General features: G+C 47.2%; 3 protein-coding genes across 5 annotated transcripts; all 3 read left to right on the top strand.

The window, feature by feature from the left end:
• Window positions 1-17031: 17031 nt before the first annotated feature.
• On the top strand, window positions 17032-38938 carry LOC115539092 (NACHT, LRR and PYD domains-containing protein 12-like). Its single transcript, XM_030350293.1, has 9 exons — window positions 17032-17093; window positions 17964-18881; window positions 19066-19294; window positions 20005-21805; window positions 22044-22217; window positions 28680-28845; window positions 36578-36656; window positions 38241-38400; window positions 38923-38938. The coding sequence occupies exons 2-9, from the start codon at window positions 18744-18746 to the stop codon at window positions 38936-38938; spliced, it is 2763 nt and encodes a 920-aa protein (XP_030206153.1). The 5' UTR covers window positions 17032-17093; window positions 17964-18743.
• Window positions 24759-26593, top strand: LOC115539069 (uncharacterized). 3 transcript variants are annotated; one of them, XR_003975660.1, is made up of 3 exons: window positions 24759-24824; window positions 26019-26079; window positions 26164-26593. XR_003975660.1 is itself a non-coding variant. In XM_030350271.1 (3 exons), the coding sequence occupies exons 2-3, from the start codon at window positions 25178-25180 to the stop codon at window positions 26516-26518; spliced, it is 1257 nt and encodes a 418-aa protein (XP_030206131.1). In that variant the 5' UTR covers window positions 24773-24824; window positions 25163-25177; the 3' UTR covers window positions 26519-26593. The 3 variants fall into 3 exon arrangements, 2 of the variants coding, with proteins under 2 accessions (XP_030206131.1, XP_030206130.1); XM_030350271.1 differs by having other exon boundaries at window positions 24773-24824; window positions 25163-26079; XM_030350270.1 differs by lacking the exon at window positions 24759-24824 and having other exon boundaries at window positions 24839-26079.
• A 3042-nt stretch (window positions 38939-41980) lies between the features above and the next one.
• On the top strand, window positions 41981-49004 carry LOC115539091 (E3 ubiquitin/ISG15 ligase TRIM25-like). Its single transcript, XM_030350292.1, has 4 exons — window positions 41981-42170; window positions 42535-43602; window positions 45433-45471; window positions 49000-49004. The coding sequence occupies exons 1-4, from the start codon at window positions 42149-42151 to the stop codon at window positions 49002-49004; spliced, it is 1134 nt and encodes a 377-aa protein (XP_030206152.1). The 5' UTR covers window positions 41981-42148.
• The last annotated feature ends 14806 nt before the right edge of the window (window positions 49005-63810 follow it).

The raw sequence follows: 63810 nt of genomic DNA, 5'->3' as shown, positions 1-63810 counted from the left end.
CCTAATTTATCAAACGAGCGTACGACAGAAAACGTGCGTAAAATGGACGTACGCTCATTTCAATGTTGAGCTTGGCATTTATCAATTTGAACGTGAGCGCAGGCTGCGATGAAATCTCCCGTCAGGTCTGAGCTCGTGTAAGTTTTTTTGGCGCAACATACGGGTATTTCAATGATGAATAGTGCAGCACAAGTAGCCCATGTTCAACATCTGTATTAATTACTAAATAAATTGGAATTAGCCCAGCCGTTCAAACAATTACAATCAAGTCAGGCCTAATTAAAAACAGTATTGCTATGAAAATAATTAGAATGTGACAGGTGAAATGTTTATTCAGCCAGCTGTCTATATTAACAGAAACTTTGCCAAATAGGTGGTCGTGTCTCAGCGATGGCAGATCTGGCTCTGTTAAGGACCTCAACGCACAGACGAGAGAGTTTTTCGAGACCGCACCGAATTTTTTAAGGAGGGCGATGAATGGCTCTTGAGTCGTTTTCGTCTCCCAAGGCATCTCCTGATGGAGCTATGCAATGCTTTGGAGCCACAGTTAAGGCGAGAAACTAGGCGATCAAACGCAATACCTGTGCAGGTTTGCTCTACCTTGGGATTTTTGGCCACCGGGATCTTGCAGCGGGAGATCGGGGACAGGTCTGCTATTTCCCAGCCAAGTATTAGCCGAACCATGCCAGCAGTTTTGGCAGCTATAATGTCCCTCTCCGAACGTTATATTAAATTCCCATATAATAACGATCAGCAAACTGGAATCAAACGGGATTTTTATGCTATTGCTAGGTTTCCAAATGTGATTGGTGCGGTTGATTGTACCCATGTGCGTATGAACCATCTATTAATGATTACGCGTACATCAACCAAAAGCTACCATTCAGTTAATGTTCCGATTATTTGCGATGCCAGAATGTCAATCCTGAACATGGTAGCCCGATGGCCTGGGGGCACGCACGATTCTTTCATTTTCCAAAATAGCAACGTTGGGCATCGTCTACATCAGGGCGCACTACATGGTCAGAGTCATCTCGGTGAGTTACGCTGCAGTCGCACTGCACCGGCCTCCTCCCGTTTCTTGCTTGGCCGGCTTCACAGCCGCAACACGTTTTTTGGTGCTGAGCTTCATGTCGGACCATTTTTTCTTCACCTTATTCGGAATTAAATAACTTTAACGGAATGCAAACAATAGCATATATGTGAAATGTTTTAAGCTGGATAACAGAAGTTGTACATTTAATTTATTATTTAATTAATTTAATTAACAAACCTCTTCCGTAGCCCGACGAACATTGGAAACACTTTTCACTGCAACAGTTATTTCCTTCCATATAGCATTCTTTTGCTGGCCTTTAATGCCAGCTATAGGCTACCAAATAAAACCAGACGGTTCGCATCCACCAGTGACCCGAGCGTCTCCATTTGGGTCTCGGAAAAATTCCTCTATTTTACCGTTGGACGTTTCTCCATGTCGTAAAAGTTAGGGGCGAGACTTCTGAAGACGTGCTTTTATATGGGCGTGTTACGTTAATTACGATCGATCTCAGCCGCCGTATTTATCAACACCAAGATCCTTCGTACGCTGGGATTGGTGTGATACGAAGGTTTCGTAAATCTCACGTGGGTCCAATCGTAAGATGAATCATGCGTTCAGATTTGCGCTTATTTCTACGCTCGTTTGATAAATGAGGGCCACTGAGCCAGTATCCTGTGTACTTATACTCATACTGAGCCAGTATCCTGTGTACTTCAGTGATGTTGATAGGTTTTCAATGTAGTGAGTCCCCGGGACCCACAGGTGGCGAGTTGGGTGGGTCCCTGAGAAATTCAATGGGTCCCGACTCCCCAGTTTAAAAAATGTGTTTCTTTTTTATTATTATTCTATTTCTTAAATTAAATTAATAGTGTTAAACTCCTTGATGGTGGTATGATATGGTTAGAGCTGGAGTACTCAACCGTTCATGTTTAACACTAGAAACGCCGGGCCATTTTTACTTACTCCTAGCGCCGCAAGAGGGGTCAAATGACCCCTAAGTCATTTTAATGAGAGGCTGTGCATTTGCACATAATGATCACTAGGTGGCGCCAATGAGCTATTACCGCGCGAGCGCCACATTTGTGTGTGTGTGTGTGTGTGTGTGTGTGTGTCACAAGCCTAGTCCTCACGATTTTGTCATAAATGTACATATATTCAATCAGAAGGATTGCAAAAAAATCCTGTTTGATTTGCTCATTCGACACGAATGAGCACAGCATCGAGCAGTGGAAACGTGGGTTTATTTACTATGAATTCGTATTTTTAATTGTTGAAATGAAATCAGCGGTGACGAGCTAGTTGTTTTGGTAGCGGCTAAATTAGCATGTCGCGATACCTTGTACAGGGGATCACATCTGCGCCGAGTACATGCGCAGAGGGTTGAAACAGCGCTTGTCCGATCTGCTCACAAGAAGGTTTCTTTGGCCAGTTACTGTGATTAAACACGAGTTGTTTAATGTTCACAATGTATCGTTTTTTCATGGGGAAAATGAGATGCGTCCCCGGGACGCATGGATAGTGAGTTTAGTGCGTCCTTTCAGATTTTAATGCGTCAGGGACGCAGGACGCGTACCTAGCAACATCACTGGTACTTATACTCATGCTGAGCCAGTATTCTGTGTACTTATACTCATACTGAGCCAGTATCCTGTGTACTTATACTCATACTGAGCCAGTATCCTGTGTACTATTAATCTCTCTTTTGCTCTACTTTTGATTCTTGAGCTTGTGGTGTGTGTGTGTGTGTTAGGGCTGTCAACGAATATTCGAAGTTCGAATATTCGTTCGAAATGTATCCAAAAACGCGAATTCGAACGTGAAAATTAATATTAGAATGTGAAAAAACACTCCCGCGGTACAAGCGCCTCTATCTGCTTTGTGAATGAGCCTCTGTCTGTTCGCGATGTCCCTCATAATATTCAAATGTGAAAAAACACTCCCGCGGTACAAGTGTAACAGACTAGTATTGTGAAGAGCGAATGTATTTTATCCCCTCGGGGTTTCCGTACTTGGATATAGGTATTCCAGCTCGGCTATGCCATTCAATAAGCATCCGAAGTAGAGCTCAGGGAGCTAGTAGTCTGGCTGGTGAAAGCTGCTATAACGCAATGTTCTCGGCAAAGTCCGAGACAGCTTTTTTTTCATGAATCCGAACGGTGCGTAGTGCTGGCCCTTTCGCTGGCATGGTGGAAGACGTAGGCGACATGCATATTTTTCTTTATCGATTTTAATAGGCCTTCTCGATAAATGGTAACTTGGTAAGCAAAGCAAGGAACGTTACCACTAGCATACTTTGTAACATTCAGAAGCGGGCGTCTTCTTCAGATTACTATAGTTTGCGCGCTTGCAGGTGTGGTGGTAAAATGCAAGCGATACAAAGTTGTGGCTTTTCATGATTAGGCCTCCACGTTACTGGGCTGTTTATAGGATATATATATATCCCGCTAATTTGAACCATGGTTTTGTCGCATTATTGACATATTGACGGCAACTGCGTAAAATAGGCAACCAGATATTCAAATAGTTCGAATTCGTGATTTTTTTCCAAACGAACATTCGAATGTCATTTTTGAGCAATTTTGACAGCCCTAGTGTGTGTGTGTATGTGTGTGTGTGTGTGTGTGTGTGTGTGTGTGTGTGTGTGTGTGTGTGTGTGTGTGTGTGTGTTTGCGCGCGCGCGCACGTGACATTCACTGAGCGTGGCGGCTCCTTGAACTTCCTCGTCTAACTGTCCGTCATAGCGATTAGGGGTGTGCCAAAATATCGATACTGCGACATATCGCGATATTTCGTCTTGCGGGACGTTATCGATATGCTGACGCCAAATATCGATATTTAAAGGTCCCATGACATGAAAATCTCACTTTATAAGGTTTTCTAACATAAATATGAGTTCCCCTAGCCTGCCTATGGTCCCCCAATTGCTAAAACTTGCGTTTGGTGTAAAACGAGCACTAGCTGTTCTGCTCGCCTTTGAAAAAACGGAGGCTCAAGTGCGCTGATTTGGAATGTCTGTATTCTTGACGCCATCAGGAATCTCAGCTCCTCCCCTTACTCTGCCTGGCCTGCCCAGAGACGTTTGCCCGCCAATGAGACTCGACCGTGCGAGCGCCACATGTTTGTGTGTTTGTGTGAATACACACACTGTAACGCAAGTGTTTCTTGTCGGTTCTTTGACGTGTCTTGTATTTCCACAACGAGACTGTTGTGGGGGTTATGTTATCTCAGCCATGGTTGAGAAGGAATTGGGAGAAAGGAACTTTGGCTTTGACTGGCTGAAGTACATGAACTGCGTCATGCCGCCGGTTGACGCGAGGCACCATCGCCCGGCAGCGGGCAGCCGGCAGCCGGCAACGCGCGGTTCAGTCGACTTCAGGTTGATGTGAAAGTGGAAGAACCAGAGACGTCGCAGAACCCGACAAAGTCGTTTGTGATTCATTATATCGTCTGGAGGCGCACACCGCTTTTGGCCGTGATAATATGTATTAAATGATATAGATTATATGATATTATTTAGATATAGAGCTCCAGGACTGTATCGCAAGTGTTGTACACTTCCTTGTTATTTGGATAACCGTTCTGTCGGACTCTCGTCTCTGGTATTTCTACAACGAGACTCGTATTGGGGGTTATCTCAGCCAAGGTTGAGAATGAATTGGGGGGAAGGAACTTTGGCTTTGACTCCCTCAAGAACATGAACCACGACATGGAGGAGAAAGGGATTGTTGGCGGCGAATGTCTCCAGCTTGAGACCCGCTGAGGGACCACCGCCGGAGGCGGAGGTGCCTAAGCGCTGCCCGGGAACAATCCCTTTCTCCTCCTTGTCATGGTTCAGTCTACTTCACATTGATGAGGACGTTGAAAAACCAGGAACGTCGGAGAACCCAACGCGGTCGTTTGAGATTCATAATATCGGATCACACATCTTTTGGCGGTTATAATATATATTATATAGATATCTATGTAGGCTATATGATAATATTTTGATAGAGACTCCCGTGTGTTCTAGAATATTTACAGAACACGGCTAAAGGCTGTGTGCGCCTCGCCATTGCGATACATCCACTGTAAACAGAGCGAATGAAACTAAGCAATGAAATGTTTTCTGCATTTATTTTGTTTTCTAATTTTCTGTTACTTTGCATAAAATGTTTTTGTAATAAATTCTGAATTTCTTCAGTGACACAGATATCGTGATGTATCGTGGGTGAAATTTCTTGCAATATATCATCGCAGAATCGCTGTTTCGTGATATTATCGTTATCGTAGGTAAAATACCGTGATAGTACCGTATCGTGGGGTACCTAGTGATACCCAGCCCTAATAGCGATCAGCCCTTCCTCCGCTTTTTAAACCTTTCACCTTGTTTTATCAACACTTTAACCTCAGTTTGGTCCCCTTATACTTATACAACTTTATTCCGTATGGACGCATTTTAATCCCGGAGTAGATAAGGTAAGGTAGGTCGACAGTTGACTAGCGTTCATATTGTCTGTGGGTTGCTGGAATATAATGATCAACCCGTGTACAGTTTATATTGTCTTTAGGTTCCTGGTATATAATAATGATCAACCAGTTTACTACACTTTATGTTGTCTTTAGGTTACTGGTATATAATAATGAACAACCAGTTTACTACCGGTTATATTGTCTTTAGGTTACTGGTATATAATAATGATCAACCAGTTTACTACCGGTTATATTGTCTCAAGGTTAGTGGTATATAATAATGATCAACCAGTTTACTACCGTTTATATTGTCTTTAGGTTACTGGTATATAATAATGAACAACCAGTTTACTACCGGTTATATTGTCTTTAGGTTACTGGTATATCATAATGAACAACCAGTTTACTACGGTTTATATTGTCTTTAGGTTACTGGTATATAATAATGATCAACCAGTTTACTACCGTTTATATTGTCTTTAGGTTACTGGTATATAATAATGAACAACCAGTTTACTACCGGTTATATTGTCTTTAGGTTACTGGTATATAATAATGAACAACCAGTTTACTACCGTTTATATTGTCTTTAGGTTACTGGTATATAATAATGAACAACCAGTTTACTACCGTTTATATTGTCTTTAGGTTGCTGGTATATAATAATGAACAACCAGTTTACTACCGTTTATATTGTCTTTAGGTTACTGGTATATAATAATGAACAACCAGTTTGCTACCGTTTATATTGTCTTTAGGTTACTGGTATATAATAATGAACAACCAGTTTACTACCGTTTATATTGTCTTTAGGTTGCTGGTATATATTAATGAACAACCAGTTTACTACCGGTTATATTGTCTTTAGGTTACTGGTATATAATAATGAACAACCAGTTTACTACCGTTTATATTGTCTTTAGGTTACTGGTATATAATAATGAACAACCAGTTTGCTACCGTTTATATTGTCTTTAGGTTACTGGTATATAATAATGAACAACCAGTTTACTACCGTTTATATTGTCTTTAGGTTGCTGGTATATAATAATGAACAACCAGTTTACTACCGTTTATATTGTCTTTAGGTTACTGGTATATAATAATGAACAACCAGTTTACTACCGTTTATATTGTCTTTAGGTTACTGGTATATAATAATGAACAACCAGTTTACTACCGTTTATATTGTCTGTAGGTTAGTGGTATATAATAATGATCAACCAGTTTACTACCGTTTATATTGTCTGTAGGTTCGTGGTATATAATAATGATCAACCAGTTTACTACCGTTTATATTGTCTGTAGTGTTACGACCCCTCCCTTTCGGCAGCTGATTACTTCCTGCAGGAGTTGGCTGAAAGGGAGGGTCGTTAGGGCAAGTTGCTCACACCTGGCTAGGCCTCTACCCAAGGTGATATAAGCCAGCCTGGTCTCATTGTCTCTCTCTCTCTCCTAGGCTCCACGCTGCTACAGGTTGTTGGTTCTTTTGATGGCTTCCTTTTACACTCAACAGCAGCACACACATCTCACTCATCCATGCACTACATTCACCACTGATGCCACTACTCTCCACACCTCATGCTATTGGTAAATATGATTGTTTAAGTTATAATAAAACCTTTTCATTTATCACTTTCAACCTGACTTGTCTCCCCTCCTTGACACATATGCTGAGCCAGTTTGTGACAAGTGGGGGCTCGTCCGGGAACCAGTACTAGGATTAAAATAGCTTAAATTTGACTGTACTCGTAAATTGGCCCGGTTTAGGTTGGTGTGTGCTTCCTCCTCTTGCAGACAATGGTTTTTGGTTTGCTTTGTTGGAGGGTACACTACTTGTTGTTGGACATAGCTGACGGTGTGGTTAATCATAAACTGTTCTGGGAGGGGAAATGTCAGGTTGTTGTCAGTGCTGGTTATTTCTTGTAGGAAATTAAAGGAGAGGTATTTGGTCCATTTCTGTTTGTGGTGAAGGTGATTAGATTTGACTGGGGCTTTGCGGTTAGCCCTACCTGGGGTATGTTGGTATCTGTTGGAGCAGGAGTTTCTACCCCCTGTTAGGTTTGGTAGCGGGTTCCTCTAGGGGACTCGTGATGATCAATTTAGGTGGCGGCGAAGGTGGGTAGAGCTATTAGCTCGGGAGCACCTCTAGGGTTGGGGGAGGGTTGCCAGTCCTCTGGTTGCCTTCTTCACACCGCTGGTTTCGCGTGCATAAGTACCACCCACCATTAACTGCACGAAGACTAGGGCAAGTTAGTTAGTTAGCTAGTTTTAATGGTTGTAGTTAACATCAGGATAGGGGTGGGGCTCCTGTTCACCTGTTACCTCAGGTTTTGGGTTTTCGGCGTGTCTCAGTCAAGAGTTGTAACTTGTTAGGCTGATTTGTTTTTGAGGATGGCTTCCCTGGTGGAGAGTTTCATCCAGGAACCTTCACAGGCTTTGCTAGAGCAGTGCACTAAAGAACAACTTCTTAGGATAGCAGAGCACTATGAAGTTGACATTCCAGATAAGAAGTTAAAGGAGAGTGTGAAGACCTGCTTAAGGGATGGTCTGTTTGAGGCTGGAGTTTTGTGCTGGCAGCCAGTTAGCAGTCCAGTGACTAGTGTAGTGCCTAATCCTGGAGCTCTAACATTTGAACAACAGAAGGAGTTGCTGCAGTTGCAGTTAAAACAGCAGTTAGAGTTGGAGAGGTTGAAATTTGAAAAGGAAGTAGAGTTGGAAACTATAAAGCATAAAACTGAGTGTGCCAAGTTGGAAATGCAACAGCATCAATTACAGCTGGTAAGAGAGGGTAAACTTTCAGATATGGGGAGAGCGGATAGTTTTGAGGCCTCAGGGGGGCAAGTCTTCCCAGGGTGACCTGGTTAATAATCTCCGCCTGCTTCCCAGGTTTAGTGAGTCTGATCCAGATTCATTTTTTTCTCTGTTTGAGAGGATAACAGATACTCGAGACTGGCCAGACGTAGACAGAACGATGCTGTTACAGTGTGTTCTGACTGGAAAGGCCCAGGATGCTGACTCTGCTTTAAGTGTATCAGAAAGTAAGGTTTATGACAGTGAAGGCAGCAGTGTTAAAAGTGTATGAACTTGTGCCAGAAGCATATCGCCAGCATTTCAGATCTAGGAAGAGGCGGGATAATCAAACCTACACTGAATTGGCCCGTGATTTGACTTGCCAGTTTAACCGCTGGTGTGCAGCATCTGAAGTTGTTAGATTTGATGATCTCTGCAACCTGGTGGTACTGGAACAACTTAAAAACTCTGTACCTGAGCGGGTGGCTACCTACATTACTGAACATAAGGTAAAAACCCCGAGAGATGCTGCAGTCTTGGCTGATGAGTATGTTCTAACACACAGAAGTTTCTGTGACAAGTTAGGTTCTTAGTTCTTAGTCCGTAGGTTCTTAGTTCTTGGTCCGTAGTCCGTAGGTTCTTAGTTCTTAGTTCGTAGTCCGTGGTCCGTAGTTCTCAGTCCGTATGTCCGTAGGTCCGTATGGTAACGTATGAACCATGACAGTTTGGGACATATTGACACTTTGTTTGATGTATAACACGAGGTGGAACCTCGTTCTTATGGAGGGGTTTGTTACGACCCCTCCCTTTCGGCAGCTGATTACTTCCTGCAGGAGTTGGCTGAAAGGGAGGGTCGTTAGGGCAAGTTGCTCACACCTGGCTAGGCCTCTACCCAAGGTGATATAAGCCAGCCTGGTCTCATTGTCTCTCTCTCTCCTAGGCTCCACGCTGCTACAGGTTGTTGGTTGTTGGTTCTTTTTGATGGCTTCCTTTTACACTCAACAGCAGCACACACATCTCACTCATCCATGCACTACATTCACCACTGATGCCACTACTCTCCACACCTCATGCTATTGGTAAATATGATTGTTTAAGTTATAATAAAACCTGTTCATTTATCACTTTCAACCTGACTTGTCTCCCCTCCTTGTCACATATGCTGAGCCAGTTTGTGACAGTAGGTTACTGGTATATAATAATGATCAACCAGTTTACTACCGTTTATATTGTCTGTAGGTTAGTGGTATATAATAGTGATCAACCAGTTTACTACCGTTTATATTGTCTGTACGTTAGTGGTATATGATAATGAACAACCAGTTTACTACCGTTTATATTGTCTGTAGGTTACTGGTATATAATAATGAACAACCAGTTCACTACCGTTTATATTGTCTGTAGGTTACTGGTATATAATAATGAACAACCAGTTTACTACCGTTTATATTGTCTGTAGGTTACTGGTATATAATAGTAATCAACCAGTTTACTACCGTTTATATTGTAATGACCACAGGCGAGGCAGTGAGCGAAGTAAGCTTGATCGCGGGTTTATTGGATTCCACAACAGAACAGGCAGGAACAGCTCAACAACCACACTCCTGCCCGGAAGGAAACCCCCGGAACCCCCTCTCAGAAGGCCCGCCCCTTCCCCCCAAACCCTGTGACGCTACATTATTGTCTTTAGGTTACTGGTATATAATATTGAACAACCAGTTTACTACCGTTTATATTGTCTTTAGGTTACTGGTATATAATAATGAACAACCAGTTTACTACCGTTTATATTGTCTTTAGGTTACTGGTATATAATAATGATCAACCACTTTACTACCGTTTATATTGTCTTTAGGTTGCTGGTATATAATAATGAACAACCACTTTACTACTGTTTATATTTTCTTTAGGTTGCTGGTATATAATAATGATCAACCACTTTACTACCGTTTATATTGTCTTTAGGTTGCTGGTATATAATAATGAACAACCACTTTACTACTGTTTATATTTTCTTTAGGTTACTGGACTAATGATACAACGTTAGTTCATGTTTCACTGCTTTTCTGACCCGTGATAAATTGAACACTGCGTTCAATATTCAAGTGATTTGTTTGTCTTGATGCTACTCCAAATTAAAAGGACGAGACAAGTCATTTGAATGTGCTGATCACATTCAATCACAAGTTAAAAATGTGTGCGTAGCGACTGGGGATTTACAGTTTAATCGATCCTCTTAGTAGCATGTTGCTGGACTGTACCACTTTCACAGGGGGTTCCGGTGGGTCTAGACTCGACTCCTGGCTTAAACCACAGCTGGAGCCATAGAGCAAGAAAGAGAGACTCGTTGGTCATAAGAGGATACCATATCGATGTGTTGAGCTCCACCAGTAGATTTTTCTGTCGGATCTGTGGTTCAGTGAAGTGACAGAACTCAGACTTTGTTCCAGTGGAGGAATTGTTCAAAAGCTCTTTTAATTATACCACAATGAATTTTTCAAGGCTATTGCATCCACTTTTTTGGGTTGTAGTTTAAGAACAGTTACAGTCTCAAAGGTGTTTAATTCTTATCTCTCAGTTTTCATCTGCTTTACACATCTGTACTGTAGTTAGGGCAGTGTGGTTATATCACGGGGTTCATATTTATGTTCTATGACGTCCATAATGATTTAGTGTGACGCAGTCACAATGATCTTCTCTCTCAATGATCAGCTACATTTCAGAAGGAGTTGTCTTTGTGTCCAGGTCTCCAGTCTACTATGGATGAGGAGAGAGAGGAGGGGGGTCCTACCACTAAGACCACTCTGTCTGGGGAACATGGCCGCCAGAGCAAAGCTAAGAGGTAAGAAGAGGATCTCTGTCTGTGACTGTTGTCCATCTCAGAGACTTTACAGTGTTTAAAGGTTCTTCAATATCTTTCAAACGGCCCCATTTATTGAATCAGTTATAATTTATCTTTGGAGGTGAAGTGATTTGTTGAAACAAATTATCCATGAAGAATAACACAGGTCTGGGTAGAAAGGTAGAAACTGACTACTCTATTTTACTAAACGCATTGTTAATAAACACTCTATGCACAGTATGAAGGGTACTTAGTGTGTTTTTATGTCAGCATGTAAGTGCTTAAATGTGTCAGGGGGTACGGAACGTGGAGACCCAAGCGCAGACACAGGCAGAGACGAGGTAAAGGGAACGGGGTTTATTGGAATGTAGAAGCGTCAGACAGGCGGGGAGTCAGGAACCAGAAGGAGCGTCAGAACAGGCGGGGAGTCGGGAACCAGAAGGAGCGTCAGAACAGGCGGGGGATCAGGAACCAGGAGGAGCGTCAGCACAGGCGGGGGATCAGGAACCAGAAGGAGAGTCCGACAGGCAGAGGTTCGATAACGGGCAAGCAGGGCGTAGGCAGGCGGGTAGTCAGGCAGGCAGGAGTTCGGCGACCGGAGAGTACTGAGAAAGGAAGGAGAGTGTTACCACGGGGACAGACTGCAGGAAAGCTCGAGAATACTAGTTGGACCGATACTGACTGTGCAGGAGTAACGACGAACTGGCGCCGACTGGCAGGAGATCTCCGACTGAAGAAGGAACTGGTGATGAGCTGACAGCACACAGGTGTGGAAGGAGAAGAACCACCGGCGCCAAGTGGCCACTAGGTGGAGGTAGTGGACCGCGTAGCAGGACGCTGCGTGACAGTACCCCCCCCTCTACGGACGCCTCTCGGCGGACGCTCAACACCAGCAGGATGATCTCGGTGGAAGTCCCGGACGAGCGAGGCATCCAGGATACTCTTCCGGGGAACCCAAGAGCGCTCCTCTGGACCGTACCCCTCCCAGTCGACGAGGTACTGATGCCCCCGCCCGCGGCGCCGAACCTCCAGGAGGCGACAGACCGTCCACGCCGGATGGTTGTCAATAACCCGGGGTGGAGGTGGGGGCGGGGCAGGAGGAGACAGGCTTGACCTGGGACACATGGAAGGTCGGATGTATACGGAGGGATGGGGGAAGCCGGAGACGAAAGGCACAGGGGTTGATGATAGCCTCAATCTCAAAAGGTCCAATGAACCGGGGGGAGATTTTAGGAGAGATTCCCTTCAAGGGGAGATCCTTCGCCCGAAGCCAAACCCTCTGGCCGGGAGCGTACTGGGGTGCAGGTAGGCGGCGCCTATTGGCCTGTAGTTGGGAGCGGGAGGATGCGCGGACCAGCGCAGCGCGTGTACGCTTCCAAGTACGCCGGCACCTGCGCATGTGGGCCTGGACAGACGGGACTGAAATCTCCTCCTCCAGCTCGGGGAACAGGGTTGGTTGATAACCAAGCGAGGCCATGAACGGGGATAAACCGGAGGACGCGTTGACCAGCGTGTTGTGGGCGTACTCGACCCAGGGGAGCTGAGAGTTCCAGGATGAGGGGTTGGCGTGAGAGATACAGCGGAGAGCTGCCTCCATCTCATGGTTGACCCGCTCTGACTGTCCGTTGGACTGGGGGTGGAATCCGGAGGAAAGGCTGGGTGTGGCCCCTAGCGCAGCGCAAAACGCGCGCCACACCTGAGAGGTGAACTGAGGACCCCTGTCCGAGACGATGTCCACCGGAATGCCGTGAAGGCGGAAAACGTGCTGGACCAGGAGGTCCGCGGTCTCCCTTGAAGAGGGGAGCTTGGGGAGCGCGATGAAGTGTGCGCCCTTGGAGAAGCGGTCTATCACGGTGAGGATGGTGGTGTTACCCTCGGACGTGGGCAGACCGGTGACGAAGTCCAGGGCGATGTGAGACCACGGTCGACTAGGAATGGGTAGAGGTCGCAGCAGACCGGAGCGGGAACGAGTAGACGTCTTATTCCGGGCGCAGGTTGCGCATGCTGCAATGAACGCGCGGACGTCCGCATCCATGGACGACCACCAAAAACGCCGGCGTATGAAGTCCAGTGTGCGGGTGATTCCTGGGTGACAGGTAAGCCTGGAGGAGTGAGCCCAGAGCAGAACCCTGGACCGTAGGGCGTCTGGAACGAACAAGCGATTCGGAGGGCCGGTACCGGGGTCTGGCTGCTGACTCTGTGCCCGGCGCACCGCGGACTCAATCTCCCAGGTAAGTGTAGCGATCAGACAAGCGGGGGGCAGGATGTTCTCGGGGTCAGAACAGCGATCCTCGGGGGAGTGCAGGCGGGACAGGGCATCCGGCTTCCCATTCTGGGAACCGGGACGGTAGGTGAGGGAGAAAATGAATCGCCCAAAGAACAAGGCCCACCTGGCCTGCCGGGAATTCAGCCTCTTGGCCGACTGAATGTACGCCAAGTTACGGTGGTCGGTCCAAACAATAAAGGGCTGGTCTGCGCCCTCAAGCCAATGCCGCCACTCCTCCAACGCGAGCTTGACGGCCAGAAGCTTGCGGTTCCCGACATCATAGTTCCTCTCTGACGGGGACAGCCGGCGGGAGAAGAAGGCGCAGGGGTGGAGCTTGTGGTCAGAGGCAGAACGCTGGGAGAGGACCGCGCCCACTCCGGTGTCAGAAGCGTCGGCCTCCAGCACAAACTGAAGAGCGGGATCGGGCTGCACCAGGATGGGCGCAGAAACGAAGCGGAGCTTGAGGCTCCGAAATGCGGTCTCAGCTTCCGGAGACCACGAAAAGGGGATCTTTATGGAGGTCAAGGCCGTGAGTGGTGCCGCGACTTGACTATAGCCTCGTATGAACCGACGATAAAAATTGGCGAATCCCAAGAACTGCTGCAATCTCTTGCGGGTTGGGGGGGAGGGCCACTCGGCCATCGCAGAGACCTTGGAGGGGTCCATGCTGATCTGGCCCTGACCGATTATATATCCCAGGAAGGAGACGGATGGCACGTGGAAGACGCACTTCTCCGCCTTGACATATAAACGGTTCTCCAGCAATCGCTGTAGGACCTGCCGGACGTGGACCCGGTGCTCCTCCACAGATCTCGAGAAGATCAAGATGTCGTCGATGTACACGAACACGGAGCGGTTCAGCATGTCCCGGAGGACATCGTTGACTAGGGACTGAAAAACAGCGGGGGCATTGGAAAGACCGAAGGGCATGACCAGGTACTCGAAGTGACCCAAAGGAGTGTTGAACGCGGTCTTCCACTCATCTCCCTCCCGGATGCCAACCAAATGGTAAGCGTTGCGAAGATCTAGCTTAGTGAAGACCATGGCTCCGTGGAGGGGGACGAAGGCGGAACTAATGAGGGGCAAGGGATACTTGTTCTTCACCGTGATGTTATTCAACCCCCGGTAGTCGATGCAGGGACGAAGTGTGCCATCCTTCTTCCCCACAAAGAAGAACCCTGCTCCAACCGGTGAAGAGGATGGGCGGATTATCCCAGCAGAAAGAGATTCCCCAATGTACTTCTCCATCGACTCACGCTTGGGCCGAGAGAGATTGAACAGACGACTCCCTGGGAGGGGAGCCCCGGAAAGGAGGTCGATGGAGCAGTCATAAGGGCGGTGGGGGGGCAGGGACAAGGCGTGGGACTTGCTAAACACCTCCCCGAGGTCGTGGTATTCCTCCGGAACAGGGAATAGGTTAGGAGGCGTGGGGGCCGGCTCGAGCTCTGGTGCTCGAGGTGACTGAGCGGACCGTAAACACTGGGACAGGCAGTGGGTACTCCAGGACATCACGCGACCGGTTCCCCAATCGATCCGGGGGTTGTGAGTCTTCAGCCAGGGGTAACCCAAAACGACCGGGGAGAAGGGGCTGGTAATCACCATAAAGGAAATGGACTCGCGGTGATTCCTGGAAACGAGTAGGTCTACCGGAACGGTACGATGCTCCACCCGCGTGAGTGTCCTCCCGTCTAGTGCCTGGGTCTCGATGGGGGAATCCAGCGGAACCGTGTCGATCTTCCATCGCAGGACCAACTCCCGATCAATGAAACTCTCGTCGGCCCCGGAGTCCAGGAGGATAGAGAGCGGGAGGGCCTGATCCTGCCACAGGAGGACAGCCTCCAGGAGGGGACGGGAGACCGAGGGGTTACGGGAGCGGCTCGCCAGGATCCCTCGGCTTACTGGCAAGCCCGATCTTTTCCCGAAAGCGAGGGACAGCCAGACCGGAGGTGGCCTGAAAGACCACAGTAGAGGCAGGAACCGGAGCGCATACGTCGTTCCCTCTCCGCGGGGGAGAGATTCGTGCGTCCGATCTGCATAGGCTCGGGGGAGTGTCCCCGCTCGCGGCGAGGTGGAGCGGAGAACGAAGCGGAAGGCCGAGGTGTTGCAGGCGGCTCGGACCTGTGCGAGACTGGGCGTGAACCTCTCTCCCTGCGGCGTTCGCTCAACCGATTGTCGAACCGAATAGAGAGGGCGATCAGCTCGTCCAGATCCGTGGATTCCTCCCGGGAAGTAAGCTGGTCCTTGATGTCATCAGATAGAGCGTTTAGGAAAAACCCCTGCAGGGCTTCCCCGTTCCAGCCGCTCTCAGCCGCCAGGGTGCGGAACTCCACCGCGAAGGAGGCGACGCTGCGGGATCCCTGGCGGAGATGCAGAAGGCGCTGAGACGCCTCCTTTCCCCGGACCGGGTGATCGAAAACCATCCGCATCTCCGCGGTAAAGGCGGAATAGTCTCTACAAACCGCGAAACCACGTTCCCACACGGCAGTAGCCCAAGCGAGCGCCTCGCCTCGCAGGGAACCGATGAGGTAGGCGATCCGTGACCTGTCAGTGGGGTAGGTCTGAGGCTGTAGTTCGAAGACCAACGAACACTGGAGAAGGAAGGACCGGCAGGATCCCAGGTCCCCCTCGTAGCGTTCTGGGGCAGGAATGTACGGCTCCCGGGACGAAGCCGATGGACCCGGAACAGCGACGGATGGATCAGGCGAGACGGCGCGCTGTGACTGTACAGCCCCGGCCAGCTCACGAAGGTTGGAGGTAATCTCCTGCAGGACTTGGTCGTGCTGACCCAGGAGAGTTCCTTGACGGGAGATCATCTGGCGGAGTGACTCTGCGTCCGCTGCGTCCATGTTTAGGCCAGTTCGTACTGTTAGGGGGTACGGAACGTGGAGACCCAAGCGCAGACACAGGCAGAGACGAGGTAAAGGGAACGGGGTTTATTGGAATGTAGAAGCGTCAGACAGGCGGGGAGTCAGGAACCAGAAGGAGCGTCAGAACAGGCGGGGAGTCGGGAACCAGAAGGAGCGTCAGAACAGGCGGGGGATCAGGAACCAGGAGGAGCGTCAGAACAGGCGGGGGATCAGGAACCAGAAGGAGAGTCCGACAGGCAGGGGTTCGATAATGGGCAAGCAGGGCGTAGGCAGGCGGGTAGTCAGGCAGGCAGGAGTTCGGCGACCGGAGAGTACTGAGAAAGGAAGGAGAGTGTTACCACGGGGACAGACTGTAGGAAAGCTCGAGAATACTAGTTGGACCGATACTGACTGTGCAGGAGTAACGACGAACTGGCGCCGACTGGCAGGAGATCTCCGACTGAAGAAGGAACTGGTGATGAGCTGACAGCACACAGGTGTGGAAGGAGAAGAACCACCGGCGCCAAGTGGCCACTAGGTGGAGGTAGTGGACCGCGTAGCAGGACGCTGCGTGACAAAATGTCATAATATCGTTTTCTGTTCCCCCCCCCCCCCCTTGTGTGTGTGTGTGTGTGTGTGTGTGTGTGTGTGTGTGTGTGTGTGTGTGTGTGTGTGTGTGTGTGTGTGTGTGTGTGTGTGTGTGTGTGTGTGTGTGTGTGTGTGTGTGTGTGTGTGTTGAAGCCCAGAGCAGCAGCAGAGAGCAGACTCCCCTGGACCCAGCTGTGTCTCCATGAAGAGTGACTGGTCTATGGATTATCCTCCTGACCTTAAAGATGGACGCCCCTCCAGAGAGGAGAGGTAGGAGTTTCAAACAGACGATGAAAACAGACCGGTTTGTTGTTATTAGACTACTGATGCTGATGTGTACAGGTCAGGAAAAAACAATAGATTGTGTATGTGTGCGTGTGTGTGTGTGTGTGTGCGTGTGACTGTTGTCCATCTCGGAGCTCAGCAGTGATTCATCATGACTCCATCATTAGTATTAGTAACAGCTGTGTGTAAGCATGTGCGTGTGCGTGCGTGCGTGCCTGCCTGCCTGCGTGCATGCGTGCGTGTCTGCCTGCGTGCGTGAGTATGTGCGTGCGTGCGTGCGTGCGTCAGGCGTGCGTGCGTGCGTGCGTGCGTGCGTGCGTGCGTGCGTGCGTGCGTGCGTGCGTGCGTGTGTTGTGTTGAAGCCCAGAGCAGCAGGAGAGAGCAGACTCCCGTGGACAAAGCAATTTAATTAATGAAATTATTTTTAAGACGACTTGTAGCAGACTTTACAGGTTTAATGTTTAAAGATTCAATGTCTTTCAAACAGCCCCATTTATTGAATCTGTTTTAATTTATCTTTGGAGGTGAATTAATTTGTTGAAACTGATTATCCATGAAGAATAACACAGGTCTGGGTAGAAATGTAGAAACTGACTGCTCTATTTTCTATGTTAGCTAATCGCATTGTGAATAAACACAGTATGAAGGGTACTTACTGTGCTTTTATGTCAACATGTAAGTGCTTGAATGCCATAATAACTTTTTCTGCCCCCTCCCCCTTAAATTTCCATTTCAATAAGGTTAGAAAGATTATTGAAATCAAAAGTCATGAGAAAGTAGTTATTTCCCTGCAGTAAATGATCAAATGAAACAACATCCACGAATCCTAACTTCCAGATGGTTCTTGTTTTTCAGAAGGACGCAGGAGAGAGCAGACTCCCCTGGACCCAGCTGTGTCTCCATGAAGAGTGACGGGTCTATGGGTATGCCTCCTGACCTTAAAGATGGACGCCCCTCCAGAGAGGAGAGGTAGGAGTTTCAAACAGACGATGAAAACAGACCGGTTTTTTGTTATCAGACTCTACTGATACAGATTTTTACAGGTCAGGAGAAAACAATAGATTGTTTGTGTGTGTGCAGGTTGTCCATCTCAGAGCTCAGCAGTGATAAATCATGACTCCATCATTAGTCTTAGTAACAGCTGTGTGTGTGTGTGTTGTTGTTATCAGACTCTAATGTTACGTATTTTAAGCACATAAGCTGCCCCCACATAGCCACTAGGAGGCAGGATCGAACACCCAAGCTGCATTACCCCCACACAGCCACAAGGGAGCAGGGTCAAACATGCAAGCTGTAATATCTACCCCAGCCACAGAAGGCAGCATCTTTAAGACAGACGTGGAAGCTGCAGCTAAGGCGTCACATAGGCCACGCCCACTTCACATAGGCCACGCCTACTTGGATCATTCGCAGCGCCCGGAGCCAGAGGAGGTCAGAGACTCACAGGCAGCAGAGAGACTCGGGCCTAAGCCCGGAGCTCGAAGTAGCTCACGGTATTACTCTCTACGAGTGTTGGATACAATTCCCTCCCTTTTGCTTCATAGTTACCATACCAAAATACTTAAACAAATAAAGTGAGTTGAAAGCGACCTGTTTCGAACTACTTTCAACAAGAACACAACAATACTGATACTGATGTTTACAGGTGAGGAAAAAACAATTGGCTGTCTGTGTGTGTGTGAGTGTGTGTGTTTGTGTGTTCCCCACAGACCACACCAGAAGAATTCAAAGGTTACCAGGCCTGTACAGAAGCATCAAACAGAGCTGATAAAGGTGTGTAAATGTCCACTAAGACATCTGACTTCAGCTCTACATGAACATCAGAAAGCATCTCTAGTGGTGCTCATAGTCTCCAGGCTTCCCTCTTTGACCAGCGGGACGTGAATCCAGGACAGATGCTTCTGATGTCCTCAGTGAGTTCAGAGTAAAGTTCTCCTTGATGTTTGTTCTGTTCCAGAGGGCTGAGGAGAACGCACAAGCTTTTCTAGACAAGGAGCTGAAGAAGCTCTGGAGGGATCTCTTCTCAGATTACCCACAATGCTCAGAGGGTCAGAGAGTGGAGGGGGAGGAGGTGGATGGTAAGAAGGAGGAGCAGAGGAGGCGCGCCATAGAGGGAGTGGTGGACATCACAAAGCTCTGCCTGATGGAGATGAACCAGGAGGAACTGGCCGACACACTGTGGGGCGGTAAGAGACTCTTATTTTGAAGACAGGGGAGCCAATTGCTTTGAAGGACAGAGACTCGTATCTTGAAAACAGAGCATAGACAGAGACTCTTATTTGTCTGTTCAGACTAAATGACATAATGTGAGATTTCTACATTTCTAAATTCAATTTGATGTGTGAGATACCATTCCTCTTTGAGGTTAAACGGTTTGATCCAGATATGTAGGGTTATAGTGGGGGTATCAGGTTAAATGGTTTGATCCAGATATGTAGGGTTATAATGGGGGTATCAGGTTAAATGGTTTGATCCAGATATGGAGGGTTATAGTGGGGGTATCAGGTTAAATGGTTTGATCTAGATATGGAGGGTTATAGTGGGGGTATCAGGTTAAATGGTTTGATCCAGATATGTAGGGTTATAGTGGGGGTGTCAGGTCAAATGGTTTGATCCAGATATTTAGGGTTATTGTGGGTTATAAGTCACTTTCCACAGATTCACTATCAGTATTGCTATCATTAGACCAATCATATTGCTGTGGAAATAACAAAATAGTTTTGAAGATTTTGAATCTGTAACATGCAGTCCTTGTCAAGACCAACTTCTCCGACCACAAGTACTGAAGCCACTAAATATCATGAAGTTTATAATTTAAAGGAAATATTGACCTGTTTCCTCTGTTTCCACTCATCACCATCCATTAACTGATGTCTTCTGTTGTTTTCTCATTTAGGATCTGCTGCTGTCGAGTGCCAAAATAAAATAAAGTCTAATTTGCAGAAGAAGTTCAGGTGTGTATTTGAGGGAATCGCTACAGCAGGACATTCAACACCTCTGAATGACTTCTACACAGAGATCTTCATCACAAAGAGAGGCAGTGGAGAGGTCAACCAGGAGCATGAGGTCAGACTGATTGAAACAGGTTCCAGGAAACCAGCCAAGGAGGAAACACCAATCAGATGTGAGGACATCTTTAACCCGTTACCTGGACAAGATAAACCGATCAGGACAATAATGACAACTGGAGTGGCAGGCATTGGTAAAACCGTCTTAACACACAAGTTCACTCTGGACTGGGCTGAAAACAAGGCCAATAAAGGCATACACTTCACGTTTTTCTTCACTTTCAGAGAGCTGAATTTACTGAAAGGGAAAGAGTTTAGCTTGGTGGAACTTCTTCATCACTTCTTTATTGAGACCAAAGAAGCAGGAATCTGTAGATACGACCGGTTCAAAGTTGTCTTCATCTTGGATGGTCTGGATGAGTGTCGACTTCCTCTGGACTTCCAGAGAAACCCGATCTGTACTGATGTCACAGAGGTCACCTCGGTGGATGTGCTGATGACCAACCTCATCAGGGGCGACCTGCTTCCCTCTGCTTGCATCTGGATAACCACACGCCCTGCGGCAGCCAATAAGATCCCTGCTGAGTGTGTTGACATGGTGACAGAGGTGAGAGGGTTCACCGACCCACAGAAGGAGAAGTACTTCAGGAAGAGATTCACAGAGGAGACACTGGCCAGCACAATCATCGCCTACATCAAGAAATCACGAAGCCTCCACATCATGTGTCACATCCCAGTCTTCTGTTGGATCACTGCTACAGTTCTGGACAACTTCTTCAAAACATCCAAGCTAGGAGAAGAGATGCCCAACACCATGACTCAGATGTACAGCCACTTCCTGAGGGTCCTGTCCATACAGGGGGACAGGAAGTACCATGGGAGATCTGAAACAGATCCACACTGGAGTTCAGAGAGCAGGGAGATCATTGTTTCTCTGGGAAAACTGGCTTTTAACCAGCTGGAGAAAGGCAACCTGATCTTCTACGAGGCAGACCTCGCAGAGTGTGGCATCAATATCAGAGCAGCCTCAGTGTACTCAGGAGTGTTCACCCAGATCTTTAAAGAGGAGGGTGGGCTGTACCAGGACAATGTTTTCTGCTTTGTCCACCTGAGCATCCAGGAGTTTCTGGCTGCCCTTTATGTCTTTCTGTCATTCATCGATACTCGGGTCAATCTGCTCTCAGGACAACGACAATCCTGGTGGTCTATTATTTTTAGAAACAAAGGAAATGTCAATCTCTACCAGAGTGCTGTGGACAAGGCCTTACAGAGTGAGAACGGACACCTGGACTTGTTCCTCCGCTTCCTCCTGGGCCTCTCTCTGGAGACCAATCAGATTGTCCTACGAGGTCTGCTGGGAAAGACAGTAAGTAGCTCAAAGAACAGTGAGGAAATGGGCTCTTACATCAAGGAGAAGATTGGTGGAGATCTATCTGCAGAGAAAATAATCAATCTGTTCCACTGTCTGAATGAGCTAAATGACCGTTCTCTAGTGGAGGAGATCCAACAGTACCTGACTTCAGGAAGTCTCTCCGGAGAACCTCTCTCCCCTGCTCAGTGGTCAGCTCTGGCCTTCATCCTACTGACATCAGAAGAGGAGCTGGACGTGTTTGACCTGAAGAAATACTCTGCTTCAGAGGAGGGTCTTCTGAGGCTGCTGCTAGTGGTCAAAGCCTCCAAAACATCTCTGTAGGTTCACTAATAACACATATTACAATAAACAATATAAATATAACTGGAATATAATGTTAAAATACTAAAAATAAAAATTATAATGCATTTTACATTGAATATATAATGAAAATGTTTGCATTTAATTATTTAATAATTTTTGGTAAACTAATAACATTCTGCATTATGGAATAACTTAAAGCTTTCTGTTGTTTTGATCGCAGTTCCTGACATGTTCTATTTATTGTGTGTAAAGGCTCAATGGCTGTCATCTGTCAGAGAGATGCTGTGAAGCTCTGGCCTCAGTTCTCAGCTCAGTCTCCTGTAGTCTGAGAGAGCTTGACCTGAGTAACAATGATCTGCAGGATTCAGGAGTGAAGCTGCTCTCTGCTGGACTGGGGAGTCCACACTGTACACTGGAAACTCTCAGGTCAGTTTTACTCAATGTGCAAACAGTTAGAAATAAATGTTCAAAGTTAGAGTTATATAACTCAGCTTATACCTCACTACCTGTGATAACCACATTCATGACTTTCATATCATATAAAGGCTACCCCTTGTTGTTGAGGTGGATATAACAATACATCCATATGCCTGCAAATCTCTAATTATGAATATAAACCCAAAATATATCGATAGTGTCCCCTGTATACAGGACGTTGATGGTTGAAAGCAGGGAGAAATATAGGGGGTCTTGGGAGGGTCAGAGACCCCTAGTTGGATGCCTAAAGCTAAGGCCACACTGCACGCGTTTTTCGGGTTAAAAAACGTGCATAACGCGCCTAACTTGACGCTTGATCATTGTGTGTCCCAAAAATGGTTCAACGCGCCTAACGCGCCTGTGGCTGGATTTAGGAGTCCGAGGTAGGAAACCCAACGCCGCCGTGTTTGGGTGCATGATAGAGCTTAGATCGGGTTAGATTAAATAATCTCGGATATAAATAACAATAATCGGGTTAAATAACTTCACATGGTGTGTCTGGTGTGTTTCCAGCATTCGTAGTGTTGATCAGTAGAGATATCCGATCAGTAGAGATATCCGCCAAGACGTTGAGGTTGCTTAGCAACCAGAGACGCTGTCCATGCAAGTGATTGGAGCGTTCCCTCTTCGTCATAACTATCAAACCAAACATCCTTCACATTCACCGAGCGAACATTATGAAAGTAAAATGCAAATTTCTCACAAAAAATGTTTACATAAACGCTTTTAATGGCGTAACTATGTTACTATTTCCACCCAGAATAAAGAAAGATGTCCGCCATATGCTTCTGTGCAAGCGTCACTACTCTCTGCCAGTGACGTCAGGTCAAGCTCCACGCTGGTTGGCTATCGCGGCTAAGCGTCACGCGTAGGCGCGTCAAAAGTTACAAATGTTTAACTTTGCGCGTTGGTGCGTTCGGCGCGTTGGTGCGTTTACGTGCGTCATTACGTGCGTATGCCGCGTCTAACGCCACTTACGAGCCGCTTTAACGCGTCTACGCGCCTACACCAATGGTTCCTTATGCAAAAATGCCGATTGTGGCCTTACCTTAAGACCTCCTGAAAGCCACCACAGCAACATTTTATAAAAATTATTTGAAACTTGCAATTGTCAATCAAAATGTATTTTTAAAAGCTTAGTATTTCCAGTATTCATTATTAAACGTACACGACATATATTCAAACATATGAATAGGTTTCAGAAAGATATTTTTTATATTGTGTAACCAGGCTGAAGAGAATAACTTATAAAAGCTCTTTATGTATACAATAAGTTATTGTTGATATGGAGGATACATCAATAATTATCTTTTTTATTAATATAAGTCAACTCACTCACTTTTTTTTTTACCTTGCTCAGTACATTTGGTTATATTGATGATATTTGGGTTCAACCAATAGGATTGGTTCGGGGTCATCTGGGGAAGGGTGAGAGGTCACGAGTGAGCGGGAAAAAGGAGAGAGAGGGAAGAGACAAAGGAGGAGAGTACTTTATTCTCTCTAGAGATCGCCCAGCTAAATGATGTTTAGACATTTACTGCTTAGTTGTTTGACAGCTAAAGGAGCACGGGAGAGAGAGTATGTGGGGCCGGTTTTATTGGTGTTTCTGTTTGTGTCTGGGATGTTTTGGACGGAAACCTCAGTCTTCTCCACTCCCTATAATGGTACCGGGACGTTTTCTTGCACGTGTTAAGAGCGAAGTGTCTATTGTGTTGCAACACTGAGCCCATACAGGCCTGCAACGTTTATGACGGCATATCATTGACAAAAGGCGCCAGCAATCATGACTTTGTGCAGGCGAACAACTAACACATCCTTGCGCACAAATCATTATTGGAAACACTTTAACTGCACTTGCGCTCAGCAGTTCTCCAATCCCGAGAGCAACAATAAAGCCTGTGAGGCAGAAACGATTCATTGATTGCGCACTTAAAGTGAAGCAGAACTCAACTGACACACCTGCACCCACAAATGCTGCTCACAAATGCTGCTCGCAAACTGCTTTCCTGCTCGCTCTGATATTTTTCTCCTCTCAACACAATGTACATAATATTGGATTAAAACTTCTTTTACAAAACATCTAGATGCACTAATAACATGTATTACAATACAATACACAATATACTACACTAAATGTCATATTAATATACAAAGTGCTTTTAAAACCCTACAAAACCACTATTAAATTCCAAACATTTTACACCCAATATACATATAAGATAAGGATCTAATGTATTGACTAATATATTTTTGTTAAGTTATTAAAACATCTCTAATAAAAAATTTCAACACAATTCTTTCATAATGTTAAAAGTATATTTGTTATTTTAAACAAAGTTTCTTGTTATTCTTGTAGTTTAAACATGTTTATTTTTTTTGAAGGCTGAATAGGTGTCATCTGTCAGAGAGATGCTGTGAAGCTCTGGCCTCAGTTCTCAGCTCCAACTCCTCTAGTCTGAGAGAGCTGGACCTGAGTACCAATGTTCCGGAGGATTCAGGAGTGAAGCTGCTCTCTGCTGGACTGGGGAGTTCAAACTGTACACTGGAAACTCTCAGGTCAGTTTTATCCAATGGTCAAACAATAACACCAAAAAACAGATTTACATCCAGAAAGGTTAGGTCATAAATACATTGTTTTCATAAGAATAACTCAACATATTTATATTTTTGTAGGCATGACAGTTTAGGTACACGTTATATTCTTAGTTTGTTAATGATGGTATAATGTGTTTTATACAACGGGGGACCAAAATCCAGCGATCTGATTGGTTCCCAACTGTTGTATAATGAGCGTATACATAACTGCTATGACGCCCGATCATTTTGTGAAAGTATCACTCCGCGCCTTGAAGAGGAAACCGTTACAAAGTATCGTAAGAAACTTTATCACACAGAGATTTAGCTTGACCATGGAGGAGGGGATTCACCAGCGGGGAAATATATCCTTCGACCTCCGGGAAGGCCTCACAACCGATGAGTGGCTTCGGCAGCTTTCCCCGGAAAAAGAGCAAAATAATTCACGGCACGCAGAGCTAAGAAAAGAGGAAGTCGACCAATTAGAAAAAGAGCGAAACGAGTCGAACACCGTCAAGCAAACGAGGTGGGCAGTAAAATGCTTAGAAGAGTGGTGTGCTGCCAAAGATGTTGATATAAACTTTGCTACAATCTCAAAGGAGTGCTTAAATTGCATTTTAAGAGATTTTTATGCAACTGTCGGAAACGGGAAAGGGCAAACCTACGGATTAAGCAGTTTCATCGGTCTCCTGGCTGGCATCAACCACTACATTAACGACCCACCGCTCAGTTTGTCCTGGTGTCTCATCAAAAACACAGACTTCACTACCCGCAACAATGTCTTCACTGGTGTGGTAAAAACTATGAGGAAGAAGGGCCTAGACACCACAGTCCACCACTTGGCGATTTGTGAAGAAGACTCAAATGCCATGAAGAAATCACTTGATCCTGGCACAGCGGGGGGGCTTGTGGACAAAGTTTGGTTTGACGTTCAACTGCACTTCGGGCGGAGGGGAAACGAGGGCAATCGACAGCTGAAACCGTCCTCTTTCGCCGTGAAATCTGACGAAAATGGTCTAAAATATGCCACACTAACTTTCAACGAACATCCTAAGAACCACAATGATCCTCAAGGGAAAAATAGGGAGAGCACAAGAGGGTTCATGTATCAACTGCCAGGCGACCCGCTCTGCCCCGTCTCGTCTCTCCTCAAATACATCTCTCATCTACCTCCAGACGCAGAAGTATTTTATGTCCACCCGAGAAAAAATATTATCTACGGTGCTAATGAAGTCTGGTAAGTAAAATAAATGGTGACCATATTTTTCAAGGCTATGGCTAGATTATGATAAAAACTAAAAACGTATTTACTGTGTTGCAGGTACACTCGAGAGCCAATGGGTGTAAATCACCTCGCTAAAATGTTGCCGAGAATATGCAAGCAGGCCGGGACACGGAGATACACCAACCACTGCCTCCGCAGCACCACTATCCAGATGCTTTCCGACGCAGGTCTAGCATCGAGGGAGATCATGGCCGTAAGCGGACACAAGTCCGAAACCTCTCTCCAGAGCTACTGGAAACCGAAACTTGGGGACCGGAGAAAGTGGAGCAACATCATCGCCGACGCCGCAGCACACACAACCACACTTAAAAAAATTAAAACCACTGATGTCGGACAATTTTTCAATAGTTGCAATATCAATGGCAACGTACAAATTAATATAAACGAATAGGCAAATAGTAGCCTATAAACTTGTTTAGTGTCTAAGTTAAAATGTTAATTATTGCAAATAAAATGTCAAACCGTATTTTTACTAGTGTGTGTGTGGAGTCATTTTGCCATAATTTTAATAGTTGTATAAAAGCAATAGCACAGTTCACTGAAACCTAAAATCGGCGAGTGAACTGCTCCATAGGATAATTGCCGGCGAACCGCTCTATCGGAGCCTTCTCTCGGAGGGACGCTAAAGTGTGTTGCATAGCCACCGTCAGCCAGGAGGGACTACTTTTTTGTATTCTTTAAGAAAACGGCTACTTTGACTTTCTTGGTTTCTTTTTAAATGTAGTGTGACTATGACTTTCGTTTCGCCATAATAGTAACCATTGTATAAAAGCAATAGATCACTTCAGTCAGTGGCATGTGCTCATTATACCACTGTGAAGGGGGTAGCCGGCCCTCCGCTGCGTGTCGGGGTCGGACAACGACCCTTAACAGTGGTATAATGAGCACATACCACAGCCTGGCGTGATCTATTGCTTAAGTATAACATTATTATTCTGATTATCATGGAGTCAGACAGTAAAGTGTGGTTTAGAGTTGTTTCATGAAGGTTAATAACAACCTATTAATAAAACTGTATGTTTAGGTGAAGTATAATGATAATTTTTGTTTGTTAATTTAACATCTGTGTGAAATCTTTTTCTTAATATTTTAAGATCCAGGTTATTCATGTTATTTATTATTTAATGTATTTAAAAAAACTGGTTATAATTCTCCTATAATTTAACTATAGTTCCTCACAGGTTGTGTTTATTTTGTGTGAAGGCTCAATGGCTGTCAACTGTCAGAGAGATGCTGTGAAGCTCTGGCCTCAGTTCTCAGCTCCAACTCCTCTAGTCTGAGAGAGCTGGTCCTGAGTACCAATGATCTGCAGGATTCAGGAGTGAAGCTGCTCTCTGCTGGACTGGGGAGTCCACACTGTACACTGGAAACTCTCAGGTCAGTTTTATCCAATGGTCAAACAATAACACCAAAAAACAGATTTACATCCAGAAAGGTTAGGTCATAAATACATTGTTTTCATAAGAATAACTCAACATATTTATATTTTTGTAGGCATGACAGTTTAGGTACACGTTATATTCTTAGTTTGTTAATGATGGTATAATGTGTTGTAAAATATTATTATTCTGATTATCATGGAGTCGGACAGTAAAGTGTGGTTTAGAGTTGTTTCATGAAGGTTAATAACAACCTATTGATAAAACTGTATGTTTAGGTGAAGTATAATGATAATTTTTGTTTGATCATTTAACATCTGTGTGAAATCTTTTTCTTAATATTTTAAGATCCAGGTTATTCATATTATTTATTATTTCATGTATTTAAAAAAACTGGTTATAATTATCCTATAATTTAACTACAGTTCCTCACAGGTTGTGTTTATTTTGTGTGAAGGCTCAATGGCTGTCAACTGTCAGAGAGATGCTGTGAAGCTCTGGCCTCAGTTCTCAGCTCCAACTCCTCTAGTCTGAGAGAGCTGGACCTGAGTACCAATGATCTGCAGGATTCAGGAGTGAAGCTGCTCTCTGCTGGACTGGGGAGTCCACACTGTACACTGGAAACTCTCAGGTCAGTTATCAGCCTCTTCTTCAAACTGGTTATTCTAGCTTCCAGTAAGTACAGCTCCTGCCTGATGCATTTCTGTTGCTCTTTTCCCTGCTGACCTAACACTCCCTGGTTCTACACAATGTTAGAACCTGTGAAGAAACGTTCTTAGCGTACCAAACACAGCAGACTTCTCCTGACTCTAACTGAACAATATCTCATTGAGTTGTAGCTATTGAGAAAGGAGCATTTGTTTAAGATCCTATTTCACATCTAAGTGAAGGAACTTCTGCTGTCTGTGATGATGTAATCTCCCCACTTCCTCTTCCTGTTCTCAGACTCTCAGGGTGACACAGCTTTGTCTCCATGAAGTATCAATAAAGCTTGTCCTCCAAATGGAATGAATACAAAAATATAAATGTGGTTACTTTAGTACAAACGACTCTCAACCAGATACAATAAATTGTGTGTGTCTGTTGTGTGTGTGTGTGTGTGTGTGTGTGTGTGTGTGTGTGTGTGTGTGTGTGTGTGTGTGTGTGTGTGTGTGTGTGTGTGTGTGTGTGTAGCTTGTCTGGCTGCCTGGTCACACAGGAAGGCTGTGCTTCTCTGGCCTCATCTCTGAGCTCCAACCCCTCCCATCTGAGAGAGCTGGACCTGAGCTACAATCACCCAGGAGACTCTGGAGCTGCGCTGCTCTCTGCTGGACTGGAGGATCCACGCTGGAGACTGGACACTCTCAGGTAATAATAATAATAATAATAAATGAAATTTATATAGCGCTTAATATGGTACTCTAAGACGCTTTACATATTGCCCTATCAAAACTATGTGAGACAGACTAGGAATAAAAGAAAAACAGAGGTTAAACATGAAGAATAAGGTGGGAGTTAGGTGGGGAAGGCTAGTGTGAAAAGGTATGTTTTGAGGGCAGATTTGAAAGAAGAGAGGGTTGGAGAGACTTTGATGTGGGAGGGGAGTGAATTCCAAAGGGTGGGGGCAGCAACTGAGAAGGCCCGATCACCCCAAGTCCGTCGCTCAGTCCGTGGAACTTGTAGCAGGTTGGCAGAGATGGACCTGAGGAATCGGGAGGGGGCGTGGTGATGGAGGAGGTCGGCAAGGTAGGTGGGGGCTAGGCTGTTGAGGGCCTTGTAGGTGATGAGTAAGATTTTGTAGTTGATTCTGTGTTTAATTGGAAGCCAATGGAGTTCACGGAGGACAGGTGTGATGTGTTCTCTGGAGTGGGTACCAGTGAGGAATGGAGTGGAGGTATGGAGAGGACAGCTCACCACTCAGGGACGAAGTCTCCTACAAGGATTCATGCCGCTGCTAGATGAAGTGGTTTGAAGAGGCAGCTGTCACTCATGTTGTGTAGAACGTGATGAGACGGCAGATGATGAAGGTGAATGTTTCAACATGCTGCTCTCACTTTGTTTCCCCCCCAGTGTGGAGCACGGTGGAGTGTGGAGGCTGAAACCAGCTCTAAAGAAGTGTAAGTGTCTGTTTGATTCATCACATCACACACTCACTATTGAGATGTGTTAGATTTCAGCTTATTTCTAAACTGTTCGGACAGACTCTGCGTTGTGTATTTTCAGTCGTAGTAGTAATTCTTGAAGTCGAAATCAAAGCAGCTTGACAGGTTGGATTAGAGGGTTGAATAGATGGTTTATTCCAGGATGTACAGCGAGATACAGACTTAGGTTGAATAATCTATAGTGGACCTGGTGGTCGATGACTTGTTCCTCGGCTGTCGAAACCCTCTACTCCTCGAACCAAAGGGTTGGGGCGAGTATAATACAAAAAGGGGATAGATGAATAACACGTGAACAGACGCACTCTCAGCCTTGATAAGGTATTTGGCCCTGGCTATGTCCCGGAGGCCAGGTTCAACCTACCTTGAGACATAACAATGGCAGAATGTTGGGGATAACACCTTGTATCAGTATGAGAGGCCCTGGCCTGTTCCTAGACTAGAAATGTGAACAATAAGAGAGACACTAAAATACACCAACATTCTACATTCCTCCCTCTTGATCATACTAAACATAGTTTAAAGATCACCAACAAAAAGAGAATTCAGTGTATTTTCTGGTGACCTATTAATAATGAACTAAATCAATGAAAGAAAGCATAAAAGGCAATAGGACAAGTAAATTTAAATCATACACAAGTAAACCAGGTGTAGGCCACTATAATAAAGAAAATAACAAACTCATTATGTTACTCATGATTAAAACATTTTTAAAGAATCAAGAAAGTCAACTGTCGAGACACCTCCCTCTGCTTGGCACAACAACATCACAGACAATACTGCATGACTCAGTTGGTTTTGAGTAGCAGTTGCAACAGAGTTATTTTCCAGTTGATGGCCACCGCAGGTGTGATGGGGGATGAGGATGAAAGTTCGTAGTAGGGCGTCAGGACAAACACTGAGACACAGTTCAGTTCAAGGACTCATCCCAAGGACTCAACAAGTGTCCGTGTCTCCTGGATCTCCCAGGTACGATGAAACATGAAACAAAGAAAAAGTGCAGTATCAGTCATGGGGGAGGCATTGTCACAGCCTCCAACATTAATGATGATCAACTATGTTTGTAATTGTCTTAAAGGTTGGGTAGGTGATTTGCGAAACGCCAGCAGATTTTGAAAAAACACAACTCAAATGGTCCTACCCCCTCTCCTTCAACGCTGACTCTGACTCCACCCATTCCAAGTACCTGGACGCGCAATCATGCACGAGCGCGAACAGAGATGCGCGAGAGCGAGCCAGGCTAGAGTAGGTATTCGTTTAACAACATGGCACTACATTCAGCTGTAAGTTGCACCCAGTACCGCGGGAAGTAGGAGTGCTGGGGGTGCTGCAACACCCCCTGTCCGAGGCCCTGTCTTATCACAGAAAACGATCATTTCTAAAAACTCCGGCCAAAGTGGAGATTTATGAAAACGCCGGTTATGTGTTGTCGTGTCAACGGGGAGAAACGGGATTTTAGGTTCTGAAGCGTCACATCATGCACCAGGAAATGCTTAACGTCATGTGAGCGACCGCTGTACCGTATTGGTCCGAATATAAACACAAACCCCATTGTAAGACGACCTATATTTGGAAAAAAGATTTGAAGACCAGATCCGTTTTTTATGAATAAATAAATTGTATTCATTGAAATAATATACGAAAATAAAAAGGCATCGAATAAAACACTGCATTGTCACTAAACAGTAGTGCAAATAGGCCGTACTGATGTGTACACCAAAGACTATTCCTGACACTCCTCTGCCCCGCTGTGTTCGCTCTGGCTGTGGTCGCTCCGAACTGTTTCGGCCCGTGGCAAAGCGAGTCATCCTCGCTACTGTCCAAGGCATTTTGAGACGCAGCATTTATTTAATGCTCATATGACCTAGTGCTGAAAAAAGGTTATATGAAAAAGTGTGAGGGTAGCGGTGGTGCGCTAAACTTGTTCTGTGAGCAGCTGGATGTGAACGATCGATTTTCAACTGTCCGCGCATGCACTGGTGTAATTGAGCTGCGCTGCTATACATCTTTTTTTATCAATGTAACGAGTTGCGAGTCTAGTGCAGGCTGAGTTTGTTTTTTTCCCAGCACCCCCTGCTGAGAATACGTTCTCGCTGCAATGGTTGGACCAGATGTTATAAACATTAAACGGTCACATAAATCATTACTATTTTTAGAAAATGTATGTTTGTTTCATATAATTGTATTGGAAGTCCTGGTTTTCACTAGGGTTGCCGCGGTGTGGACATTTTCACACCGAGTAATACACTCGTCTCCACACCGGTATTACCGAGTATAAACGGTATAAACTTTGAAACTAGGTCAACCGCCACACAAGCATCGGTTTTTAGACCCTTCTCGTCCTTCAGTTGCCGCCAACGTTCGAAAGCAGCGCCTAGGATTATTCTTGATTTCAGTTTTTCTCTTTCAGCGTTTTTATTATCAATTACTCTCTGAAAAAGAGTTTTCCTTCTCTTTGCTGGTGGTGGTGGTGGTGGTGGGGATGGTGGCGCCTTGTCTGCCATGGAAATGGTCTTCTACTGCTAGGTCCAAATGTGGATTAACTAGTTCCAGTAGCTACCGCAGGATAACAACAAACAGGAGCTTGCTCTGGGTCACGAGCTCTGGGTCACGAGTACTGCACGAAGGGGTCGCGCGCGGGGCGCGGGGGAGGGGGAGTGCAGTACGACCGTTTGATTGACGTACTTACTGTCCAATGCAACTCGGTGGCAATGGAAATGATTGGCTGGAGTTTTTCGAGCCCTGCCCGTTCCACAGATGATTGACTTGTTTAATTTTCATGTCAGTACTTCTAACTCAGTGGCTGTAAGCGGGTTATGATAAGGATTTCAAGTAATTTTGCAAAAATGGCCAAAAAAGCAAATCACCTATACAACCTTTAATGATTCGATAAACAATGAAAAATGATCATACAAAAATAAATCGCTTGATTCGAAAATGGTTATATCAGTAATCAGTCATCATAGTTTTCAATAAACCTTGTGTGAATGAATGATTGAACCTTTGTTCAAAAATAAAACAAAACAAACAAAATGTTCTAAAGCTGAGCAGTTGTGTCAAGAAGGAACCAACATGAACTTAGATAGGCAGTGACAAAAGTCCTAGCATCTTTCGAAGACTAACCTCTTGTGAAAATAAAGGAATGAAAATAACAAACACTCAAACACTCCCTACTCTTCACCCCGTATCAGTTAGTTTGCGTGCCAAATCTAACGAGTGTCATTCCAAGTCGGTGCAGTCGCTGAGTTCTTCAGCACTCTGCGCTTGTAATTTCTTCCATCGTTCCCTCATTTTGTTTGAGCGGTTTTCTTGCCCTACTCTCTCGTTGGAGCGGTCACGGTACATCTTTCGAGGGGCTTTACATTCTCTTTGCCAGTGTCCACTTTGTCCACAGTTGTGGCATGGTCGAAGTTCTTTCTGTCTGTCTGGCGGGAGGAATCGTCCTCTGTCCCTGTTGGACTGGGGGAATCTTTGTCGTTCCCTGGCTATTTCCTTCTTCTCGTCTGTGGTCTTCATGTGTGGTTGTATGTTGTCATCAAATCCTCCATTGAGTGATTCATTCTTAATCACTGCTCCAGGCCTCACCTCGGGGGGTTGCTGTACCCGGGGGTTCGGATGTTGAAGGAATGAATGTGGTGGGACAGGGGCGAATTGGGGAAATTGTTGTGGGGTCTGGGTCGCATCATAATTAGCATAGTCAGGTGGGGCAGATGGATTTCCCTTCTGTGGCACGTGGGGGGTACTGCAGATGACCGGATCACTGTGTCTCGACTCCTGTAAACCACCATGGAAGATGTATTCCCCATCTGGGCCACACAATGGCAGTTTGGGGTACATGCGACCATAGACTCCCAAGGTTCCTCCTCCTTTTCCTTGGTCACCCCCCTCAGAGGGCCCTGAGTCGAGGGGGTGGGCCGCTATCAGTCCTTCTCCGACTAGCGTCGTGTGTAGGTCTGTGAACTTCCTCTGCTCTTTGTTCCGAGTCGCTTCATCCTTGAACAAACGAATTTCGTCTGCAAGCAGTTTGATTTGCTCTCTAATTTTTTTCAGAGCAGTTGTCTTTTCCAATTCATCTCTCTTTTTGTTACAGAGTCTCGCTAACTGAATAAAGATCAATCTCTCTAACCTCCACTTCAAAAAAATCTTGTTCCATTGGTTCAGATTGCTATCCTCTTCCTCCTCCTCTGCCTTCTTCCTGCCTTTACCTTTCTGCATTTTTTCTATCTTTTTCTATCTGTAAAGTAACTAAAACTAGCGACCAATTGCTGCTTAGGAAGAAACAAATAGACGCCTCCCACGGAGCTCGGTATGCCAACAACAGATGATGGCACACTTTTTCCCTCTTCGATTAAAAAAACAATACAGATGATTCCTCGGCGGGGATCAAAACAACATAGCACAAACAAAAAAACTCTAGTGATTCATGTAACCTCACCAGTAATTCAATACAAATACGGTTTCACTCCTTGTCCAGCAAGTCGTAAAACAAAACCCCTGAGCAAACCAAACGTCTTAAGTTATATTCAGGACATGTATCAACATTGACAAACTAGCAAAGATGAACAAATCACTTGACAATTTCTATTCTAGGAATCTAACCCAGACTCTAGGAATCTAACCCAGATACACCTATTCTAGGAATCTAACCCAGATTCTAGGAATCTAACCCAGATACACCTATTCTAGGAATCTAACCCAGATTCTAGGAATCTAACCCAGATACACGTGTCTTTCCCATTCATACAGCGTATATTCAGTGATTATTGAGCTCTTAAACACTAATACAGGTTCTCACTTCGTCAAGCTCTTAATGACACAACTTCATTACTCAGCAAATGTAGTGCAGCCTAATAGTAAAACAAATAATAATAATAATCACAGTTATGTGTGTGAAGATTATTTTAAGATTACTTTCTTGTTCTTTTCCCTTGGTCGAGAGTGTGGAATGAGATTCAGTCACCGTTGATTCCCACGTGGTGCATAGAGATGCGCTGGTTCAGCCGCGTTGTGGATGCGGGTCCCTCGGCAGGGCAGGCGTTGATCAGATGTCTTCCCAGGCAGGGCGCGCGCTCTTCTCGGTCACAGGGCAATCTTCAGAGGCAATCGTCTTCTCACTCCTCTCTCTTCAAGACGGTGTCACGGCACCAAATGTTAGATTTCAGCTTATTTCTAAACTGTTCGGACAGACTCTGCGTTGTGTATTTTCAGTCGTAGTAGTAATTCTTGAAGTCGAAATCAAAGCAGCTTGACAGGTTGGATTAGAGGGTTGAATAGATGGTTTATTCCAGGATGTACAGCGAGATACAGACTTAGGTTGAATAATCTATAGTGGACCTGGTGGTCGATGACTTGTTCCTCGGCTGTCGAAACCCTCTACTCCTCGAACCAAAGGGTTGGGGCGAGTATAATACAAAAAGGGGATAGATGAATAACACGTGAACAGACGCACTCTCAGCCTTGATAAGGTATTTGGCCCTGGCTATGTCCCGGAGGCCAGGTTCAACCTACCTTGAGACATAACAATGGCAGAATGTTGGGGATAACACCTTGTATCAGTATGAGAGGCCCTGGCCTGTTCCTAGACTAGAAATGTGAACAATAAGAGAGACACTAAAATACACCAACATTCTACAGATGGAAAGTCCATCCACACAGCAGGAAGTGAGGTCACATCCTACTGGGAATGAAGATGATGGCTGACATCATGTATCTTACGTATATTAATACTGTCGACCATCACAGTTAAACCTGCTTGTATAAAACCCAGCAGGTATTACATTGTTACATTGAGGGGGGGTGACGGGGCTGAGGGGGGGGACTAGGGGTGAGGGGGAGACCGGCTGAGGGGGGGCTGGGGGTAGGGACTAGGGGTGAGGGGGAGGGGGGGTGACGGGGCTGAGGGGGAGGACTAGGAGGGGGGTTGACCGGGTGAGGGTGAGGACTAGTGGGGAGGGGGAGGGGCAGGGGGGGTGACGGGGCTGAGGGGTGAGGGGGAGGGGGGGTGACCGGGCTGAGGGGGGGCTGACGGGGAGGGGAGGGGGGGGGTGTGAAGGGGCTGAGGGGGGAGGGGGAGGGGTGTGACCGGGCTGAGGGGGGCAGTGAGGGGGAGGGGAAGGGGGGGTGACGGGGCTGAGGGGGGGTTTGAGAGGGAGGGGGAGGGGAGGGGGGGGGGGGGGGGGGGGGCTGAGGGGGAGGGGGGGCTGAAGAAGAAGAGAGAGCGATCACAAAACGAAAGAGAATAAAAAGGAAAAGAGCAGCCTGGATCCAAGGAGAGATGTTTGTTGTTGATATATTCATAATATTGTTGTTGATGTTTTCATAACGTTATTTTTGAGGTGTGTGTATCTATGAATGTGTACATATGTGTATATACAGTAGTAGTGATGATGATGATGATGAGGATGAAGAATGGTTCAGCAGCTCATCATGTCTGGTTCTCCCTCAGATGCCTGTGACCTCACACTGGACCCCAACACGGCCTACAGACTCCTCTCACTGTCTGAGGACAACAGGAAGGTGACGCGGGTTAGAGTGGACCAGTCGTATCCGGATCACCCAGAGAGATTTGACTCCTGGTCCCAGGTGTTGGGTAGAGAGGCTCTGACTGGCCGCTGTTACTGGGAGGTAGAGTGGGAAGGAGTTGTTGTTATAGGAGTGACATACAGAGGAATCACAAGGAGAGGAGGGGGTGATGACAGCGAGCTTGGACTGAACAACAAGTCCTGGAGTCTTTATTGTTCTGATGGTCGTTACTCTGCCTGGTACAGCAGTAGAGAGACAGCCCTCCCTCTCCGCCCCGCTGGCTCCACCAGAGTAGGAGTGTATCTGGACCGGCCTGCTGGCTCTCTGTCCTTCTACAGAGTGTCCCCAGGTGGAGGAGGGTCCTCAGACACACTGACACACCTCCACACCTTCTGGTCCTCCTTCACCCAGGAGGACCTGCTCCCGGGGGTCTGGGTAGGGGGGCGGCGGACCCCAGGGGGGTCCCTAGTGGGGTCCTCAGTGTCTCTGTGTCGGTTGTAGTCGGTTTTTCCCCCCTGCTCTCCGCCCCGATTTTCCCAACAAAGTTTCTTTTAAAAACACACACACACAAACACACACACACAGACATACACAAAAAAACACACAGACACACAAAAACACACGCATACACATTGAGAGGACTGATGACTCTCTCTCTCTCTCTCTCTCTCTCTCTCTCTCTCTCTCTCTCTCTCTCTCTCTCTCTCTCTCTCTCTCTCTCTCTCTCTCTCTCTCTCTCTCTTCTAAAGTATAGCATGATAAACCATAAACCATGAAAAGGCTTTTAAGATCTCCCATAGTTAGATAAGCACATTTATTATTTCAAATGTACATAAAATATCTATTGATGGTCAATCTTTATATATTTTCAGACTTCACCAGTTTAAGTCTTAAGGGCTCTTATATCATCATTTTTGTCATAATCCTGATTTACAACCTGATTTAAAGCAGATGTTATGTTTTGTTCATAATAACCAAGATGTCTATGGGATAATGTTGCATGTTGTAAATGACTTTAAACTGAATCTTGATTTTCTGTGTTCTGTTGGGAACCAAGCGGCTGCAGAACTTGTTCAGTTATTAAAGATACGTGCTCACCTGTTGATGATTTGTAAAGTCTGCTGCTTCTATTGTTAGTCCTCGTGTTCATTGTGTACATGTAAGGGACTATTTTTCTGTCTTTTTTGTTAATGAAGCATAATTGTAATAAACGACTCAGTGGATTCAACTGAATGTTCTCGTGTGTTCAGCCGATGATTTCTTGTTTTATTAGTTAATAATGCTTCCATAAGTGCCTTAAGAATAATAATATATTAATCAGAAATTATTAATAGAACAATAAATGTTATTCAGATTTTATTCTGAGAGAGAGAGAGAGAGAGAGAGAGAGAGAGAGACACAGAGAGAGAGACACAGAGAGAGAGAGAGAGAGAGAGAGAGAGAGAGAGAGAGAGAGAGAGAGAGAGACACAGAGAGAGAGAGAGAGAGAGAGAGAGAGAGAGAGAGAGAGAGAGAGGGGGAGAGAGGGAGAGAGAGAGAGAGAGAGAGAGAGAGAGAGAGAGAGAGAGAGAGAGAGAGAGAGAGAGAGAGAGAGAGAGAGAGAGAGACAGAGAGAGAGAGAGAGAGAGAGAGAGAGAGAGAGAGAGAGAGAGAGAGAGACACAGAGAGAGAGAGAGAGAGAGAGAGAGAGAGAGAGAGAGAGAGAGAGAGAGAGAGAGAGAGAGAGACACAGAGAGAGAGAGAGAGAGAGAGAGAGAGAGAGAGAGAGAGAGAGAGAGAGAGAGAGAGAGAGTGTGTGTGTGTCCCTGTCTCCACTAGAGTGCGACAGGGGCACAAATCTAGATCCCTGGTGCAACATGGTGACCAAACAAGAATAGAATGCCAGTCAAGAGCAAAATAAAAAGGGTTAAAAACAATCAGATGAGTAAAAGCAGAAGAGAACAGTGGATCTGGTGATAAAAACAGGTTGAACCAGGGGGGGTAGAAGTGGGCTCCCCCCACAGCAATGGGGGGTGGTGAGTGGAGAGTCCTTAGTATGGATTGGTGAGTCTCTGACTCCGTTTGTGTCCCCCAGGTGGTGATAGTCCGGGGGCCCTTTTCCTGAGGCCTGCTGGGGCTCAGTGGGGGCCCGTGATTGGCTTCTCCAACCAACAGGGAAGAGTTCTTCTGTGGCTCTGCTGTGTTCTGGAGGTCTCCTGGGAGCTGGTTCACATGCCCTACTTAAAACTCCCCAGGTAAGAGCTTACCGAAGGAAACTAAAAGGAATAAAAAGATAAAAACATTCAACAACTCGGCCTGGCGAAGGTATTTTTTACTTACTTAAAAAAGTAACCCTATAATAAAATGAATAAAAGTAATAATAACCCTAATGGCGTAAAAGGATTGCCCTTTGAAAAACTAGGGATGATCAAATAAATAAAAAAGGTATAAAGAGAGGTACCTGACGTTTGGTTGTACAACAACTTCTTCAGAGGCTAGGTAAGGTAACACTCGCAGGTAAGGGTGAGGGTGAGGGTGAGGGTTAGGGTGAGGGTGAGGTTGAGGGTTAAGGTGAGGGTTAGGGTTAGGTTAGGGATATAGGATCAGTCCATTGACCCCATCTGGTGGTGCAACGGAAAATAGGCACGGGCATAAGCAACTAAAGATCAACCTGTAACTTTTGCAACCTTAAAACAAAAAAAACTATGATCAAAAGAAATACATTTTTTTGCGATTAGTAGTGATTAGTGATTGGTGACTCTGCTTGCTGTTTCCAGGAGCAGGTTCTGCTAGTCGGGAGAGTGGTGGAGAAACCAAAGGTACAGGCGCCCCCTGGTGGACGACGGGGGGGCTGGCGCTGTCCCAGTGAGAGGCCATTAGGCCTAGTGACTAAATGGGGGGGGGGCGTGGTCGAGGGCAGACATTCCTGATATGGGTGAGTTACTAGTAATTGCTGTTGTATCAATGGGTTGGTGAGGACTGAGGTCCGCTGTGGTGGGTGGTGTTGGTGGAGGACCAGCAGTGGGTGTAGCCTAGGGGCTGGGAGGCGTTGGGTGGTGTTGGACCAGCAGTGGGTGTAGTCTAGGTGCTGGGAGGCGTTGGGTGGTGTTGGTGGAGGACCAGCAGTGGGTGTAGTCTAGGTGCTGGGTGGTGTTGGTGGAGGACCAGCAGTGGGTGTAGTCTAGGTGCTGGGAGGCGTTGGGTGGTGTTGGACCAGCAGTGGGTGTAGTCTAGGTGCTGGGAGGCGTTGGGTGGTGTTGGTGTTGGACCAGCAGTGGGTGTAGTCTAGGTGCTGGGAGGCGTTGGGTGGTGTTGGTGGAGGACCAGCAGTGGGTGTAGTCTAGGTGCTGGGAGGCGTTGGGTGGTGTTGGTGGAGGACCAGCAGTGGGTGTAGTCTAGGTGCTGGGAGGCGTTGGGTGGTGTTGGTGGAGGACCAGCAGTGGGTGTAGTCTAGGGGCTGGGAGGTGTTGGGTGGTGTTGGACCAGCAGTGGGTGTAGTCTAGGGGCTGGGAGGCGTTGGGTGGTGTTGGTGGAGGACCAGCAGTGGGTGTAGTCTAGGTGCTGGGAGGCGTTGGGTGGTGTTGGACCAGCAGTGGGTGTAGTCTAGGTGCTGGGAGGCGTTGGGTGGTGTTGGTGGAGGACCAGCAGTGGGTGTAGTCTAGGTGCTGGGAGGTGTTGGGTGGTGTTGGTGGAGGACCAGCAGTGGGTGTAGTCTAGGTGCTGGGAGGCGTTGGGTGGTGTTGGACCAGCAGTGGGTGTAGTCTAGGTGCTGGGAGGTGTTGGGTGGTGTTGGACCAGCAGTGGGTGTAGTCTAGGTGCTGGGAGGCGTTGGGTGGTGTTGGTGGAGGACCAGCAGTGGGTGTAGTCTAGGTGCTGGGAGGCGTTGGGTGGTGTTGGTGGAGGACCAGCAGTGGGTGTAGTCTAGGTGCTGGGAGGCGTTGGGTGGTGTTGGTGGAGGACCAGCAGTGGGTGTAGTCTAGGTGCTGGGAGGTGTTGGGTGGTGTTGGTGGAGGACCAGCAGTGGGTGTAGTCTAGGGGCTGGGAGGTGTTGGGTGGTGTTGGACCAGCAGTGGGTGTAGTCTAGGGGCTGGGAGGCGTTGGGTGGTGTTGGTGGAGGACCAGCAGTGGGTGTAGTCTAGGTGCTGGGAGGCGTTGGGGTGGGGGGGGTCCCTCTAGTTGTGAGGGTGGTTGAAGGCCAGGTGTGATAGTAGAGGGGGGAGGAAAACCTGGGGTTAGGTTAAGGGAAAGAGGTGGGAGGGCCAGGAGAGAGGGGATAACGGGAGTGTAGTGGGTAACAGGGAGTGTAGTGTGGTGATGGAGGATGAAGTCAGTCGCCTGCCGTAGCCTGGTGGGCCCGCCTGAGGGCTCTGTCATAAGCCTCATTGTTGAAAGGCCCTAAACCAGTGCTGAGATCCAGTAGGATCCCAGCATAGTGTTCTTTAGAGCAGTCAGGTTCTGGTTCATCCACTTTGTGGTGTTATCTTTTGTTTTATTTAGGACCGTGTCGTTTGGAGCAGCTGGCTTGATGAATGAAGTCAGGTGAGCTACCTTTTGAGCCATCCCTATCGGAGGGGAGCCTCTTGTGGTTGCTTCTTCAAGAATCTCCCTGTGATGAATAGCTTGTAATAATTTGAGGTAAACTTTTATTGAACTCAGATCTAAATTGCTTGTTGTGTTTCTTTCTACAGGGTTAACAGCTAGTAGAGGAGGCCTACGTGGTGTGGCGTGGCCTGAAGCCAACACTCTGAAGCCATTATGGTAAGAGTTATCCATGGTTTGATGGGAGTGCATTCATTAAGGAATAGAGAAAGGGCCACACTTGGTTAATTTAAAAGAGATGAGGGAGGGGGGTAAGATAGAGGGAGGGGGGTTTTAGGTGGTGTTTGTGGGACAGCCCACAGTTAGACTGAATTGGTGTTATGAGTTCATAAGATGCATTTTAGAGATGCGTACGTTCTTGCCATCCAGGTTTAGGATGGATGTAATTTGTAAGTTCATGTTTAAGTTAAAGTAATGGATTGAAAATGTGTTTTGAGGAAGAAGAGGTTTAGGAAAAAGCTACTTTTAGTTAATACAGGCCCACAAGAAAGTCAGTTCCTACATTAGAATTGCACATGGATACCGAAGAAGAAATGGGGATAATAAGATAATGTGTTTACAGGTTGCAAAGACAAAGACAGTGAAAAGACTCTTATGATGCAACGAAATGAGGAAATGTGATGGGATTTGAGTGAATAGTATGAGTGAAAGTGTGAGATCCTATGTGATTATACATAAGGTCAAAGGTCACGCCTATTCCAGTCAAGACAAGCTGCCAGTGAACACAGCGGAGTGAATAGATGGTTGTCCTAGTGCACAATGACTTCCACTGTTTAACACATAACATTAGCGTGAGATATCTGTAATGTGAAATCTGTCATCAGATATGTCTTGAATAATGGACTCTAACCTGTAAGTAATCAAATTGTTACAACAGAATGGACTGAAACCGGAAATGTCGGGACGACATTTAGTTAAGCAGGGGAGAGTGTGGTATACCCCCCATTTTTGCATTTTGTATAGTCCCTTTTCATGATTCTGTGACTTATGTACGATGGAGTTACATGTTTTGGCCAATAGATGGCACTATTAGACCTCTGAATAATTCAGTTGCATGACGATTATGAACAAAGGAAGAAGTTGTTACTGCGAGTGAAGGAAGGAAGCAGTCGCATTCTCGAAGTGAATGAACCAAAAACTCTTACATCGCTTTAACAATGTGTGTGTGTGTGTGTGTGTGTGTGTGTGTGTGTGTGTGTGTGTGTGTGTGTGTGTGTGTGTGTGTGTGTGTGTGTGTGTGTGTGTGTGTGTGTGTGTGTGTGTGTGTGTGTGTGTTGGCCCTTTCTAAATACCTGCCAGTAAAGTTTGTTCCAAGATGAACCCAATCCAATCCAGCCCAACAAGATGCCTCATTGAAGTGACATTGTTCCGCCTCGAGCAGCAGGACACCTGTACAGTGATGTGATGGAACAGCAGCCAATAGGAGGTTAGTCTGAGAGGAGGGTAAACTGGTCCAACTGGTTGGTTCACAGGATAATTTCCTTGTTACCGAGTCGGACGGTTTGGTAATGCTTACTTCATTACAGCAGTGAGAAGACCCAGGTAATTTACTCCACTCTGATCCAGGATTCATCATACATTTCTGTAACTTATCGATCATATCAATAGGAAAGGTACTATTTTACTATCATCAGGTATGGGTTGAAATCGTTAGTGAATATGTTGAGTACTCTCACCAGTCACTGTTCACTGCTGTTACTCAAAACAAAACTACTGATTGGCTACTACCTCTATTTTACCATTGTTATACATTATAAATGATTTAACTTTATTTAACAATGGTTTTCTAGGAATGGCCTCTGCGACATCGTGGTCTGAGGAGGACTTCTCCTGTTCCATCTGTCTGGATGTGTTCAACAGCCCAGTTACCACACCATGTGGACACAACTTCTGCAGAACCTGTATTACAGTGTTCTGGGATGACATGGTCCAGTACAAATGTCCTGTCTGCAACGAGCTGTTCCACACAAGACCTGTTTTACGGGTTAATACCTTCATATTAGGGATGGTTGATCAGTTTAGAAGTTCTGTACGAGTCAAAGAGCAGCCTTGCGTTGAACCCGGAGAAGTTCCTTGTGACGTCTGTACTGGGACCCAGCTGAAGGCAGTGAAGTCCTGCCTGGTGTGTTATACCTCTTACTGCCAGACCCACCTGGAGCCACATCAGAGAGTCTCCCGTCTGAAGACACATCAGCTGGTCGACCCTTTGGACAGTCTGGAAGACAGGATGTGTAAGAAACACGGCCGACTCCTGGAGCTCTTCTGTCAGACTGACCAGGTGTGTGCGTGTGTGTTGTGCACAATGACAGACCACAAGTCACATCCTGTTGTACCTCTGAAGGAGGAATATGAAGTGAAGACGGCCCAGCTGGGGAAGATAGAGGCTGAAGTTCAGCAGATGATCAAGGAGAGACAACGAAAGATTAAAGACATCATAGACACGGTGGACCACAGCAAAGCAGACGCAGACAGAGAGATAGCCGATGGTGTGCAGGTCCTCACTGCTCTGAGGCGCTCTGTTGAAAAGTGTCTGGATGATCACAACAAAACGGTTCAAGAGAAACTGAAATCCACAGAGAAAGAAGCTGAAGGCCTCATCAAAGAGCTGCAGCAGGAAATAAAAGATCTGACCAATAGAAGCTCAGAGGTGAAGCAGTTCTCCCAAACTGAAGACCACCTCCACCTCCTCCAGACCTTCAGATCCCTGAAGGATCCTCCACCCACCAGGGACTGGACCACGGTGGAGGTCCGTCCTCCATCATACGTTGGGACCTTGAGGAGAGCCCTGGATCAGCTGGAGGAGACACTGAACATGGAGGTGAAGAAGGTGCCTGACCTGAGATCAGCTCTACACAAGTGTAAGTGTCTGTTTGGTTTGATTTATGGCTGTCAAATGTACATTCAATATTAAAATATTCTTCAAATATAAAGAAATATTTTACATTCAAACTAAATTCAACATGTCAGATGTTTTCCCCTTAAGATATGAGTGCCACCGTGTAAAATAAGGTTGAGAAGATAACCTTACATTAAAAAATGTAATGCAAAGAAACCCATAGCATGCTTACACACTGACATCCATGTGGCCCGTCGGCCTCCTCGGGAACGGGACTCGGCTGCAGCGGTCCGTCCTGGGAGCGTATCCCGGTCCGGTCCTCGGTCCTACACTGGACCCACTGGTCCCCGGCGCCCTCTGGGGGAGAAGGGTGGTAGATCCCCTGCACCACCGGTCCCCTGGGCTTCAGGGCCGCTGTGTCGGGCCGGGTTACCACAATGTGTTCAAAACGTTGTTGTTGATACATTCATAGCATTGTTGTTAATACATTTATAATATTGTGGTTACTACATTCATAATATTGTTGTTGATGTTTTCATAATATTGTTGTTGATGACCGGTGACCGGGTTAGGGGCCGGTGAGGGGGAGGGGAAGGGGTGAGAGAGAGGGGGCTGAGGGGGAGGACTATGGGGGAGGGCGAGGGGGGATGACCGGGCTGAGGGGGTGGGGGGGTGAAGGGGCTGAGGGGGGGTGACCGGGTTAGGGGCCGGTGAGGGGGAGGTGAAGGGGTGAGAGAGAGGGGGCTGAGGGGGAGGACTAGGGGGGAGGGGGAGGGGGAGGGGGGATGACCGGGCTGAGGGGGAGGGGGGGTGAAGGGGCTGAGGGGGAGGGGGGATGACCGGGCTGAGGGGGAGGGGGGGTGAAGGGGCTGAGGGGGAGGGGGGGGACCGGGCGGAGGGGGGGGGGGGGGGGGGGGGGGGGGGGGGGAGGGAGGTGACGGGGCTGAGGGGGAGGACTAGGGGTGAGGGGGAGGGGGAGGGAGGTGACCGGGCTGAGGGGGGGGGGGGGGGGGGGGGGAGGGGGGGGGCTGAGGGGGAGGACTAGGGGTGAGGGGGAAGGAGGTGACCGGGCTGAGGGGGGAGGAGTGTGGGGGTGGGGGGATGAAGGGGCTGAGGGGGAGGACTAGGTGTGAGGGGGGGGGGGTGGGGGGGGGAAGGGGCTGAGGGGGGGGGACCGGGTTAGGGGCCGGTGAGGGGGAGGTGAAGGGGTGAGAGAGAGGGGGCTGAGGGGGAGGGGGCTGAGGGGGAGGACTAGGGGGGAGGGGGGGTGACGGGACTGAGGGGGAGGGGGAGGGGGGGTGACGGGGCTGAGGGGGGGCTGAGGGTGAGGACTAGGGGTGAGGGAGGGGGGGGGGACCGGGCTGAGGGGGGAGGAGTGTGGGGGTGGGGGGGTGAAGGGGCTGAGGGGAAGGGGAAGGGGGGGTGACGGGGGTGAGGGGGAGGGGCTGATGGGGAGGGGGGGGGGGGAGGAGAGGGGGGTTGGTGAGGGGGGGGGCTGATGGGGAGGGGGGGGGGGATGAGAGGGGGGTTGGTGAGGGGGGGGGCTGATGGGGAGGGGGCTGAAGAAGAAGAGAAAGCGATCACAAAAAGAAAGAGAATAAAAAGAAGAAGAGCAGCCTGGATCCAAGGAGAGATGTTTGTTGTTGATGTTTTCATAATATTGCTGTTGATGTTTTCATAACGTTATTGTTGAGGTGTGTGTATCTATGTATGTGTACATATGTATATGCATGTATGTGTTCATATCTATGTATATGTACACAGAGCGCAGGAGAACAGTACTAGTGATGATGATGATGATGATGAGGATGAAGAGCGGTTCAGCAGCTCATCATGTCTGGTTCTCCCTCAGATGCCTGTGACCTCACACTGGACCCCAACACGGCCCACAGACACCTCTCTCTGTCTGAGGACAACAGGAAGGTGACGCGGGTTGGAGTGGACCAGTCGTATCCGGATCACCCAGACAGATTTGACTCCTGGCCCCAGGTGTTGGGTAGAGAGGCTCTGACTGGCCGCTGTTACTGGGAGGTAGAGTGGGGAGGAGGGGTTGAGATAGGAGTGACATACAGAGGAATCACAAGGAGAGGAGGGGGTGGTGACAGCATGCTTGCAGGGAACAACAAGTCCTGGACTCTTGATTGTTATGATGGTCGTTACTCTGCCTGGTACAACGGTATAAAGACAGTCCTCCCTCTCCTCCCCGCTGGCTCCACCAGAATAGGAGTGTATCTGGACCGGCCTGCTGGCTCTCTGTCCTTCTACAGAGTGTCCCCAGGTGGAGGAGGGTCCTCAGACACACTGACACACCTCCACACCTTCTGGTCCTCCTTCACCCAGGAGGACCTCCTCCCGGGGGTGAGGGTAGGGTGGGGGTCCTCAGCCTCTCTGTGTAGTCGGTTTTTCTCCTGTTTGTCTGATCCCTGATGGCGGCGGACCATTAGGGTCCTCAGCGTCTCGGGCGTCGGGTGTAGAAAAACAAAGTGGGGTCCGGGCCACCAGATCAGGGGACACAAAAAATACACACACACACACACACACACACACACACACACACATGAAGGGTGGGCTGGGAGGGTGAGGGGGGGTGACGAGGGGGGGGTGAGGGTGATCGGGTGGGGGTGAGGGGGGGGGTGTGATGGAGGGAGGACGAGGGGGGCGACGAGGGGGGGTGAGGGTGATGGGGTGGGGGTGTGATGGAGGGAGGGTGAGGGGGGGTGATGAGGGGGGGTGAGGGTGATGGGGTGGGGGTGCGGGGGGGAAGGGTGAAGGAGGGGGCTGATGGGGGGGTGTCATGGAGGGAGGGTGACTAATGCCGCGTTTCCACTGCAGGGTGCGGTACGGATCGGATCGCCTCAGTCCGGTAGGGAGGGGGCGGTATAGCCCAGCTCAGTTCCGAGGTCGCGTTTCCACCGCCGACAGTACCCTTTGTGGTAGGCCGGATGTTGATCGCCGCGGCAGCTACGTAAACATCATAAACAACGTCTACCTCCCCAAGAATGCAGACGAACGTCTCCACTTCCTTGTTCGCCCAAGCAAGCGTTTTACGCGACATGTTAATTGTAAAGAATAATACCTCGAGGCTACTGTTTGTTTGTTTTTATCCCCACATCGCCCGGAAGTGATGATTGGGGTATGATGATGAGGGGGTATTTAGCTAGAATTTCCCGGGACCCTTTCAGGCGTCTCGTCTCGTTTTCAGTACCCCAACGGTGGAGTACTGAAAACGAGGCCTAAATGGGTACAGCTAAGTCCGCGTCACGCCCACTTTTGGCGGTGGAAACGCAACCCGTGCGGAACGTTGGGTCCGTATGGGTCTTATCCGTTCCGCACCCTGCAGTGGAAACGCGGCATAAGCATCTCTGTGTCGGTTGTAGACACACAAACACACACACACACATACACACATACACACACACAAACATGAAGGGTGCGTGAGGTGGGCTGGGGGAGGGAGGGGGAGTGAGTGTGAGGGGGGTGAGGTTCAGAGGAGGGTGGGGATTGAGGGGGAGGGGGATGAGGTTGACGGGGGGTAAGGGGGAGGGGGGGGGGTGAGGTTTGGTGGGGGTCTGAGGGCGGGGGAAGGGGGGCGGGGGAGGGGGGTGAGGCTGAGGGGGGGTAATCACTGCTCCCCGGTTGTCCCAGGTCTTACCGTTTTCCTCGAAACACACAAAAGATGGAACTATGCACACAATTCTGAAAACTTGAAGCTCATGATTCAACTACAAGACTCTATTCCATTGTTTTCACGCATAAAGAAATTCTAAATCACATTTTTGCCAAACTCAAAGCACAAATCTCCTCATTGAGCCCACTTGGTTCACCTGGAGACCACTGGCCTTCAGAACGCCACGCCCAATTACCAATTGGTCTCACTCACTGTACAGACTGATGTACATGTACATCTGTTTCACCTCATTTATATTCTTCTTTATATTTTTTATTGGCCTACAAAAAGCTTTTTTTGCAGTCAGTTCAGCTGAACATTTACTGTATTACAGTAACCAATAAATATTTGCTTTGTTACCTTTTTGTACTTGTGCACTGATTTCATCAACACATCCCCCGAAAGACAGTCTAAACATTTTCTTACCGTAGTGTTTTTCATTGTACTTCAGTGCAATTACTGCACTGTGAGTTTTGCCAAAATAGGTAACATTGGTGTATTTTCTGAACTCCAACAATGTTGCAGTATCAACTATAGGTGTACAGTACGACTCTGTGGGATTGTGAGTTTAACCCATTGGAGCTCATTGGATAGACAAATATGCATTGTTTCCTATACTGCTACGATTGTGTCGATGCAATATTTATATTCTGCTCCTCCTCCTCCACCTCCTCCTCCTCCTCCTCCTGCTCCCCCTCCTCCTTCTCCTCCTGCTCCTCTTCCTCCTCCTGCTCCTCCTGCTCCTCCTCCTCCTCCTGCCCCTCCTCTTCCTCCTGCTCCTCCTCCTCCTCCTTCTGCTCCTGCCCCTCCTCCTCCTCCTCCTGCCCTTCTTCCTCCTCCTGCTCCTCCTTCTCCTCCTCCTGCCCTTCTTCCTCCTCCTGCTCCTCCTCCTCCTCTACCTCCTGCTGCTCCTCCTCCTCCTCCTCCTCTTCTTCCTCTTCCTCTTCCTCTTCCTCCTCCTCCTCCTCCTCCTGCTCTCTCTGTCTAATTATGTCATTACCTTACACACAAATGGCGACGACGTGCTAATGACTCATGGCCACTGCGGAGGTTGATCCAGTTGAAGATAAGTCAGTTCAAACTGATCAACCCTGTCTCATCAAAATTACGTTCCCAGAGAACTATTCGGCATTCTCAAGTGATTACGTTTTATTGAACGTATCGCAAATACGTTCGGTCTCAGCCTATTTTTTGCCATTTATTTACTTCTAGGATTATGTTTGCTTGAAACGTATCCCAGATATGTTGAATGTCAACGTATAGCACATTATTGTCATTAAGGCATATTTCCCTTTCGGGGAACGTTTCATTTAACGTATTTAGTCTGAAACACGTGTCTTGGCCGTGAATACGTTTTATTGAACAACCAACAAGGTTATAAAATACATAAATTCCTTGTTATATAGCCTACAATACATGAATTATAATTATTTGACAACTTCCCATCACTGCCAGTACGGCGAAGGTGACGGTGATGCAGGGTTGCGAGCTTCACGGGTTGTTTTAAAAACGGATTTGCGGGTGTAAACCTCAAAGGCGCGGGTCAAGGTTTTCTTGGGTATTTCAAAACTGTAACGTACTGGCTCTAGGTACGCCACATAGAAGGGGAGACCACGCAAATTTCAATCATAATAAGGACATTTATTAAACAACTAGACAACAACGGCTGCCAACGGCTGCCAGATCATTAACCTTATATAAGTGAGGTGTAAGTCAGTGTAATGGAAGAACTCAAGATGTGGTGTGGATCAGTATAGGAGCATTCTACTAAACACAGCAGACGCCAAAACCTGCAAGGAGGAGAGAGCCCCCCCATGTTGGATCCGTATAGCCTTTTATCCTCCAGCCAATCACACGCCCCTGAGCAGAGACAAGGAGAACACCAATAATCCAATCTGCCCGTGGGCGGGGTTAGCGGGGCCGTCACAAGCCTACCTGGCCCCGCCCCCCTTCTGCCTCCACCACAGACCGGGCCCTCATCATGGTTTTTATCCTCTTCCCCTAGCCCCCATCCTAACCTCTCCCTCACCTGACCCTGACCTTAACCCCGCCCCCCCTGGCCCTAAACATAACCTCTCCCACCCCCCACCCTAACCCCAACCCCCTCCCTTACCTAGCCCTCACCCTAACCCCACCCCCTCTGGCCCTAAACATAACCCCTCCCACCCCTTATCCTAACCCTAACCTCCTCCCTCACCTGACCCTAACCCTAACCCGGGTCCCCCCCTGACCCTAAACATAACCCCTCCCACCCCTGACCCCAACCCCCCTCCCCCATCTGATCCCCATCCCAGACCCCCCATTTTCTTTTTTTCATACCACATGTGTGTGTTTTTACTCTGCCCCCCCCCCCCCCCCCCCCCGCCCCAGCCCCAGGGCCCCCCCTCCGTCCCCCTATTTTTTATTTTTCATATATATATGTATATTATTATTAATAACAATATTATATTAATATGATCTTCCACTGCACCCACTGTTATTATTTGGTATTTTTTGTTATATGCCCCGTGCCCCCCTTCCCTGTCATCCTTTTATTTACTTATTCCTCATCCCCCACTCACCTGCTGCCCCTCTTCCTTTAATATATCTTTAATGCATTAAAGTGTAATTCCGGCGCAAATTGAACCCAGGATCTTTGTTTTGGCATTAAAACCCATCAAATAAGCCTTCCAGATACCTTTTTCATTGAAAATCGAGTATTATAGTTTGCCGGGCGCAATGTTTGGCGTCCATGTTGTTGACTTGGGGCATAGTGTTTCGCTTCTAAATCCGCATTTTTGAACCACTAAATAGCACCAAACCTCTGCAGTAGCATGACTAGGGTCCCTACACATAAAACGAAGCACAAACAACATAGTTTGCAAACCCGGAGTTTATTTTAAAAGACAGTTTAACAAGCATTGCCGGTAGGTCCGTGTTTACAGGAAGTCCACACAAGTCGATTGCCGAATGCGCCGGAGTTCAGTTCAAGGAGGAAAGTTTTGGAATTTATAATTTTTATAATTTATATTTATAAATAATATATAGCAAGTGTTGACACGTAAATTAAAGGAATTGCATATGTAAGTTACAGTTACAAAATAATTGTTCGCTACAATCAAGCATGGCACGTTGTTGACGGAAGACGCACTGCACATGTGATTGACGCATAGAGTGAAGGACAGCTCAAGCACCGGAGAAGACGACCCATCCACAGCTTGAAGAGAGATGGTTCGTGTTGGTGTTTTCCCCGGCTGCGGAAAAAAAATGAAAAGTTACACTCCAGAAACTTTCCATAGACTGCCATTGCGGTACAATGACCGATCTCTGGTAGACCAGTGGCTTATTGTTCTGAATATGGACATTGAGACGCCAATCAAGACGCTAATGCAGAAGGATCACCGTGTCTGCAGTGCTCATTTTGATAAGGACGACTTCATCATTCCCAAAAGAGCTGCTGACCCGAAGAACCCACAAGGAGTTTCATTGAAGAGGAATGCAATCCCTCGGGTGCGGCAAGTGGCTACGGATAGGCTTGAGGTAAAGTTGTTTGCTTATTTTTCGTGTTATATGATTGTTCACAATTGGTGTGGGGGAGCATGCGTCACGAAACAAAGTTATAAGCCCTAACTTCATTCGAGGAAGTGAAAGATGATCTTGTGAGTTGTCCAGGTAGGCTAACCTCGATTTATTGTTTATAACGATTTGTGGTGGGAATTTCCGGACAACGTCAATCGTTTTCTGTGTCAACCGTGTAGAATAAAGTCATCAGAACGTTTAACAATTGCGGTCATATTTTAGTAAAAAAAGGTACAAGACCATACAACAAACAATTAAACAAATGTTGCAAGGAGAACTCCATTGCATTGGTTAAAGCCAGGAATTCACATTGCCAAGACAGCATTGCCCCCCAATACTACCTTACCATTTGGTTAATAAAATGGTAATCTATCAGTGGAACCTGATAATGGACTTTGTTGAGTTTTATCAGCAGAGTGGTGCTGCTGACGATGCGTAGGAAGGAGGCTTACGACTTCTCTCATTATAGGACATTTATTTCAGAACAATGAAATGTGGCCATCTGCCGGTTGGGTTGAGCGCGGACTGACTGTTTGAATATAGAAAACGTTACGCATAAAAATGTCCATGTACGGGAAGTCCATTAGGTCACAATACAATCCATGAACATTCATCACATTAATTATTGTGTGCTCTTGCGCCCTCTTGTGTCGCCAAGAGTAAATAATATTTACAGTCATGTAACCTGAGAACATAAAAAATAGGCTTACATTTTAACAGACTTCTCCTTGCAACGTTTGTTTTATTGTTTGTTGTATGGTCTTGTACCGTTTTTACACAAATATGACCGCAATTGTTAAACGTTCTGATGACTTTATTCTACCCGGTTGAAAACAGAAAACGAAAACAGAAAACGATTGACGTGGTCCGTACATCCCCACCACAAATCCTTATACACAATAAATCGAGGTTAACCTACCTGGACAACTCACAAGATCATCTTTCACTTCCTCGAATGAAGTTAGGGCTTATAACTTTGTTTCTTGACGCATCCTCCCCCACACCAATTGTGAACAATAATATAACACGAAAAATAAGCGAACAACTTTACCTCAAGTCTATCCGTAGCCACTTGCCGCACTCGAGGGATTGCATTCCTCTTCAATTAAACTCCTTTTGGGTTCTTTGGGTCAGCAGCTCTTTTGGGAATGATGAAGTCATCCTTATCAAAATGAGCACTGCAGACACGGTGATCCTTCTGCATTAGTGTCTTGATTGGCGTCTCAATGTCCATATTCAGAACAATAAGCCACTGGTCTACCAGAGATCGGTCATTGTACCGCAATGGCAGTCTATGGAAAGTTTCTGGAGTGTAACTTTTCATTTTTTTTCCGCAGCCGGGGAAAACACCAACACGAACCATCTCTTTCTTGACTTCAAGCTGTGGATGGGTCGTCTTCTCCGGTGCTTGAGCTGTCCTTCACTCTATGCGTCAATCACGTGTGCAGTGCTTCTTCCGTCAACAACTTGCCATGCTTGATTGTAGCAAACAATTATTTTGGAACTGTAACTTACATATGCAATTCCTTTAATTTACGTGTCAAAACTTGCTATATATTATTTATAAATATAAATTATAAAAATTATAAATTCCAAAACTTTCCTCCTTGAACTGAACTCCGGCGCATTCGGCAATCGACTTGTGTGGACTTCCTGTAAACACGGACCTACCGGTAATGCTTGTTAAACTGTCTTTTTAAATAAACTCTGGGTTTGCAAACTAAGTTGTTTGTGCTTCGTTTTATGTGTAGGGACCCTAGTCATGCTACTGCAGAGGTTTGGTGCTATTTAGTGGTTCAAAAATGCGGATTTAGAAGCGAAACACTATGCCCCAAGTCAACAACATGGACGCCAAACATTGCGCCCGGCAAACTATAATACTCGATTTTCAATGAAAAAGGTATCTGGAAGGCTTATTTGATGGGTTTTAATGCCGAAACAAAGATCCTGGGTTCAATTTGCGTCGGAATTACACTTTAACCCTGTTTAAACGAACACAATATTTACCTTTATTGTTCGGCGTCACTTTGCACCCCCTGTTGGTGACCCAGATTAACGCCAGCGCCACGGCTTTCCATGCTCCATCTCCTGGATGTTTGGTGGTATTGCAACGTTAAAGTACAATAACATAAAAACGTTTTTATAACGATCTAATTCGACCTTATTATCGGCCCCACTTGTAATTATATTTTCATTCACCCTCCCAGCTCCCCATCGCCCTTACCCTCGACTCCTCCCTTCATCCAGGCCCTTGCTTTTATTTAATTTCATTCGTTTTCATCCTTTATCCATGTCCCGCGTCCCCCATTCCATTATTGTTTTGCGTCACTTTGCACCCCCTGTCGGTGACCCAGACTAACACCAACGCCACTTTCCATGCTCCATCTCCTGTTTGTTTGATGGTATTGCAACGGAAAAATACAACATTATCAAAACGGTTTTATAACGGTCTAATTTGACCTTATTACCGTCCCCACTTGTAATTACAATTTGATTCACCCTCCCGACTCCCCTTTGACCTTTCCCTCGGCTCCTTCTTCCATCCAGGCCCATATTTTTATTTATTTTTATCCTTTATCAGGGTCCCGTGCCCCCCATTCCATGCCTCCTTCATTTTTTCAAATGCATATACAGGTGCTGGTCATATTATTAGAATATCATGAAAAAGTTGATTTATTTCATTAATTCCATTTAGAAAGTCAAACCTGTAGAATGTATACATTCATTCCAAACAGACTGATACATTATAAGTGTTTTTTGCCAAAAAGAAGATGATTATAGCTGACAACCAATGAAAACCCTAAATTCAACATCTCAGAAAATTAGAATATGGTGAAAAGGTCAGATATTGAAGACACCTGGTGCCACACTCTAAATAGCTAACTAACTCAAAACACCTGGAAAAGCCTTTAAATGGTCTCTCGTTTTGATTCTGTATGACACACAATCATGGGGAAGACTGCTGACTTGACAACTGTCCAAAAGATGACCATTGATACTTTAAAGAAGGAGGGCAAGACACAAAAGGTCATTGCCAAAGAGGTTGGATGTTCCCAGAGCTCTGTGTCCAAGCACATTAATAGAGAGGCGAAGGGAAGAAAAAGATGTGGTAGAAAAGAGTGTACAAGCAAGAGGGATAAACGCGCCCTGGAGTGGATTGTCAAACAAAACCGATTCAAAAATGTGGGGGAGATCCACAAAGAGTGGACTGTAGCTGGAGTCAGTGCTTCAAGAAGCACCACACACCGACGTATGCAAGATATGGGCTTCAGCTGTCGCATTCCTCGTGTAAAGCCACTCTTGAATAAGAGACAACGTCAAAAGCGTCTCGCCTGGGCTCAAGACAAAAAGGACTGGACTGCTGCTGAGTGGTCCAAAGTTATGTTTTCAGATGAAAGTAAATTTTGTATCTCCTTTGGAAATCAAGGTCCCAGAGTCTGGAGGAAGACAGGAGAGGCACAGAATCCACGTTGCCTGAAGTCCAGTGTAAAATTTCCACAGTCAGTAATGGTCTGGGTTTCCATGTCATCTGCTGCTGTTGGTCCACTGTGTTTCCTGAGGTCCAGGGTCAATGCAGCAGTCTACCAGGAAGTTTTAGAACACTTTATGCTGCCTGCCGCGGACCAACTTTATGGAGGTGACGATTTCATTTTCCAACATGACTTGGCACCTGCACACAGTGCCAAATCTACCAGTACCTGGTTTAAGGACCATGGTATCCCTCTTCTTGATTGGCCTGCAAACTCACCTGACCTTAACCCCATAGAAAACCTATTGGGTATTGTGAAGCGGAAGATGCGAGATGCCAGACCCAACAATGCTGAAGAGCTGAAGGCCACTATTAAAGCAACCTGGGCTCTCATAACACCTGAGGAGTGCAACCGACTGGTCGACTCCATGCCACGCCGTATTGCTGCAGCAATTCAGGCAAAAGGAGCTGCAACTAAGTATTGATTGCCATACATGCTGAAACTTTCCATGTTCATACTTTTCAGTTGGCCCACATTTCTAAAAAATCATTTTTTGTACTAGTCGTAACTAATATTCTAATTTTCTGAGATACTGAATTTGGGATTTTCAGTAATTGTCAGTACTAATCATCCAAATTAAAAGAAATAAACATTTCAAATATATCACTCTGTGTGTAATGAATTGATATAATATGTAAGTTTCACGTTCTGAATATAATTACTGAAATAAATCAACTTTTTCATGATATTCTAATAATTTGACCAGCACCTGTATACATGTAAAAATCGATGTTTTTAATGTATGAACCCGCATCACGGTCGCATTAATGTACAGTTTGCCTTTTATGTTTTTGTATATTTTTTTACCCTTGGATTGTATCACCTTGACCCCCACACTGCAATAATTCGATACAACGGTATTATTTTATTGTGTTTTTAATTATTTATATTACGGCCGTCATTTCTGCTTCCTTAACACCACCCGGTTTAAGGCGACTTAGCAGCCCCTGCTGGCGGCTCCGGTTGGTGCAGACACCACGATCCTCCGGGCTCCACCTGCTGGTGACCTGGAGAAACACAGCAAAAGTGATATGATGTTGCATTCCTTCAGCATTACTTTTGAAATTCGACCCCCTGATTGGCCCAAATTCAAACTTTAAAGTTGTTTACCCTCCTGACCTCTCATTGGCTCTTCACCTGACCCCCCCATTGGCTTTTCATGTTTACATTTGAAATTGTTTTGATGCCCTGGCCCCCTTTTGGATGTCTCTGCCCCAGACCTCAAGTCCCCCCTCCCTCCTACGTGTCTGTATAAAAGTATTTGTTTTCGTTGTCTCTCATTTGTGCTCTGTAACCAGGGATTGTCTGGATTCTCCATTATACGGTCTGTTTCTATGCTATCTATTTGTACCTGATGAAGTCATTGTATTGACGAAACGTAGTACTATGCCCACAGCAGCCTAATTTCCAAATAAATCGGATATTGGCTGGATCGCACTTGTCTCATTACCTTACAGTTCAGTTTAGTTTATTTCAGTATAGCTTAGATACTTTCCGTTTTAATTTGAATTCGAACTATTCGAAAAGAAACATGCAACCGAACCACCTTCAAGATGACGGTGAGTGGACCCTGGTCCAACGGGGACGTCGCAGGCGGACTCCTCGGGACCCCCAATACCCCCCGACGCTGATGGATTTCTCCGCGTGGGCTGCGCCTGCTCCGGAGGCCCGCTTCCATCACTTCGACCACGGACACGAACGTCTCTGGGCCCCACGCCACCCGTCTCCAAGACGTTGGGAGCAACACGCGAGGCCCGTCAGGGACTGGTCTCCCTACGGGCCTACCCGTCACCACCACGAGGGTTGGTCCGAGGCCCACGGACCGGCCTACTCGCCTCCACGCCGACCGGCCTACCCACCTCCTCGCAGACCGGCCTACTCGCCTCCTCGCCGTGAGGCGCAGGAGCCTCTCCATCGCCGCACTCCTGAGACGCGTCGGGCTCCTCGCCATCCCGCCCGAGCTCCGAGCCCCCCCGCCGGACCCCGCAGGTGAGACCTCCACCTCCGCGTCCCGACCCACGACTCCGCGACCGGCCCCGACCTCCGGTCACCACCGCGGCGCGCACTGGGTCTGCGCGTGCGCCTCCACCCAGGCGGGCGCCGCGTGCCCCGGCTGCTCAGCTCTCTGACGACCCGGACTCCTGGCGGCCCTGAAGGCCTCTCACCACCTCGCCAACGCCGAGGGCCCGGAGCCCCTTCCCGTCGTCGCCAGGCTAGCTGAGTCCCTGAGGGTCTCCATTCGCCCTGCTGTCCCCAACGCCGCGACCGCGCAGCTGATTGACGGTGACGCGCGCAACTGGCGGTACACCAGCATGCTGCTGCTCCGGGACCACTACAAGGCTGCGGTGGACGAGAAGGTGGGGGCTCTCCTCCTCCTTCCAGACCCCATCTGGCGCCCGAACTTCACCGTGGCCCTGGCCTGGGCTCAACCCCACTTCGGCCAACGCCTGCGCCCGGAGACGGTGAGCGCGCTGCGCTCTCGCCTCAGAGAGGTTCCGGACGTTCCGGTCCCTCTGGTCCAGCTGTTCCCGCAACCCGCCCCTGGAGCCGTGCTGCCACGCTTCACCCTACCTGCTGGACCACCGCCTCCTGCCCCCGGCCTCCGGTCCCCTGGACCCGGTCCGGAGGCCCTTGACGTGGGGGTAGGACCTGCTGAACGGCGCTCCCCGGCCAGGCTGCCGTCGCCTACCTTTTCCCTGGCCTTCTCCTCCTCTCCTTCTTCTCCGCCCCTGTGCCCCCCCATCCCCCCCGCCTCCTCTTCCTCTCCCGTTCCCCTTACCCCCTCTCCTCCACGGCCTGCAGCCCCGGGACTTCTCCAGAGCACCACACCGTTGGCTCAAAGGACCAGGCTCGCGTCCAGCCGCCTCTGCCGACGAGTCGCAGCCATTTCCGCTCCCGGACCTTCCTCTTCTCCTCTTCCTCCCCCTCCTCCTCCTCCACCGCCCTCCGGCTCGACACCCCCGCATGGGTTAGCCCGGGCCGACCCGGAGAGAAACGACGTGCTAGAAGCCAACCCCTTCTGGTCTGCCGCCCAACGGCGCAGGTCGGAGAGGATTTGGATTGACAGGCTGGGGACCATGCAACCCCTTGGTTTGAACGTTGGGGTGGGTCGGGGACCCCTGGGGAGCCGCCTGATGATGGCCCGTGCCAGCGACGCCACCGTGGCGTCGTTAATTGCTGACTGTCCTAACCCTAACCCTCTCCCTCACCTGACCCTAACCCTAACCCCGACCCTCTCCCGGTCCTAAACCTAACCCTTCCCACCCCTGACCCTAACCCCAACCCCCTCCCTTACCTAGCCCTTACCCTGACCCCGCCCCCTGGCCCTAAACCTAACCTCTCCCACCCCTGACCCTAACCCCAACCTCTCCCTTCCCTACCCCCCAAAGGCCCCCTTACATGACCTCCACCCCAGCCCCCGGCCCCCCACAAAGGATCCCCCTTTCTTATTTTTCTTACCATGTGTTTGTGTTTATTCTGCCCCCCTGCCCCAGCCCCCCTTCGTCCCCCTATTTTTTATTTTTCATACATTCCTATTTACAAACAATATTACTTTTAATATGGTTTCCAAATGCACCCTGTGTAATTATTCTATTGATGTCCTGTGCCCCCCCCTTCCCTGCCATTCTTATTTATTCAAGCGATCATGTTACCACATAATTCCTTAAAAGTGCTTTAATGTACTCTTCAAACCTCGACAGTACATTGATTTGACCCACTGATTTAATAGGAACGCATGGTTTTGGTCTATTTACGCAATAGCCATCGCTCTCCACTCAGCGCTGAGTCACCTGGAGAAAGAGGGAAGCTACGTCAGGATGCTCTTCATTGATTGCAGCTCAGCTTTTAACACCATAATGCCAGACATTCTGATCCCCAAGTTAATCAACCTGGGGCTCCCACCATCCACCTGCTCATGGATTAAAGACTTTCTGCTCAACCGACCCCAGCAGGTGAAACTGGGTCCTCACCTCTCCTCCTCCCGGACTCTCAGCACTGGCTCTCCCCAGGGCTGTGTGCTGAGCCCACTACTCTACTCCCTCTACACATCAGACTGCAGTCCCACCCACCCAGAGAACATCTTTGTTAAATTTGCTGATGACACAACGGTGGTGGGCCTTATAACAGGGGGAAACGAGGCGGCCTACAGAGATGAGGTCCTGAAACTTGGTGAGTGGTGTGTTTCTAACAACCTGGCACTGAACACCACCAAGACCAAGGAACTCATCCTGGACTTCCGATGGAACAGAGCCGCCCCTGCCCCCCTGTACATCAACGGTGAAGGTGTGGAGCGAGTGCAGTCATTCGAATTCCTCGGAGTCCACATCTCTGCTGATCTCTCCTGGTCGGTCAACACCTCAGTGCTGGTCAAGAAGGCCCAGCAGCGGCTACACTTTCTGAGGGTGCTCAGGAGAGAGCATCTAAACACACAGCTGCTGGTGACCTTCTACCGTTCCACCATCGAGAGCCTGCTGACCTACGCTGTGTCAGTGTGGCACTCCAGCTGCACGGAGGCCGACAGGAAGAGACTGCAGAGGGTGGCAAACGTTGCTCAAAAAAGCATTGGCTGCCCTCTGCCTTCCTTAAGCACCATCTACGGCTCCCGCTGTCTCAGCAGGGCCAGAGGCATCCTGAAGGACACCAGCCACCCCGGCTACCATCTCTTCAACCTGTTGCCCTCTGGCAGGCGCTTCAGGTCCATATATGCCAGAACAAATAGACTCAGGGACAGCTTCTTTCCTAAAGCTGTCACCTTACTGAACTCAGTTCTGCAGTAGATGCCCGTGGTGCCCCCCGCGCACATCGTGAGGAAGGCGCGCGCTCTCCTCCCTCCTCCTCCTATGGTTTGCGGGAGGGGGAGGAGGGAATGGTGAGCTGGGGACGGAAACACGATGATTGGTCGAGTGAGGAGTCTGTTGGTAGTCTACTGCAGAGTAGTCTGTTGGTAGTCTTTACTGTGTATTTTAAATTTGTATTTATTTATTTTATTTATTTATTTATTTATATTATACATTGCTTTTGTAATTATTATATATTTATATTCGATTTACATGTATGCATGTATGGAGCTGCTCATTGCATTTCGTTGTACTTGTACAATGACAATAAAGCTTTCTATTCTATTCTATTCTAATAACATTTCTAGCGAGAAATATACTTTTTACTTGCATAATCTTCAGTCAGTGATTGTGTCTGATTTTTAGTTTTATAGTTATTAGGATTTGATCGGCTCGCTCGCATGTTTCAACGACGTCAGGTTGTTAGGGACGCTGCTTTCGCTAAACTAGCAGCTCACGTGTTTCCTGCGTTTGTGTTATTAAACCGTTACTTTATGCAACTTTTAATGATATCATCTTGTTAGAAACACGTATATCTGAGAGCCAACCCAGTCGCCAAAAGCATACGTTGACAGTGTACGTTTCGTGAACACTGGATTACGTCGCATTTCAACATAAAATAGCGTGTTATACACACACACACACACGCACGCACACGCACACACACGCACGCACACACGTATAGCGTGGTGGAGGGATGACGTATGTTGGCCAACCCGGAAGTGTCGCCCTGGGTTCCCTTGACAAAAAGCAAACGGGTTTTTCGATTGGATTTTGGATTATTGCAGAAAAATTAGCATCTTTGAAGCACCTCCTCAAAAACTGAAAATCAACTAGAACTGCAAGCAGTTATGCAGGGGTCCAAGAAGTGTGCATTTCGCCGGCACAACGCGAAGCATGTGTTCAAAACAAATGGGCTTGGCCTATGCCAAAAGACGCAACTGACTCCAGTGAATCTGTGGATATAAAGGTTTTGACTGTGGGAGGTTCGGTGTGGGAGTTATAGCCCAAAACGCGTTTTCAGAACATTCCATTGGCCAATTAGGAGATATATTGTGTCGTCGTTTTTTTGCACCCCCTTGTGGCGAATTTTTCCAAAGACAATTTTCCTTTTCCAAATAACTCCCGCCCACATTAATAATTCTTGGCCATATTTTCTATATAGACTAGGGATTGCCCCTTGATGGTTTCCCTTGAGTTTGAAGAACATTCCTCTGGCAAATGAGAAGATATACAATTTCCTCGTTTATTGCGCCCCCTTATGGCGAAAATTGCCGTGTGCAAAGTCTTGTCTCAATTGGTCAAGAAATGTGGGAGGAGTAGCGAAAATACAGTTTTGCGGTTTTCGCGATTTTGCGAAAAAAAATTGTAGACGCAAATGGGCGTGGCCTATGCCAAAAGATGCAGCAGACTCCAGTGAATATGTGGGTACAAGTTTTTGACTGTGGGAGGTTTGGTGTGGGAGTTATAGCCCCAAACGCGTTTTCCCTTGGTATAGCGCCACCTAGTGTTCGGCGTGTCTGGATTTTGTCGTCTGCTTAGAACTCAGGGACCTGGATCTAGTCATGCAATTGGCGTGTCGGCACCATTTACGGTCTGGGCTGTGGTACCACTTCTAGCTGGGAATAATAATAACAAGAAATGTGCGTTTCGCCGGCACAACGCGAAGCATGTGTTCAAAACGCTACCCTGAACCTGTGGATACAAAGGATTTGACTGTGGTAGGAGTAGCGAGAAGTCAGTGTAGCGTTTTCGTGGCGAAATTTTGTAGACGATATACAATTTCCTCGTTTATTGCGCCCCCTAATGGCGAAATTTTCCGAATTTTTTATCGAACGACATTATGGTTAGCACCAACATGTGTGTAAAACTTGGACTCGATCCGATGTCTAATTTTGGATTTCTTTGGATTTTTGATATTCGACGTCTAATTTAGCTAATAAACCAATATTCAAAACGCTACCGTTTCGTCGTCGAAGGTCGCATCAAAAAAGTGTTTCATGCATTCTTTGCGCGTGCGTCTGAAGATGTCGTGTGCAAAGTTTGGTGTCGATTGGTCAAGAAATGTGGGAGGAGTAGCGAAAAAACTGTTTTGCGGTTTTCGCGATTTTGCGAAAAAAAATTATAGACGCAAATGGGCGTGGCCTAGGCCAAAAGATGCAGCAGACTCCAGTGAATATGTGGGTAAAAGTTTTTGAATGTGGGAGGTTCGGTGTGGGAGTTAAAGCCCCAAACGCGTATTCCTTGGTATAGCGCCACCTAGTGGCCGGCGTGTCTGGATTTGGTCGTCTGCTTAGAACTCAGGGACCTGGATCTAGTCATGCAATTGGCGTGTCGGCACCATTTACGGTTTGGGCTGTGGACCCACTTCTAGGGGGGAATAATAATAAACACTACAAAAACAATAGGGATCCAACCTGTTGGCTTGGACCCCTAATAATAATAATAATAATAGGAACTAGAACTGCAAGCAGTTATGCAGGGGTCCAAGAAGTGTGCATTTCGCCGGCACAACGCGACAAGAAATGTGCGTTTCGCCGGCACAACGCGAAGCATGTATTCAAAACGCTACCCTGAACCTGTGGATACAAAGGATTTGACTGTGGTAGGAGTAGCGAGAAGTCAGTGTAGCGTTTTCGCGGCGAAATTTTGTAGAAGATAAACAATTTCCTCGTTTATTGCGCCCCCTAATGGCGAAATTTTCCGAATTTTTTGTCGAACGACATTAAGGTTAGCACCAACATGTGTGTAAAATTTGGACTCGTTCCGATGTCTAATTTTGGATTTATTTGGATTTTTGATTTTCCACGTCTAATTTAGCTCATAAACCAATATTCAAAACGCCACCGTTTCTTCGTCGAAGGTCGGATCAAAAATGTGTCTATCATTTCTATGCGTGTGCGTCTGAAGATGCCGTGTGCAAAGTTTGGTGTCGATCGGTCAAGAAATGTGCGAGGAGTAGCGAAAAAAACAGTTTTGCGGTTTTCGCGATTTAGCGAAAAATATTCCTAGACGCAAATGGGCGTGGCCTAGGCCAAAAGATGCAGCAGACTCCAGTGCATCTGTGTGTACAAGTTTTTGGACTCTGAGAGGTTCGGTGTGGGAGCTATAGCCCCAAACGCGTATTCCTTGGTATAGCGCCACCTAGGGACCGGCGTGTCTGGATTTTGTCGTCTGCGTAGTCCGAAGAGATCTGGATCTAGTCATGCAATTGGCGTGTCGGCACCATTTACGGTTTGGGCTGTGGTATCACTTTTAGGGGGGCAAGTATAGGAATAATAATCCTTACAAAAACAATAGGGATCCAACCTGTTGGCTTGGACCCCTAATAATAATAATAACTACAACTGCAAGCAGTTATGCAGGGGTCCAAGAAGTGTGCATTTCGCCGGCACAACGCGACAAGAAATGTGCATTTCGCCGGCACAACCGCGAAGCATGTGTTCAAAACGCTACCCTGAACCTGTGGATACAAAGGATTTGACTGTGGTAGGAGTAGCGAGAAGTCAGTGTAGCGTTTTCGCGGCGAAAATTTGTAGAAGATATACAATTACCTCGTTTATTGCGCCCCCTAATTGCGAAATTTTCCGAATTTTTTATCGAACGACATTAAGGTTAACACCAACATGCGTGTAAAACTTGGACTCGATCCGATGTCTAATTTTGGATTTCTTTGGATTTTTGATATTCCACGTCTAATTTAGCTAATAAACCAATATTCAAAACGCTACCGTTTCGTCGTCGAAGGTCGCATCAAAAAAGTGTTTCATGCATTCTTTGCGCGTGCGTCTGAAGATGTCGTGTGCAAAGTTTGGTGTCGATTGGTCAAGAAATGTGGGAGGAGTAGCGAAAAAACTGTTTTGCGGTTTTCGCGATTTTGCGAAAAAAAATTATAGACGCAAATGGGCGTGGCCTAGGCCAAAAGATGCAGCAGACTCCAGTGAATATGTGGGTAAAAGTTTTTGAATGTGGGAGGTTCGGTGTGGGAGTTAAAGCCCCAAACGCGTATTCCTTGGTATAGCGCCACCTAGTGGCCGGCGTGTCTGGATTTGGTCGTCTGCTTAGAACTCAGGGACCTGGATCTAGTCATGCAATTGGCGTGTCGGCACCATTTACGGTTTGGGCTGTGGACCCACTTCTAGGGGGGAATAATAATAAACACTACAAAAACAATAGGGATCCAACCTGTTGGCTTGGACCCCTAATAATAATAATAATAGGAACTAGAACTGCAAGCAGTTATGCAGGGGTCCAAGAAGTGTGCATTTCGCCAGCACAACGCGACAAGAAATGTGCGTTTCGCCGGCACAACGCGAAGCATGTATTCAAAACGCTACCCTGAACCTGTGGATACAAAGGATTTGACTGTGGTAGGAGTAGCGAGAAGTCAGTGTAGCGTTTTCGCGGCGAAGTTTTGTAGAAGATAAACAATTTCCTCGTTTATTGCGAAAAAAAGTTTTGCGGTTTTCGCGATTTTGCGAAAAAAAATTATTGACGCAAATGGGCGTGGCCTATGCCAAAAGATGCAGCAGACTCCAGTGAATATGTGCGTACAAGTTTTTGACTGTGGGAGGTTCGGTGTGGGAGTTATAGCCCCAAACGCGTATTCCTTGGTATAGCGCCACCTAGTGGCCGGC

The sequence above is a fragment of the Gadus morhua genome, unplaced genomic scaffold, assembly GCF_902167405.1.
Source record: "Gadus morhua unplaced genomic scaffold, gadMor3.0, whole genome shotgun sequence".
In the NCBI taxonomy this organism is placed as follows: domain Eukaryota; kingdom Metazoa; phylum Chordata; class Actinopteri; order Gadiformes; family Gadidae; genus Gadus; species Gadus morhua.
Note: the sequence above shows the minus strand (reverse complement) of the source record. Positions and strands in the feature narration are given on the sequence as shown.

Coding starts and splice junctions, on each gene's coding strand:
- LOC115539092 (XM_030350293.1), top strand. CDS start 18,744: ATGTTTACAGGTGAGGAAAAAACAATTGGCTGTCTGTGTGTGTGTGAG. Junction 18,882..19,065: donor ATCAAACAGAGCTGATAAAG/GTGTGTAAATGT, acceptor GTTCTGTTCCAG/AGGGCTGAGGAGAACGCACA. Junction 22,218..28,679: donor TGTACACTGGAAACTCTCAG/GTCAGTTTTACT, acceptor GTGTGTGTGTAG/CTTGTCTGGCTGCCTGGTCA.
- LOC115539069 (XM_030350270.1), top strand. CDS start 25,055: ATGAGCGTATACATAACTGCTATGACGCCCGATCATTTTGTGAAAGTA. Junction 26,080..26,163: donor TACGGTGCTAATGAAGTCTG/GTAAGTAAAATA, acceptor ACTGTGTTGCAG/GTACACTCGAGAGCCAATGG.
- LOC115539091 (XM_030350292.1), top strand. CDS start 42,149: ATGGAACAGCAGCCAATAGGAG. Junction 42,171..42,534: donor GGAACAGCAGCCAATAGGAG/GTTAGTCTGAGA, acceptor ATGGTTTTCTAG/GAATGGCCTCTGCGACATCG. Junction 43,603..45,432: donor GAGATCAGCTCTACACAAGT/GTAAGTGTCTGT, acceptor GTTCTCCCTCAG/ATGCCTGTGACCTCACACTG.